The sequence below is a fragment of the Lygodium microphyllum genome, chromosome 11 (assembly GCF_053477565.2).
Source record: "Lygodium microphyllum isolate KBCC chromosome 11, Lygodium_microphyllum_v1.1.10, whole genome shotgun sequence".
Taxonomy (NCBI): domain Eukaryota; kingdom Viridiplantae; phylum Streptophyta; class Polypodiopsida; order Schizaeales; family Lygodiaceae; genus Lygodium; species Lygodium microphyllum.
In genome coordinates, this window is record NC_141145.1 from 125,286,820 (window position 1) to 125,358,908 (window position 72,089).

The window sequence follows — 72,089 nt, forward strand, 5'->3', positions numbered from 1 at the left end:
TCCTATCGAGTTCAACAAGGAAGGAGGGATTATCCATGTCATATATCCTCTCTCTCAAATTGACTTTGATTATCATAAGTATGAGTGAGCTAATCAGTATGGCGTAGTCTATCACTTAAGACTAGGCCTATACTTTGTATTGTGACAGAGCTTCTAGAGGGCCCGCTAAGTATGCGAGTATTGATGTGGTCATTAAAGATCCTCGACACAGGGTTGTTATGAAAATGGGAGTATATTTAGGATGCTCTTTTACTAATAATATGGTAGAATACAAGTCCTTGATCATGGGGCTGAATATAGCCCAACATGGTAGTATTCGTCCATTATTATTGGTGAAAGGTGGCTTGTAGCTAGTGATCAACCAGTTGAATGGGACCTATAGTGTACGGGATCTCATTCTACAGATGTACCATCATGTTCCTTGGATATGTTGCATAATTTTTAAATGGTGACTTGTTAGCTAGTTCCTTGACAATGGAATCACTTTCAAATTCTCTGGCCAATTATGCTTTTGTTGAAGATGTGTTTTCAATTATGGTCCAAGTAGAAGCTCTTATAATTACCTTCTAACAATAGCCCATGACTACTCTAGGATCTTCTTTTGCTAACACGTCCTATTTTGGCTAACGAGGCTAGTTTGGGTTATGAGTCAGGTAGCAATTGAGCATCTTCCTATTCTGTCATGGATGCATAGGATCATTTATCGTCATATTTATTGGACACCCCTTGCTATTTATGCAAGGGGTTATCCAATAATTTGATGCACTTAGTGTAGGGCTTGAGGAGATCTTCACATAAAGAAACCATAAAGAGCATCAAGCTACTTCAAATAATAATACACAGCAAAACACAAACAGAGATCTCACCCTACCCCCTGATCAAATCAAGGCATGAATATCTATAAGGAATATGCCAAGTATAACCTGAAAGAGATCCAGAGTCAGTTGCTAACCAATTGCTCCAACACATATTGGCTAAAAAGAACCATCTGAGTCATTCTAAGTGTTGGTCTGACCTATCTACCCAACTTAGGACAACTAAACCAGGAACTTCTACTAGGAAAGGACTTCTATAGTCTAATCTTTCATTTTCACATACTTTTGATTCATCACTTTTTTATACTTTAGAACTTAATACTCAGGTGTGTAAAAAGAAGGGAGCTAAGCATATTGTGACCCAAGGAGAACATGGCATCAGTCTCAAGTCCTGTCTCAGTATCCAAGAACCTACCAAGTGCTCCCAAGGAAACACTAAATCCTTTTTTTTTTCTCACTTTTATTTTTTCTCCAACAATTCTTATTTCTTTTTCTTTCCGACTAAATGTCACCCCTAGGAAGACAAGGCATCGGCCACGGGTCTTGACTCGTCACACCACTAACCTACAGGGCTTGTTGCGTAAGGCAATGATCATCTACTCTTGGAAATTTTCATTCTTTTCTTTCCTTTTTCTTTTGTTTAGGGGGGTTAGAACCCCTTGTTACACACCTCCGTATACTGCAGCCTTTAGATATATTCATTGTTTCTTCTCTTTCTTTTACTTGGAAAGCTTCTCTATTTGCCTCATAACTAACAGAAATTCCTATAAAAAGCTACTTAACAGGCTAGCAAGACATGGTCACTTAAGGAATACTCTCAAAAAATCTCTTTAAATACCTAACAATGCCTTTATAGGTGTGGATAACTGCTCAAACCTCCCCAAATACACCTAACCAAACATTGGGACTTCATGCCTTGAATTGCCAGTCCCCAAAAAATACACACACATATATATAGCACAAAGGGAAAGAACTCATAAAGGAAGAACATCACGTAGACTTGCATTTGTGTAGCAAGAGGCTTGCTCCAAGTACTCCATCACACCTATTTTGGTACATCACTTAAGACCAAAAAGCGTTAACCACACCCACACCAAACAAATACATGGACCTCTTGGCCTTACAAAAACCAACATTAAATCCAACCAAATGGCCATCTTGGCCTAATGAAAATATAGTTATAAAGCACAATATTTAGCATCTTATGGTTGAAAACAAACCCTTGGTCCCCACATAAATCATACTAAAATGTAGCACTAGACCAAGGGATAGGTTGCTTAGGGCCCACACTAAATGCATCAGATTATTATCTAACCCCCCTACATAAATGGCAAGGGATGTCCTATGAATATGTCTTTTAACAATCCTATGAATGCATGAAAGAATAGCAAGGTTGTCAATTGCAACCTGAATCATCACCCATACTAACCATTGGCGGCCATAATAAGGCATGTCACCAAGTACTCCCCACAATAGTCATGGGATAATAAGATTGGTCGATTCTAATAACCCCTCAAGACCGCAATTGAGAAGTACATCCTCAGCAAAGGCATAATGTGCCAATGAATCTACAAAGTGATTGTCCCATTCAATTGATTGATCACTAACTGCAAGTCACCTTTCACCAAACAACAATAAATAGTGGATACCACCACGTTGGGCTATATTTAGCCCCATGATTAAGGCCTTGTACTCTGCCATGTTATTAGTAAAAGCAGTGTCTAAATAAACTCCCATTTTCATAACAACTCTATGTCAGGGGTCTTTAATAACCATACCGACACTCGCATGTTTAGCATGCCCTCATAAAGTTGCATCAAAATACAAAGTATAGATCCACGCTTCATTGATAGGCCATGCCATACTGATCGGTCTAGTCATACTTATGATAATCAAAACTGAGTGAGAGAGAGAATGTATGACAGGTACAATCCCTCCTTCCTCATTAAACTCAATAGGGACCCTAGTAAGAACCCTATAACAATGGTGGTAGTAGACCTTGATATCCCACGTAAAAGATTCATCTTGCCACTCAGCTACTTGATAACCCTTACTCCACCATACCACTTGACCTTGGTGGTAACACTCCTCTAAATATGGATGTTTAAGATAAGGAATGATTCCACCCATCTGAATGCCTTGGTACCTAGTACAAGTTCAAGCTAGATTCTCGAAGACCTGCAAAGGTACCAAGTCCGACATCAGTCCTCCCTGCACATAATAGGGCTTCAACTTATTAAATTTTACTTTATTTTTAAACTCTAGCCCTTGCAAATCTTCTAAAAGGGTGTAGAGCCATTCTTTCCTGACCATACAAACTTATAAGGACCATCCCATTTAGATTCTAACTTGCCAACTCACGACGTGCATCATAATATAAAACCAACTAACCCTTCACAAATTTATATCTTTTAGTGTGAAGGTCATAAAGTGATTTCATCATTTTCTTCTCTACCTCTTGATGTAACAAAGCTTGCAATCAGATCTTATCAAGATATGTTAGGGAGATCAACCTCTCTTGCAATGATTCCAGTTCACCCAAAGAATGGTTCAACACAAACCTCACAGTGGATAACTCAATTTCTAAGGGCAAGACGCACTCTTCTCCATAGACCAACTTAAATGGGGTGTGTCATGTTGCTCTCTTGAATATTCTATTATAAGCCCAAAGAGCCACATGAAGTTTCATGTACTAGTTGTCGCGCTTATCCTCTGAGTTTTGGATAAAATACCTACAAGCTACTTATTGGTATTCTCTACTTGTCCATTTGCATGGGAATTATATGGAGTGGTTTTATTATGTTTAATTTTCAAAGCTTCAATCAAGGCTTCAATGATCCTATTCAAAAATTTTGTCCCACGATCGAACACTAGCGCTTTAGGTGGATCAAAACGGCAAACTATTTGCTCCATAATGAAACTAGACTTTTCCTTGGCATTGTCCTTCATCGTAGCTCGAGCTTCAAACCATTTGGTAAAGTAGTCCATTGCTACAATGATATAATGCTTCTACATAGTAGACGAAGGATGCATAGGTCCAATAAACTCAATGCCCCGCTTCTCAAAGGGCAAAGTCACAAGAATAGGATTAAATGGCCACTTATGATTTTCTCTAGCATCATGTCTCTAGTGGCAGGCATCACAATGCTTAATATCTGCAAAAGCATCTTGGAAAACCACCAGCCACACCAATAGCCAGTCACGCAAAGATTTTTGGGTGGTAAGTCATCCAACAAAATGGCCTCCATATGCTGAATCCTGACATTCCTCAAGAATAAAGGGTACTACATTAGACACCACCCAAAGATGATAAATCTCATCCACACCTTTCCTATATACGACACCTGCTATTATTGAAAAGCGAAGTGCTTGTTGCTAATCTTTCTCTTCTCAGATTTAGAAAGAGTTTCCACTAGGTTTCTTATTGATAAGATAATGTGTAATGGATGCATACCATGATAGAATAGAGGCTGCATCAATCTTACATAAATCCTCACAGTCACTAATATCAGCCCACTCTTCCTTAGGATCACCAAAATCTACTAGGCACTCTACTTTACCCTGTAGATTTGGTAGCTTGCTCATAATCTCATAGTCAAACTCCTGCAAAGAAATCAACCACTTAGCTAGACAAGATCAAGGGTTGAAGCTTGTTTAGTAATAAGTGTAATGCCTCTGCCTTGGTAACAAACACCACCTTCTCATAAAGAATATAGTGTCAAAACTTCTTGGTGGAAAATACCATAGCCAAGAAAACCTTCTCCAAATAGCTATAACAAAGCTCTGAAATTCCCAACTTCCGACTTGCAAATGCAATAGGATGATCAAGTTGTGCCTCCCAAATTTGGAATAGACAACAACTAATACTATGCCTTGTTGCCGCCGCGAATATATAGAAAACATTATCCTTTTTGGGAGTCTTTAAAAATGTGCTTTGGATGATTCCATTTTAACATCTTCAAATGCCACTTCACATGCTTCTGTCCATTCAAAAACATGGCTATGAGATACAAGATTTGTCAAGGGTAGCAAACATTTAGCCAATGAATTAATGAATCGACGATAGTACCCCACAGATGAAACAAAATTGTGAACTTTCCTAGGACAAGTGGGTGGGCTTAGAGCCGCAATAACAACCACCTTTTCAAGATTGGTGGTAATACCAACCACACTCACAACATGACTCAATAGCAAATCATAAGATACTCCAAATACATACTTCTGAGGATTCAAATCTATGCAATGCTCATGCCACCTCTCAAAGCATGTGCGTAGAACAATCAACTGCCTTTGATGAGTCATGGTAGCTTCCCCTAAATCATCTTTGAAAACCTTCAACTCTTCAAGGGATATATCGATAAATGTCTTTTCAACCTCCTAAACTCATCTAAACAACCCACAGCCTTGCGGCCAGAAGCATATGGATACTATGAACTAATTTAACCAAAGAATGCATTTGTGGATATTATTTCTAAAGTGTAGTCCAACATGTTGCCCTTCCCGACTCCAAGCAATTGGAGTACCCAAACATGACACTATCTAGCACCTCGTAACACAAACAAAGGGAGCACCCCCCAACTAATTGTTGTGGCCGCACTACGACTCTACTACACCCCAGGGATTAGCCCCAAGATACGTTGTTTCAACATATAACACATATGCACAATAGTCCTCTCTTTATAATAAATGTTCCAAGAGATAATTCAATCCTCACCAAATCAAGCCCCAAAGGAAACAATTATCTAGACCTATGGCTTAAGGAACCTCACACTCAACATGGGTCAAATATTTGCAAACAAGTGCTATCCATCCACCACAGGATATAATACTCATGATACCACGTATATAGACTGCGAATGCAAAGTGAATTCTTTTAAGTACACAAACAAGTAAACTTATTGATCAAATAGCATGGATTGTGCACAAATAATTCTTTTCATGATTTTATTCCACTAACGTAGTGTATCGTTGTTAAGGCAGTAACAAAATAATTCGTGCTATTGCTCTTTCTTAAACTTAGAACAAATGATACCTATATGTCAAATATGCATAAAATCAGCATTCCACATTATATTCAACTTCCCACAGCCCCTTTTCCCTACCGCTTAAGATTTTACTTGCATGGGTAGGTGTGGAAGAGTATTCTTTATGTGTTTTTTGTATGTAAAAAGTAATAAATACACACTTTAACATAAAGAATGGGAATAAGCTTAGGCTAAACTTCATGCCCTAGCCCCGCAATATATTCACAAACACATTCATCATTTTTTGTAATTTTTCCATGCATAAAACTTGATTTTTCTAATTTTCAAATATGTAGAGCTTGTATGAACCAAGATACAACATTACACTACATATGATCCCATATGAACACCAAACGAACCATAAAAACTCATCAAATCTTTGATTTTTCCAAAATATCACAATTCTCGCATTACATGTTTTCTCAATTTCAATTGTTATTATGCAAACATCAAGAACCAACTAAGAATTCTAATCTTTCAAGCACTAAACCATATTCAATCATTCTAGACCATTTTCCAAAATATACGCAAAAGAATCATCATAAAATGACAAAATATTGATGTTGATAATATACGCTCATAATATACGCTCTTCCATGGCTACTACTGACGCATCCCCAACCTTTGATTTATGCTCCATAATACTTCAGCATCATCACACATCCAAAATCTATCGCTTTAGCCCACCCCTCTCTCAATAGATTGAGCCATGGGAACAAGGTGCAGAGAGAAGAGAAAAACAGGAGAGAGAAATATTAAATTTTCATCTTTTTATTCATTCCACCATTTTTTGTGTAGTTTGGAGTGAAATAGAATGAAGAAATTCTTCATCTCAACTCCCAAAGCATTCCTCTACATTCCCCCCCTACTCCAAAATCCAAGAATCAATGGATTTGAGGGGGCACAAATTTGTGGCCCCCCTCCCTTTACACTAAAAAAATTGAGCATAAATCTCTTTTAATCATTCATTAACTCTAATTATTAAAATAATCGATTAATTTTCCACATGTTCACACTTCTTGAAAGTTGTTTTTGCCTAGGCAAAGGCGCCAGCGAGCTCGAAATTGTGATCCAACCAGACGACTGGCTTCATGGCATCAAAATCTATCAACTTGGCCTCTATCATGCACTTTTTGGCTTTCGAATCCAATAGTTGCTTCATAATACCAAACCTTGTGGGGATTGCATGGGGGGTCAAAACGGATTCCAATTGATGAACGAGACTTACATTGGATTTTGAGTGTCAAATTGCATCTAGGAAACCTCCAACTTGTCGATCCACAACTATTTCATTTTCCATGAAATTTTTCTCTTTTACACCTCCCATGCCACTTTTTGTGCTTTAAATTTGCTCCCAAAATTTGCTCTCACCATGCCTAATAGCAGCCCCAAAATACCCACTTATCCCCCCTCCTATGCTAAAAGAAAGCGTGGCACATTTGGAACAATACTTGGTTCATTCCCACAAATGTTATGAAGGAACGAAAAGAAAAAGGTCTTTGCTTTAAATGTGGAGACAAGTACACAATCGGCCATGCCTCAAAATGCCCTTACAAGAAAACCAAGGTCAAAGTTCATAGCATGTATATAATGGAAGATTGGGGCAATGATGTGGAATATTTACATATTAAAAATAAAGAGTATGCTAAGGATGTGGACCAAGAGCACTTCTATGACTCGAAGGATGGGTTTCCTGTTGACCTAGTTGACAGTTTCCCATCCCATGCTTTTAATTTGACACACACACCCCCCCAACTACCACCTCCCTTTGCTCCATCTCCTTAGATGCTTGGATTGGTTCTAGGAGCCCCAGCACCCTAAGCATTCAAGGTAGTATTAATGGTTGGGAAGCATGTGTTTATTCTTGTGGATATGGTAGTACTCACAATTTTGTTAATAAATCAGCCAATGACTAGTTGAAATGCACCCCTATGGAATTGCAGCACCCCCTAAAAGTTCAAGTAGCAAATGGCGAGGAAGAAATGAGCACACATGTATGTTCCAAAGTTCCCCTATCCTTGGCTAAGAATTATGTGGCATTGATTGACCAAATCACATTAGACATGGGCCCCATAGGTATTGTCTTGGGTTGTGATTGACTAGAACAATTGGAAAAATTGCTATGGACTTCTCTCAGCTCTACGTGGAGTTTATGATGCATGGACAACTCATCAACTTAGAGGGAGTTCATTGATTTTCATCTAATTACAGCAAAGCAACTCAAATGGGAGTTTAATAAATGCTCATATATCTTTGTCTTGCACTTGAATAAGGAAAATTTAGATCGCCTCTCCAAGGTATCTAAAAATTCAGCCTTCGAGCCCTTACTTGAGAAGTATAGTGATTTATTTGAGATGCCTATGGTCCTTCCCCCTAAGGAGCAAGGGGACCACCCACTTGATTTTAAGCCCCATTCCAAGTCAATGAACAAGTCACCTTATAGAATTTCCAAGTGTGAATGTGAAGAAGTTGTAAAGCAAGTCAACTAGTTACTTGAGATGGGTTTTATTGAATCGAGTTCTTCCCTTATGCATCTCCCATCCTATTAGTCAAGAAAAAAGATGGCTCTTTCTGCATGTGCATTGACTACACGGACTTGAACAAAATCACAGTTGACACAGTACCCCATCCCACGGATTGATGACTTGTTGGATGAGTTGAAAGGGGCACGTATCCTCACTAAGATTGATCTACACTTTGGCTACCATCAGATTTGTATGAGCAAGAGTGATGAGATCAAAATATCTTTTAGGATTGATCATGGACTTTACCATTTTTTCGTATGCCTTTTGGTTTGACTAATGCCCTCGCTACATTTCAGAGCCTCATGAATAAAATCCTCTACCCCTTCTTATTCAAGTTTCTGCTCGTTTTCTTTGATAACATTCTTATTTACAACAAGTCACAAGAGAAGCATTGATGATGATGGGTGTTTGATATCTTGAGAGAGCATTGGCTCTTTGCTAAGGAAAGTAAGTGTATCTTCATGCAAACATCAATGGAGTACTTGGGACACATTGTTAGAAAAAATGGCATACAAGTTGGCCCCAAGAAGATGCAATATGTAAAGGACTACGGACCCACTCCATCGACCACTACTTCATTACATGGTTTTCTTGGTCTCTCTTCATTTTATAGATGCTTCATTAAGCAGTATGCCACCATTGCCGCATCTCTGGACTGATCAATTAAAAAAGGAATCATTATTTTGGGATGCTACTACTAATCACAGCTTTACATAGTTGAAGGAAATGCTTACTTAATCCCCCATCCTGGTATGCCTTGATTTCTCCAAGTATTCTGCTATTCAATGTGATGCTACTGGCAAATCTATTGGTGTTGTATTGCTACAAGAGCATGGTTAATGCCTTTAGGAACTTTGGATAGCACAATGGCCATATTTTGTGAGATAACTTGAAGACTTAACTTGCTAGCTTTCATTACTTCTTTAGAACCTTGTATTGATTCATACACTTCTCTATAACTAGATGATGTAACATATAATATCTATTAATTTTTTCTACCCCGAAGTTATCCTTTCTCTTTTCCTACCCTTAGCCTTGCACAGTCTCTTTAACAATCCAAAGATCCTCTTGCAAATGCCATAGGGATTGCATGTTGCTATGTTGATCGCCTAAATATTTTGTGGCACAAACCAATGACTCTTGAATGAACCACCATTTTGTTATGGAATCCTTATGCCTTTCCTTTTGACACACAAAGCCTTTTGGTGTCTTCATGAACTGTTTAAGAAAGAACATCCATGAGGTGTACTTGTAGATGCACTTGAATGGTTCAGAGGATGAAGGTGGAAAAATACTTGTCTAATATAGCACCACTACTACAATGAAGTTTTCCTTTGCAGCACCTGTGGAGGCCCTATGGATTTTCTTTTGTAATGTACACTGTAGCTAGCCAAGCTTGTATATCATTGAGGATTAGCAACCCTACAATCCCAATTTGTCAAATAAATTGGAAACACAAAAATAAGAAAAATCAAATATTTTTGGGGTAATGTCTTATTTCAAAGTAATGCCAAGTCTTGAGTGCAATCGACTCTAGATTTACATATAAATACATATCTAACACATATTGTCAGTCATGAGACTTCAAACCACTTAGCCGATTATCCTTTAATGAACGTCACATGCATATTATGCATGAGACAAAGATACTTCCAACATTCTTAAATATGTTCATTGGATCAAGAAGATGGTTGATTAGTAAGGCCTCGTAGTATGGTAACATGTAGAAAATGCAAACATTTTCATTCTATATGGCAATGTCTCACCACCTAACATCCATAAGGTCTTCCAATCCACAACTATCATGTGTCTTTGTTTGTTTTGTCTTGATGCCTATTGCTCCAAGTAAAGCATGCATTAGCCTTGCATGCTTCACTAGTCACCACATCCAGAAGTTAACATTTGAGACACATGAAATCCCACTTTTCTCTCTATTAAGAAATCATACAACTATGTGATCCACCTAACTCTTATGCATCATACATAAGAGTATGAGCCCAAACCTACCCCCCTTCCCAACATTTTAATTGAAACCCCCTCTCTCACACGTGTAATCTCTCCCTCTCTTTTCCCCCTCCCCTTTTTAATTAAACCCCCCTCTTTCTCTCGTGTAGGCTCTCTCTCTCTCTCTCTCTCTCTCTCTCTCTCTCTCTCTCTCTCTCTCTCTCTCTCTCTCTCTCTCTCTCTCTCTCTCTCTCTCTCTCTCTGATTAAACTTTTTAATTTAAACTTCCATCCCTTTTTTCTCTTTTTTCTCCTCTTTTAATTAAATATCTTGAGAAGCCTTTTTTCAATTTTTTTTTTTGACATAGTTTTTCACATACTTTGAGAGAGAGAAGAAGAAGAAAAAGAAGAGGAGAGAGGGTGGAGAAGAAAAGGAAAGAGAGAGAGAGAGAGAGAGAAGAAGAAGAAGAGAGAGAGAGAATTATAGAGAGAGGAAATATATTTAAAAGAGAGAGAGAAAAGAAAAGCATTTAAAGAGAGAGAGAGAAGAAAAAAAAGAAAAAAAGAGGAGGGGAGAGAGAAGGAAAAGAGAGGAGACATAGGGGAGAAGAAAAGTGGAGAGAGAGAGAGAGACAGACAGAAGAAGAAGAAAGAAGAAAATAGAAAGAGAGCGGGGGAAATAGGAAAGAGAAAAGTCTTTTTTTAGCTAAACATTTTTTGACATAGTTTTTTACTTGAGAGAGAGAGAGAGAGAGAGAGAGAGAGAGAGAGGAAATATATAATTTGAGAGAGAGAGAGAGAGAGAGAGAGAGAGAGAGAATAAGGGGGGAAAGGGGGAAAAGAGAAAAGCAAAAAGAGAAAAATAGAGAAAAAGGACAAAATATAGAGAGAGAAAAGAGAGCGAGCAAGCGAAAAAAACTTGAGAAAGAGAGAGGAAAAGAAAAATGAGGAGAAAGAGAGAACAAAAAATCAACACAAAGATATGGAGAGAGAAGGGAAGAAAGAAGAGAAGAGAGAGAGGGGGAATAGAGACGGAATTATAAAGAGAGGAAAGATAAATTTTAAAAGAGAGAGAGAAAGAGAAAAAAGGAAAAAAATGGGGGAGAGAGAGAAGGAAAAGAGAGCGGAGATGGGAGGAGAAGAAAAGGGGAAAGAGATAGATATAGAAAAGTAAAGTGGGGAGAGAAGAAAAGGATAGAGAGAGAGGAGGACGAGAAAAAGAAGAAAAAGAAGAGAGAATATGAACACCCATAGAGAGAATTATAGAGACAAAAAATTTTAAATTCAAAAGAGAGAGAGAGAGAAGAAAAAAAAGAAAAAAAGAGGGGAGAGAGAGAAGAAAAGTGAGGAAAAAAAGGAAAGAGAGAGAAGAAGGAGAGAGAGAGAGAGAGAGAGAGAGAGCGAATATGAACATAGAGAGAGAGAATTATAGAGAGAGAAAAGATAAAATTTACATACTATGAGAGAGAAAGATGTAGAAGGGATATATATATATATATATATATATATATATATATATATATATATATATAGAGAGAGAGAGAGAGAGAGAGAGAAGAAGAAGAAGAAAAAGAGGCAGAAGAGAGAGGAAAGATAAATTTTAAAAGAGAAAACGAGTGAGAGATAGAGAGAGAAGAAAATTAGAAAAAAGAGGAGAGAGAAAGAAAGAGAGAAAAGGAAAAGAGAGGAGAGAAGGAGAGAGAAGAAAGGGGGAAGAGAGAGAGAGAAATAGAAGAAAAGGGGGGAGAAAAGAAGAGGAGAGAGAGAAAAGAAAAAGAAAAAGAAGAGAGGGAGAGAGAATATGAATACAACGTAGCGACTGGGATATACATGAAAATAAGGAAAAAATACCAGTCACCCTAACGGTATTTAAGGTGTAAGAGGGTTAGGTCAGTTATCATGCATTAATCAAGAAACTCTCTCTTCGCCTTCATAGCTTCCATGGCTTCCTTCCTCTTTTTTCTCTCTTTCTATCTTTCTCTCTCTTCTTGTAGTATTTCACTTTCCTTGTCACTCTCTTTCTCTCTCTTTTGTACTCTTTCTTCTCTCTCTTAGGTCATCTTAGGTTCCCTTCATTACAGTTGGTATCAGAGCACTAGTCTTTGATCCTTCTTCTCTCTCTTCTTCCTTTAGATTTAGTTTCCTTTCAAACTTAGGAACCCTAGTTACTCATGTACATAGGTACACAAGGAGTATCCCACACAAGCTAGCAGCCTTTCTTGGATTTTTAAGTGGAGCTTTGACCGAATTTGGAGGCAACCAAACAAAGATAGCAGCTCATTTTTACTCTACAACTCAATTTTAGAGGTGTTTTACCCAATGTGGACACTCAAGATTTGGAACATGGCTTAACTGTGACTACTTTTTCCCAAAAGTGAGTTTTTCTCATCTTCCTCACAGTTTCTTGAAGCAGCCATGGAACCTATAGCCCAATAACTCTCAAGATCTTCCTTCTCTCTCTCGTCGGGCTTGAATGCCATCTCCCACTACCTTCTAACACTTTAGGTAGCCTATAGAGCACCCATGAGTTGCACCCCAACCAGCCGGAGCCTCTAGAAGCAGCCCCACAAATTCCAGTGCAATTTGTGCTAAGTGCCATGGCCATTCTCCTCTTGCTCCAACACTTGGCACTGATCTCTAGCTTCATTCCCTAGTGCTTGGCACTCATCTAAGTAAGTTCAACCCCCCCTTGATTGAGATCTTTGATCTCGGCACTCTCCAAAAACCCAGGAGTGGACAGCATCAATGATAGCCATGGCACCTTCCCTATAGCTCAAGCTCTCTTGAAGGATCGTCAATTTTTTGCCCCAAGAGCCATTGGCAACAACTCAAGACTCTTCCCCTTGAAGATTTCAAAGGATTGAAGACCTAGAAGCATGGGTTCTTGATTTGGGAAACCTTCCACCACTCCTTCAAGCATGTTTGAGGTATGTCTCATAGTTCTTGACCTCTCTCTTTATCCATTTGTTGAGCTCCATCCTCTTGTTTGAGAGAAATTAGAGACTCAACCCTCTCTTGGCATTGATGGATTCAAGGGAATGTATTGGCCTACTTCTTCATCTACTCAATCATTTATTAAATGCATTCATGTCTATGGTTCAATTAATCCCTCTCTTCAACATAGCAGCTAAGCATCATACTCCTAACCATAACCATCTTAATGTTTTTTATTTTGAAGTAAACCCAAAAAAATTTGTAAAAGAGGTAAGTAAGCAATTAGTGAATCACTGAATTGTTGAGGTAACACCCTTATCCATCCACTTTTTCTATTATACCTTGCATCTCATCAAAGCTAAAAGTCTATTTTCAAAATATGCATTTCATGCGAGTTGATTAGCATAGAATGCTTCTCCCATGTTTCTTCTAGTTTATATAATTCAAGCCAATGCTAGGCCAGATGGTAAGACAATAGTGGGGTCACTCCCCCTTTCCATTTAACGACCTTGAAGGGGTGCACAACTCAGCTCAATGAGGAACTTTACACATCCCTCGAGTCTGAAATATCAAGAACTTGTTTGCAAGCACAGGTACAACCCATCCCTACCCCAAGGACCATTGGAAGAACATTGGAAATCTATATGGGATTTATGTCACACATGTATTTGCACTGACTTGAATGTATGCTACTTGGGACTCTTGTTGAGTTTGCCAAATCATTGTAGGCAATCACAGGCCATGTATGGATACTATGGTATGCTCTAGAGATTATGTTTATGCTACAATCACTTGTCTAAGTTTTTTGCATCATAACAAGGTCAACCAGTATTGATTCAAGACTATGAGATATGGTGCATGCATTATAGGGCTACTCCAAAAAATTGATTACAGAAAAAAGAAATTGGAGGACTAAGCTAAAATCCCATAGCTAAGTTCCCCGATCAGATCTCCCATTGGAGATTTACATCCACTTTTGTGTGTCATGGTCTTGTGGGATAGGTTGCAATCCCCTTCTATACTGCCACAGAAAGTTACACCCACTTTTGTGTGTCATGGTCCTGTGGGATAGGTTACATCCACTTTTGTGTGTCATGGTCCTATGGGATAGGTTGCAATCCCCTTCTATACTGCCACAGAAAGTTATCTACAACAAAGTCTGAAAATTTTGTGACATAAAACTTTTTGCATAGGCTCATAGAGGGAGCTCTCCCCTTCATTTTGAATTATAAAGTTCCTTGATTAGAACTCCCTAGCAAAAGATATCTTAGATTTTGTGTCAAAGGATTTGTTTGGACAACACTCAGTATGGCAAGACAAAGAGGAAAAGCAAAGGGCCCATGAGGAGTTTCAATGTTGTTGGAGCATGTAGGGTTGAAGGTCAACCATAGGGGCTTGAGGGAGAAGAATTTATGAGGGTTCAAGAGCTTAGACTTCGGAGATGGTAGAGATAAGAGCAGGGTTGAAGGTTTCAAGCCAAGTTCTCAAAGATGTTAACAGGGCTTCCAATTCGATGTACTTAGCAAAGATCACAAGAGTATTACCTCATAAATCTAACTCAAATCAAGCTTGTTTTATTTACTATAAGAGAAATCACAAGATATGTATTCAAGTACAATAAGCCGTCATGTATCATAAGCAACTCTGCATCCCATCAATCATACATGATGCCAAAGCATGAATCAACTTTGCATGATTGCATTCAATGTAGACTGTTAGGGACAAAAGACTATCAGTCAATTACAAGGCTTATAGAGCAAAAGAAACTTGCTTCAAGAAAGCTTCAAATAGAGTTCTTGATAAGGTTAGGTTATTACAGCCAAGAAATAAAGGGAAAAACTCCTCTTAATCCAACTCAAATCATCTATGAATAAATTACAAGCATTGCCCTGCCATAGGGGCACATAAGACTTGCATATCTTGTCAAGACGTCTTTTCTAGAGCAAGAAATGAATCAAAAGATCACTCTTGTAGCTAATTCTCTGATTATAGCTGAAGATATCAACCCAAATCAGCCCAAATATCATCCAAGATTCACCTCTAATGATAGCATAAACTTCCCCTATCTCGGAGTGCATAGATCAGCCAAGTGCAAATGTCTATCACACCATATGAAGTAATAGAGAAGAAAAAGGACTTGTTGTCCACAAAACCACTATGTGGGCTACCTATTTCAGCCCATATACATGGCATCAACCTTCCAATAAGACACTTTAATGAAGTACAAAAGCAGCCCTATATTCAAGAGCATGTAACAAGCAATAGGTAGCTTGCAATAAGCATGTAGAAGTAGGAGAGAAGAAGGAAATCATGTTGCCCTTGTTTTCCTTGTTATTGGCTACCTATTTCAGTCCCAAGCATGTACATAGCAATTAAAATGCTCTCTTGATACCCCTTCCACAATGCTTATGCAATGTCAACTTGCATCAAGCATATCAATGTCAAGAAAGACCAATGATTGATCATGAATCTTCAAAAAGAGAAAAATATGTGCTGCTGCCCACAATTCTTTGTTTGGGCTACCTATTTCAGTCCACTTTCATTACATAATCAAGTCAACAAGGCTTCTTGATACTCCTCTCATCAAGCTTCTACATTGGTAGCTTGCAGTTAGCTTCAAATAGCAAGAATAAGCCCCTTGATGTCACAAGATTAGATGAGAACGCAAGAAGATGAGCTTCAGCCCTTCAGATTACAGGTTTGGACAGCCAATAGTAGTCCTCGTTCAACTCTTGAAGTACTCCAGAGAGTAAATTTGATGCCTCTCTTGGCATGAGAGGTCAGACTCAGCATATAGAAGAATACACAAGTCAAGAATAAACCTTCTTCAAGAATCATAAGAGAGATCTAGTAAGTATGGGTTGATGCCCTTAAATACATAGTTCAGCCCTCTTTTGGGCAGCCACTTGTGGCCATGGAAGCAATAGATGTATGGAGAGAAGATGCAGTTACATGTCAAGTGTTGCAGCCCTTTGATGGCTTGATCCTCCTTTGTGGTTGCATGCCTCCACCTCCCTTTGTGTGGTAGTCTTTGAGCTCCTTCCATCTCTCTCAGCTTGCGCCATGTTTCAGTCCTGAGAACTACCCAAAAATCACAGCATGAACTACGCTTCTTCTCCTCTTTTATTTGTGAGCATTATCTAGGCCCTATAAGTTACACACAACTCATATATTATGTCCATGAAGCAAACCTAGGTGACTTTGTGGACTTGAGGGGTTATTGGCAAGATAGACATCATGAGAGACCTTGATGAGCTAAATGAATTGAAAGTACACTTCATCTCATGGTTCTGGGACTCCAAGAGTTCTCCTTCAAGTCATCTAAGTGCTTAGATCCATACATACCATGTTTCATGCCTCATGACTTTAAAAACTTGTTGCATCTCTAAACAAAAGATACAAGTTAAGGGTAGAGTTTGGATAAAAACTCAACTTCTTGTGAATTTTCCAAGTTGGTATTGTTATTATCAAGGTAGGGAACCACATCATTGTTACATCATGTCACAAGCTAGTGGACGTATGCGACCTAGGGTATTAAAGTAAGCAAATCATCTTGTATCATATCAGAGTTAGAAGCTACCATGAGCTATATGTAGAGAATAAAAGGTTTATTTTTAGACCTTGGGCGGAGAACCTCATGACAACGTGAAATTTGGGATTCTTAGGCATCAATGATTGACCCTAGCTCCACCCAAAAGAACCATGAGGAGATGATGAAGAAATGCTCTCAGAATTGGATCCTTACTCTAAGCTTAATTACACATTGTGCCAATATGAGAATCATCATGCTGAGAGACATAGAGAGACGATGGCCATGATGACTAGGCTGATGGAGAAAATGACTACACTTGTCTCAACATTGGCAGCCCCCTTGATGCAACCAAAGGAGCATCAGTCCAATCTTGAGGCCAACCTACCCCCTCCCTTGGAGACCATACATGGCCAGCAAGGCATCATTGGGACACAAGGTATTCCCTTCAACACCTATGAGACAAGTGAGCCCTCAACAAGGCATGATGAGCCTATCCTTCCATCCCCCATTGCCAATCCATCTAGCTCTTCCTCAAGAAAATCTTCCACATAAGAAATGGCAGCTATATGCCTGCCCAAAATCATGGATAGCCCAGTTCACAAGGTACTTATAAATAGCATGGCATGCATGGCACTCTTGGGCAGAATGCACATTGAATTTTTGGGTGCAACAAAGCCCTAATCTTCAGTTTGGGCAGCATGGGATGTATGGGCAACATGTCCCATATGGTAATCATGAGAAACAAGGCTCTTATGGACAATTTGGCCAACATGGCCCTCAATGGACAGCATATGCATGGGCATGATGTACCACATGGAATGTATGGGCAGTAAGGCACTAATGAGCTACTTGATAAAATCATTTTTACTAAGTTTATTGGACAATCCCCATCCACGACTGACTTGGAAAAGTGGGCCTCTAAGATAGAGGCTTATTTTCACATCTACCCACACATCAATGAGGCAAAGATCCTTTTAGCCTCTCTTCATTTAGAGGGCTTTTTGCATACATGGTGGCATTACATACAAATGTAAAATTAGCAATTCCATGATTGGGATAAATTTATGAATCATATGGTGCAAGTATTTGTATCCATAGTAGAAAAGGAACGATTAGCAAGAAGATGGTACCAACTTGATCTCAACATAATCTCACTGTGTGAGAGTATATAAATCAATTCATGAAATTGACAATGTATGTAGAGGCTATTAGTGGTGATGCCAAGTTGTATAAGTATATTTATGGGCTAGAACCAAGCCTTTCAGGTGATGTAATGGCTCAAAAGCCCTCTAACTTGTTTAAGGCCATAGAGTTGGATGAAAGATATGGTCAAAAGTACCATAATAATGACAATTTATAGCCTGGTTTTGGACTGCAAAGAACCCCCATAAGGCAGGCCCAATATGATGGGACTTATCGTAGCATTAACATGCCTAGTGGCATCCCCAAAATACCTAGTTTTCCCACTTTTAATGCTAATAGAAAACAAAGAAGTTTTATGATAGTAATCACCCCAAAGGGAGATACTAAGTATGCTAAACACAAACCACGCAATGCATTAGCCCCAAGTGGTCAGAAATGTATCCCATTAGAAGTTCTTAAGGAAGGAAAAGCTAAGGATTTATGTTTCAGATGTGGGGACAAATATACAGCCGATCATGATTCTCAATGCCCTTATAGGACAGCCACTGTCAAGTTTTACAACATGTATATCTTGGAAGATTATGATCATGAGGATTAGGAACTGGATGCTATGTCTCCTATGCCCCACGTTGAAAATATTGATTATGAGGAGGACCTTGACCATGAGTAATTCTTTGACTCCCCAGACGGATTCCACTTTGACCTCAGTGGTTATCTTCCTCATGAGCTGGATGGGATTGATCATATGACACCCCCACATTCCATTTGCTCCATATATATGGATGCCTTGATGTCTCTAAAAGCCCAAGTACACTACTATGCATACAAGGAAACATAAATATAAAGCATGTATTTGTTCTTGTTGATAGTGGCAACATGCATAGCTTTGTAAATAAATCATCCCCTAACTGTTTGAGATGCTTTCCCGTAGAATTATAGCAAGCCCTTAAGGTGCAGGTGGCTAATGGAAATGAGGAAATTAGCACTCACATATACTGTAAGATACCACTCAGCTTGGTTGCAAATTATGAGGCAATTGTGGACTTGATTACACTTGATATGGGACCCATTGATGTTGTCTTACTGGTTGAATCAGTTGTTGGGAGAAATTGCCATGGATTTCTCTCAGTTGTACATGGAATTTGTGATGCATAGACACCTTGTACACTTAGAGAGGATCAAGGATAATGCAAAATTTCAGCTGATTACAGCAATTCAAAACTGACTGAGCGTTATATCACTTTCTTGCCATGCCATTTGAGCTAACAAACACCCTTGCCACTTTTTAGAGTATTATGAAAAAGATATTTCATCCCTTTCTTTTTTAGTTTGTGCTTGCCTTTTTCGATGATATACTCATCTGCATTAGGACATTGAGAGAGAGCCTACATTATGTATAGCAGGTATTGGATGTCTTAAGGGAGCATAGATTGTTTGCCAAGGAAAGAAAATGTATTTTCATGTAGACCGAGGTTGAGTATTTGGGCCATATTGTGAGTGAAAAGGGGATCCAAGCTAACCCCAAGAAGGTGCAACGTATTTGAAATTTGCCCACACCCTATAATACTATCTCTTTATGTGGCTTTCTTGGTATTTCCTCCTTTTATCGAAGGTTTATTCACCATTATGCTACCATTGCAGCACCACTATGAGATAGGCTAAAAAAAAGAGGCTTTTCTTTTAATGCTATGGTTGATCACACCTTCCAATAGCTAGATGAATTACTGACTTCAGTCCCCATTCTCGTGTGTCTTGACTTCACAAAAGAACTCACTATACAGTGTGACTCTAGTGGAAGGGGTATTTGGGTTGTTTTGCTACAAGAACATGGTGGCATAGTCAAAATGTAGTTAAACAAGAGTTTAAGATATGCTCATAAATCTTAGTCTTGCATTTAAATAAGTATTTTTCATATCCGTCCACTAAATTGACCAAGGATGCAACATTGAGAGATCTTTTGGATGAATATAAGGATCTCTTTTAGCCACCTACAACTCTCCCACCAAAAAGGCAAGTGGATCATCCTACTGACTTGGAACCCCACTCAAAGCCAGTCAATAAGCCACCTTATAGGCTCTCTAAGTGTGGGCATGACAAAATTGCCAAGCAAGTTAAAGAGCTCAGTGAAATGAGGTTTATTGAGCCTTGCTCTTCCCCCTATGCATCTCCTATCTTGTTGGTCAAGAAGAAGGATGGCTCCTTCATTATGTGTATCAATTACCATGACCTTAACAAGATTAAAGTCAGGTAGGTCACCTAGGGGTGTTTAAAACCTATGATAACATCTCAAAGAGCTTTTAATGGAGAGGCCTATGGAAATATATTAAGGACTTTGTGTCTCGATGTGTGCCTTGTCAATAGAATAAGGACAACAACCTTAAGCCGAGTGGATTATTGCAACCATTGCCCATACCTAAAGGTAAGTGGACCCACATTACGATGGATTTTATCACCGATCTACCCACGACCAAGAAGGGTTGAAATTTTATTTATGTGGTAGTTGACAGGCTCACTAAAGCAACCCATTTTTTTTTCATGGTGTCTAGTATGCATGGGATTCATGGCTGCACTTGGCTAAGTTTTCTTACAATAACTCCACTCATTCTAGCATTGAAGTGTCCCCCGTCAAGGCCTTATATCACTATCAAGTGCTGCTAGAATATTGAGGATGCATGCTAAGGAGGATCACTAATGAGCAAATAAACAATCATAATGAGACATAAACATTGACAAAGAAGAACAACTGATATTATCCAAGCATAATGCAAGTACAAAACTGATGAGAATGACTGATGGAATGATTGTGGGGATGAGTGCCTTTTATAGGCTTACAGTAGGTGGTATTAGTAGGTGGAGAAAGGTGGAAAGTGACCATGGTATTCACTAACTATGATTTTAATAAACCATGCATACATGACCTAGTCTAAGGCTTTATTTGCAATGTGTTTCTTTGCCTTGTTTGTTCCTTACACAAAGGCTATGGTGGATGTGATTGCGCATTTCTCAACACCCCTCCTCAATCATAACCAAGAAAAGACACTGAGTATACAGAGGCCATCAGGAGTAGAACCTTGCTAAGTGTAGACATGGAAAGAACCAACCATACAAAGCTAGAGGCTGTTACAAAGCCTCACTAAGTATGTAGAGGCTGTAGTGTGCAAAGGTTACATGAGGAGTATAGGAGCTTATGGTGGGAACATTAGGCAAGTCCACATTTTAAACTTAAAAAGTCTATCAGAAAATGAGCTACAAAAGAGGGACTATTGAGTCCTATCCTTTTGTTCTTAGGGTTCTTCTTCTCCTTCTTCTTCAATGTTGTCTTCATCTTCTTTGACTGTAGCAAGATATGCTCTTTGAGACCTTTTCTTAGCATAGCAAAATTTCTCAATATGCCCAGTTTTCTTACAAAAGTCAGAGACTACTCTCTTCTTCCCTTTCACATAGAGGAGTTGTTGGTCTCCTCTTGGAATGCTTGTTTCTCCCTTGCTATTGATCTTCCTTTCCTCTTCCAGGAGAGAGGCTTTGATATCCACAATTTTTGACTTTGGCATATTGATTAATGTGGTAGACATATTATCAAACTCAGGCAGAGAAGCACTCCAATGCATATGCCTTCATCCATCTTCAAGTTGATTTCTACAAGTTGTGTTAATAAGCTTTCCATATAATTCAAATGAGTTGCAAGTGAGGTATTACTTTGCATGTCAAGCCTTAAAAATTCAATCAACATGCCATATTTGGAGGATTTTGAATTAGCTCCAAACAGGGTTTCTATTCGATCCCATGTCGCATAAGAGGTTTCACAATCATCAACATGATGAATGTAGTTGTCATCGAGTTTGAGCTTGATAATAGCTTGAGCCTTATCATCATTTTTATCCCATATGACTTAGAGTGCAATTTCCCTTGGTTTCTTCTCTTGACCACTTGTGATTGACCACAAGCCTTTCTTCATTAGGATCAATTTGATCCTAGTTGCCATGTATGGAATCCGACACCGTTGAATCGGCATGAGGGTGAATCCTTTACCATTTTGTTGGTAGGAGTAGCAACAAATAACTGAGAATTGTCCAACAGAAGAGTTGAATTTGAGTGTGTCAAGGACACAAGAGGATTAGTATTAATCAACACTATGTAGTATCAAGGGATACTATGTAGTTGAAGCACTTTGATGTTGATCTTGATGTTGAATCTCCTTCTTGCTAATTTGAAGTGGTAGATTAGTTGAGAACTCAGTGTTGTAGCAGATCAGAGAGTCAGTGACATTACTGAGCAAAAGGAAGTAGGAAAATGAAGTAAAATTTGAGCTTTGAGATTAATGGCTATGGCTACCCTATTTAGGGTTTTGACAGGTGACTGATTTTTTGTTGATTGTAGCATGTACAGGTGATTATATTGCAAGAGATTTCATGGGAAGGTAGATTAGATAGTAGGCTACAAAGCCCCATGGAAATCGTCAGCAATGTTGCACGCACGAATTGTGCAAGCTGTATGAATGGACTACGGGCACAAATAGGCAGTGACTGAGAAACCACGCAATGTTGGAGGGGAGAGCCACCAATGTCACACTGTAAAGTGATAGAAAGGAGCATCCTGAGTCAAGGAAGAGTTCCCTAGAAGAAAGCTTGAGCTAAAATGGCTTGGTTTGAGAGATTCAAGCCCTCCACTGAAGGTGGGTAGCTAGGGAGGTAGGTGAAAGATTCATAGGAAAGTGAAAGGAGCCAGAAATTCAAACTGGAATGACTCAATCAGTGGCCTAATGACTCATTAACTTGAATCCCGCTGTGATACCACATTACAATATTTAGGATGCATGCTAAGGAGGATAACTGATGAGCAAATAAACAATCATAATGAGACATAAACATTGACAAAGAAGAATAACTGATATTATCCAAGCATAATACAAGTACAACTGATGAGAATGACTGATGGAACGAGTGTGGGGATGAGTGCCTTTTATAGGCTTACAATAGGCGGTATTGGTAGGTGGAGAAAGGTGGAAAGTGACAATGGTATTCACCAAGTGTGATTTTAATAAACGATGCATACATGACCTAGTGACAGATGATTTTTTATGTCAATAAGTGCTTAAAAATAGCCAAAAATTAAGAATATCAAGGGAAAAATAGATTTTGTCGAAGGCAGCGGTGGCAATCAATACTATTTTAAGCGGCAATGCCCCAGAAATGCTTAAAAAGAGCCACTAGACGGCGATCGGAGAATTTTCATAATTTTTTGGTGTGTGAGATGAGACCCTCAGAGCTGCCTAGCAGTGGAGGACTTCAATACGGATGCCCAGGATTTTTCGAATCCTGAATCAAACACCGGACGCGGAAGAGGGAATGCCCGGAAGGCCAAAGCCCAAAATGCTAAGTGAAATGGACTTTAGGAAGGCCAAAGGTTGTGACCTTTGGGGGCTCCCTTGAGGGAGTCCCCCCAAAAATTTTCATGAGTATTGGGTGGGGGGGGGGGGGGGGGGGGGGGGGGGGGGTGTTTTTTTCGCCGCCTGACAAGGATGGAGGCACCATATCCACATTTGGTGAGAAGGGGGGTTGGAGAGCCTAAAAGCAACCCCCCAACTGATCTCATGGCTGTTCTTCTTCCTATCTTCGCTCTCCATCGCCGGTCTCCACCCATCAATTGGCTGCCTGGTTGTGGAGATTAAAAACCAATCTTTCTCTCTCCTCCCTCTCTCTCCTGCATAGAGGCAATTCATGTGCAAGAAATCAAGAAGAAGAGGGGCTGAAGGATGCTTGTCCGGCTGTGATTGGATTGCTTCAAGTTGAAGAGGAGGTTGAGGAAAGATGTTCAGCACCGAAGAATGTTGTTGGTCAGTTTGCGGGCTGCCCAGAATGATTATTAATAAACCCGCAACACGCAAAATACGCGGTATGCTCCAATTTTATGAAGAAATTTGATTGTTTTTGTTGTTTCATGGTCAAAATGTTGTTCATATGCGATGAATTTTTGTTTGAACCTTTTTTTCAGCATGTTTGAGGAGTGTAACTACAAAAAAGTAGAATCTGTGATGATTTAGAGCCATTATTAATTCTTTAAAACTCGTAAAATGTCATTTTTAATGGAAATTAGTGGTTTTTTTCAATTTTGAGTTGGAGAAAAGGAGTGAAAATAGAATAAACTCGGAGAAAATGTTAAGTTTCAATCAAAATAATAAGCCAATACAAATAAATAATAAAATACCTATTTTTCATGAATAATAAATAGGAAAACTAGCAAAAAATAGAGAAAATTGGGATTTTTGCACTAAAAAATTATGAAAAAATAAGATTTATGTGTGTGAATGTTTGGCGAGATTGGAGCATCAGATTAAGCCTCAGTTTGGCCTCATCCTTTGTGTTGTAGTACGTGTTTATTGGTTTTTTCATACAAAAATAATACAAAACAACTATTTACACCTATGCACCGCAGCAACACCTAAACGGTGAGGAGAGATGAAGCTTGTGCAACGATATAATTGCTTAAAAGATACAAATTCTGATTTCCCTCTTTGTGCATGGCATTTAGGGATCGTTCCATAATTAAATATAAGCGACTAGTAGCACGGAAGTTCCAGTGCTAGTCCCTAAAGCACCGTAGCACATGACGCTTAATTAAAATTCATGAAAGGGCTATTTTTCGCACCTCACGTGGCTGGTTTTTTTAATCATAAAATGGTTGTGCACAACTGTCATACACCTTGCATCAAGCATACTGCATGGTATCTCCTGGAATGCATTGCAATTGATTGATAAACTTTGACCAACGCTGAGAGGACAGGAAACCTAAGTCGCAGGTTAGACGGGTGCTTCCGTTGGGGAAAGTTTTGTGAGGCAAATCAAAATCTCTTGGAACGCTGAATTATGAGAGAGTGGAGTTTGTGCGAATGGTATATGTGTTAGCGACACATCTTGGGGCTAATCCCCGAGGTGTAGGAGAGTCGCAATGGAGCCGCGACATTCAGCTTTGCCGAGAGGTGCTTCCCTATGTGTGTATTACGAGGCATTATGCCTACATGTTATGGGATCTCCCTCTGAGGAGAAGGGAAGGTGAATGTTGGACTACATATTGGGTACAAATGCAAAATCGTCATAAGCATTTAGTGCAAAGTGAGTTTTAGACGCTCCTGGCCCGTGAGACCATGTAGTGGGGTTATCTATCGTATGCATGAGGTCTGGCTAGTGCCATAGCCAGTCAGAGGCTATGGTGGATGTGATTGCAAATTTCTCAACAAGTGCCCCTCCCTACAATCATCTTTAGTGAAAAGCTCAACCCACATGGAAAAGAGGAATTAGATCACATGCAAGCCTTGCTTTAGTAGTGCAAAGTGAACCTTAAAAAGGCCCAAGACTACATGAAGCTCTATGTTGATAAAAAGAGGTGCTTTCTCCAGTTTCAAGACAGTGAGTTGGTACTTCTCAAGGTCCCCAAGTCCCAATATGCCACACTCAAGGATGGCTCATGCAATAGGTTGGCGCATCGCTATTATATGGGCCATGTAAGATAGTTAAGAAAGAGGGCGGCTTGGCCTATTGCCTCCAACTCCCTCCCTCCACTAAGATCCATGATGTCTTTCACGTGAGCCAACTAAAACCGCTCATTGGGAGCCTAGAAGACTATGTGGAGGAGTTTCCCCCCGTGAATGAAGAGGGTCTTATTTAATATATTCCTGAAGTAGTCGTTGGGCAGAGAAAAAAGAAACTTCGCACACGATTGATCAGAGAGTACTTCATCAAATGGAAAGGCCTACCTCTAGAGGAAGCTTCTTGGAGGCCAACATCCATTTTGGAGGAATTTGCCCACCTCAGGGATGCTTTTTTTGCTAAAATTTAACAATTGTTGGCCCTATTTTGGACTACATACAGCTTCTAGATAGCAAACTATTTTGCACTAGTTTTGACCCTAAATTTTTTTCAACCCAACCCCACCTACATGGGCTGAAAGTATGCTTCGCGATCACCTGAGCCATCCTATTTGGAGCTCCCCACCCAAAGTTATGACCATTTTTCTACAGTAGTCATGTTCTTGACAACATGCTATCCACTTCATCAAGAGCCCTGATTTTCATGAAATGGTGAACCCTATCTTGTGTGGGTCCCCCCCTTTTATGATACCCATACTACCTATGTCTCTATATGCCCCATTTTACATGGTATTCAACTCCCCTCCTCTCCTTATTTCCCTTGTATTACTACAAGAGTAGTACTCTACTGCCCCTTCTTCCCCTAGCCCCCCCTCCAATTCTTCTTTTATTTTTGTGGGGACAAAAACTCTCGGAGTGGGGTTGGATTGTAATGAGTGGGATATACAGGAAACTAAGGGGGAAATACCATTCACCCTGATGGTATTTAAGGTGTAAGAGGGTTAGGTCAATTATCATGCATTAATCAAGAAACTCTCGCTTCACCTTCACAGCTTCCGTGGCTTCCTTCCTTTTCTTTCTCTCTTTCTCTCTCTCTTTGTCTTTATCTCTCTTCTTCTAGCCTTTCTCTCTCATCATCACTCTCTTTCTCTCTCTTCTACACTCTTTCTTCTCTTAGGTGCTATTAGGTTCCTTTCATCACATATAGAAAGAGAGAATTATAGGGAGAGAAAAGATAAAATTTAAAAGAGAGAGACAAAAGAAAAAAATTTAAAGAGAAAATGGAGAGAGAGAGAGAGAGAGAATAAGAAGGAGAAGAAGAGGAAGAAAAGTAGAAAAGAGAAGAGGGAGAGAAAAGGAGAAGAGAGGAGAGAGGGAAAAAAGAAAAGAGGGGGGAGAAAGAGAGAGGGAAGAAAAGTGGGAGAGAGAGAGAGAGAGAGAGAAGAATAAGAAGAAGAAAAGGAAAAAAGAGGAGGGAGAGAGAAGCAAAAGAGAGGAGAGAGGGAAAAAAGAAAAGGGGGGAGAGAGAGAGAGAGAGAGAGAGAGGGAAGAAAAGTGGGGGGAGAGAGGGGAGAGAAGAAAAGGTGGGAGAGAGAGAGAGAGAGAGAGAGAGAGAGAGAGAGAGAGAAGAAGAAGAAGAAGAAGAAGAAGAAGAAGAAGAAGAAGAAGAAGAAAAAGAGAGGAGAGGGGGAGAGAGAGAGAGGAGGAGGAGGAGGAGGATGATGATGATGATGATGATGATGATGACAAAGAGAATATGAACACAGAGAGAGAATTAGAGAGAAAATAAAGAAAATTATTTAAAGAGAGAGAGAGAGAGAGAGAGAGAGAAGAATAAGAAGAAAAGGGAAAAAGAGGAGAGGGAGAGAGAAGAAAAAGAGAGGAGAGAGGGGGGAGAAGAAAAGGGGAGAGAGAGAAGAAGAAGAAGAAGAAGAAGAGAGGGAGAGGGGGGACAGAGAGAGGAAATATAAAATTTAAAAGAGAGACAAAGAGAAGAGAAAAAGGGAAAAAGAGGAGAAAGAGTGAAGAAAAAGAGGAGAGAGGGGAAGAGAAGAAAATGGGAGAGATAGAGTGAGAGTGAGAGTGAGAGAAGAAGAAGAAGAAGAAGAAAAAGAAAGAGAGAGAGAGAGAGAGAGAATATGAACATAGAGACAAAATTTTAAAGAGAAAAAAAAATTACATACTTTGAGAGAGAGAGGTAAGGAAGGGAGAGAGAAGAACAAGAACAAGAGAGAGGGGAACACATAGTGAGAGAGAGAGAGAGAGAATTATAGAGAGAGGAAAGATAAAAATTAAAAGAGAGAGAAAAATAAAAAAAGAGGAGAGAGAGAAAGAGAGGAGAAGAAGAAGAAGACGAAGACAAAGAAGAAGAAGAAGAAGAAGAAGAAGAAGAAGAAGAAGAGGAAGAAGAGAGGGAGAGGGGGGGACAGAGAGAGGAAAAATAAAACTTAAAAGAGAGACAGAGAGACGAGAAAAATGAAAAAAGAGGAGAGAGAGTGAAGTAAAAGAGAGGAGAGAGGGAAAGAGAAGAACATGGGAGAGATAGAGTGAGAGTGAGAGAAGAAGAAGAGAGAGAGAGAGAGAGAGAGAATATGAACATAGAGAGAGAATTATAAACAAAAAAATAAAATTTACATACTTTGAGAGAGAGAGGTAAGGAAGGGAGAGAGAAGAAAAACAAGAACAAGAGAGAGGGGAACACATAGAGGGAGAGAGAGAATTATAGAGAGAGGAAAGATAAAATTTAAAAGAGAGAAAAAATGAAAAAAGAGGAGAGAGAGAGAGAAGATGATGATGATGGTGATGACAATGATGAAGAAGAAAGGAAAAAAGAGAAGAAAAAGAGAGAAGAGAGGGGGAGAAGAAAAGGGAGGAGAGAAGAGAGAGAAGAAAAATGGAAAGAGGGGGAGAGAGAGAACAAGGATATGAGAGAGAATAAACTAAAATAAACGACTAAGAGAGAAAAAAATGTAGACAAGGAATTGGGGGAGAGAGGGAGATAGAAGAAGAAGAAGAAAATTAGAAACAAAGAGGGAAAAGAGGAGAGAGAAAGAGGAGAAATAGATTGTTAAGTGAAGTTACACAATAACTTCGCTTGCTGCTTCATGGTAGCGAAGCGGCCTAGCATTCCATGCACGGGAAGTGCATGCAGAACACTAGTATATATTAATCAAGAAGCACTTCCTCATATACTTGACTTAAACCTTCCGCATATTTTTCCTAGTGTTACTCTTAGTTCGTTCTCCTTACATGACTCTATCAATTGTTTCATTCAAATCTTCTTGTCCATGTCCCCAAGTTTAGCCATTTTGTCACTCTATTTGTTGCATAAATCCTTGCCTTTTGCATTATGTCATGACCATCATCACGCCTATTCAATTGTTTCTACAGTCCATGAGGAAAAGTGATGAATTTGTTTTCACATGTAGCATGAGTTAGGAAATGGTAAAAAGCACATTGTGTAAACACTTCAATCCTATTTGCATTCGTAGAGCTCAAAGAAATTAGGTGTTTCTTTTATTACATCCCAGCACATTGTAAAGGCATATTTCAGGAGGCAAGCTCTATTGCAAGAGAGAGGAATACCAAATGCCCCCTGAGTGAGGGCATGCTTGAAGGAGCTTATTGTTCTATTGAGAAGACATAAGGGAAGGAGCAATATGGCTATTGCTAAGTTGTTGTCGAAAAGTGTTGTCATGTCACTTTGCTTTGTGTTTTTTTTGTACTATGTTGATCTATTTGTTAGCCACAATGTTGCAACCCTACTAAGTACCAATGTTGGTTGTTAATATATAATGGCATATTTTACACATGTTTGTTAAAATATCCTAAAGTTTTAGATTACCCTCTAGGCAATTCAGCTTAAATGAAAACATCAAATATAAAAAAGAAACAAGGAGAGTAATATTGTTTTTTTTAGGAGAGGCTAAAGTTTATTAGGTAATCAACAAAGAATGTAATTACATCATTGAGGGAATATTCTTATTTTGAGGGAGGAACTTATTAATTCCAGTAGTGAACAGGTTCGCACATGGCCTATCAGGATACATAAGTATCATGAGGGATCATAGAACAAGTAGTAATAACCTATGGTAGAGTTAATCCTAGGCATTTGTGGGAGGCAAGAGGGGCATCTAAGAGTTTTACTTCTTCAATCAATTGCCTCCCCCTTTCCAAGAGACACGTCATACTTTCTTTGTCTACCATGTGGAGATATAGCAAGGAATTGCAAATTTTAACCTTGATTCTCTACTTTTGGGTTATATTGGTAGTCTCCTTAAACTTTTATTTGATATGAGAGACATGAAATCAAAGAATGATTATTGAACACAACACTAGTCCTATATTCCTAGACACACCACAAGTAAATACCCCTTAACAAGTTCCATACCAAAGGAGGAGTTTCATAAGTCTAGCCTCCTGTGAGAAATAATTGAATAATGGTACCATTTACATATTAATTTCAAATTGAATGGAGAGTCGGTCTGTTGTACACATATTTCATGAAGATATGAGTGATGCTATCCACAATGGTTTTGCATCTAGGGAAAAAACCATTGTTGAGGTTAAATTTACAAGCCCTTTCAATGGTCCAAAGGCCTCTATGGAGTACTAGCTATAAAAGGCAAGATATTTTAAGAGGGAGCATTGGCAACCACATCCTTTAAATTTTGTAATTGCATTGTTGTTCTAACCAATCAACATTCCATCTTTTAAAAAGAGAGTGTGATAATTTTGGAGTTGGGTTTATTGGTGGAGGAGGTGTGTGGGGAAGGGGGTGAGGTTGATATGGGACTTCCATAAGAAGTCCTTGATGTTGAAAGATAGTTTGATATGGATAGCCTACTAGGACAATGGACCACAAAGATTTCCTAATATTTATTAGATCAATGTATGGGGTGAAAGCTTAAGCATATGATTCAAAGACTATTCTAGGATCCAATAATTGTTTTGTCATAAGTTAGTCTAGCATTGTAATCTATTTTTGCTGATCTACTTACCAAGATGACAAGAGTGGGGGAAATTCATGGAAGAAGGATGCCCCGTCATATGTTATCTTCATGAATCCAAGGTAAGAACAAGTTAGGATTCTGAGAGGTAAGTAACTCGCATTCAAATTTGAACTGGATGACTAGAGGCATTTAAAAGTTCATATTCATGAATTTGGAAAATCTCTCAATTCCCAATTTTAAATATATAAAAATTGGAGATGGATAGCATGTCCATAAATTTCAAACATGTGACCTATCATTGCTATGTTTCTAAATCTCAAACAAAACTCTTTAAGATAGTTCTAAAAAAATCTTCATGGAGGTTTCATTGGTTTTCATTGTATTATTTATATCATTAGCAAAGTAATTGAGACTCAATTATTCATCATTGAGAAGCATGATACCATGGAGGTATCCTTGGCTGACCTTCTCTTGAATGGTCCATCCCAATGCACACACACACACACACACACACACACACACACACACACACACACACACCCACATATATAAAGGGGAGCCAATGCACATCTTTGGCTCATAGATCTCCCAAGCATAAATGGTTTGATTAGAGAGCCAATCATACCAACCCTAGCTCTAACATTTCCAAAAAGGTCAATTACATATTTAATGAGTCCCTTTCCAAATCCCACATCAAACATGGATTGGAAAAAAATTTGCATTCCAATGTATTAGCCTTATTGAAATCGTCTTGAGAAATACAAAATATGTACTAGTTTTTCATGCATGGTCCATGCTCTTCCATAGAGATTAATTGATTCAAGGATGTATCCACCTTTAAATGAACCACTTTTGTTCTTTTCTAGTCTAGGAATCCATTAATGGAGAGGTCCTATTGGCTAAGTACTTGGAAAATTTTTGTAAAGCAAAGGTAAGGTATATTGTGGGTTGCCAATTATTGATGTCATCTATGTCATTTTTCTTGTGAATGGTTTTGTCACCCGTTCATTCACAGTAATTAGAAGAGCTCCAAAGTAAGGTGATCCTTTCAAGGTCTGAAGGGAGGGGGAACCAGTAAACTAGTGAATTATTGATATGGTGGCTTTGAATAAAACTTCACAACTAATTTTAGGTATCTTAGCTCTAGACAATGTCTTTTCACGGTTATTGGTAGGGGAATTACGAAATATTTTGAAATAAAAGTTATGTAGTAGTCTTAGATTGTCTTGGAGAGTTTATGGATATGTGGTCAATCTTGTTTAGAAGAGAGGCAATAATTTATCTTTCTTTTTGTTGAGGGAGAACACCTCTTTAGTGGGTTTCTCAAAATTTCCTATACACTAGGTCTTAATATAGTCCAGGGATTGGATGGCCTCTATTTCCTCTTTTGTTGAGAGATATCCTAATGGGTTGTTGTTCTAGCCGACCTCTTAAGTCAAGGAGATGTGAGTATTCTCTTGCCCTTCTTTCTCTGGTAAAGCTAGGCCACTTTCTTTTTCGTAGATCTTCAGAAAGCTTATGTTAATTTGATTGTTCTAGCTAGAGCTTTGGTCCCCCTAGAAAGTATCCCTGCCATTTCCCTTTAGTGCTTTTCTTAGCACACTCTGGTTTGAATACCTCCGCATGAAACCATCATGATCTAATCATATCAATATGGTTAGAAAGTCTTAACACTAGTTTGGTTCCACGAGTAGACATAATAGTATCCTATTTTTTCAAGTGAATTAAAAATAATCATACTCTTAAACACATCAGTTATCTACCAAATTCCTTTTACAAGAGCTTTCTCCATCACCTTTGCAATGTGCAAGAATACTATTAATTACGGCCCGCGGCTTCGAGGTCTCGTTCGTTTAATTATTCGGCATAGATTGCGACATTGTTATGGAATTGGTGCTCTGCTATTATAGGTCTCTACCCACAGAGAGCGATTGTCTTATGGGATGGCGTCACATACCCAGTTCCCTTTGCAGGCGAGCGTCAGACAGGATGGATCTTGTGGGCAGGGCGCTTTATCACAAGATGAAGAATCTGATTGTTGCTGAGCTCGAGCACGAGGGGATCGCAATCCTAGGCCGCCATCTCCAGATTGACAACTAGGAGCCCCTTGACGTTTGGAAGTGATACATTCCTTGTCATGATGGTGGGCCGGATTGTAGTGCTTGCATGTCCATGGGGGAAGTGGCTACCTGTCCAACATCCATAGTTTGCATGTTGGGCACAAACAACACCCGCAACATAAGAAGTTTTCCAGACAAATTCCCATTACGATTCCCACATTGTAAATTCTGACCACATCATGGGTTTCTGCCAGGAAGGGACTGCATACCTTGCTAGGCGTAGTTGGGGGCAGGGAGGCTCGTGGTGGGGGCAAGCACCCCCTATGGCCCGAACTACACCTAGCTAGGTAATGCCTCCCGAGTAGAAGCTCATGATGTTGAACACTATATAGGCAAACAAGAGAAAACAATTACTTTTTCCTCTTGGGAAAGTGTCTTAAAACTTCTGCAAAAAAAGAGAGGGGGCCAACAACCCTCTGCGCTCCCAATCACACCTAGCTAGGTATGCAGTGCTTCCCGAGTAGAAGCTCCACGATGTTGAACATTATATAGGGGAAAAACAAGGGACAACACTACTATTCCCTTGACATGGGAAAATATATAAAACTTCTCGTGCAACACATGGGGAGCCAATAGCCCCATGCTGCCAACCGCACCTAGCTAGGTCTGTGGGGCCTCCCCAGTTTAAGCTCGTGATATTGAACGCTATAAAACAATGGAAAACTGCTAAGAACAGGACGCAGAACTTCATCACAGAGTAATACTATCGACACAGAGCAATATTACTGGAAACGTGCGGTAAGTTTATCAAGAGAGTAATATTACCATGCCCAATCTCTCTCTCTCTCTCTCTCTCTCTCTCTCTCTCTCTCTCTCTCTCATGTTTAAATTTCATTTTGCAATGTACTGCTTGCAGTACAGAAAAGCATACATTCATTTTGTAATCTACTGCTTGCAGTACAGAAAAGCAATACTGCACAGCCCTGCACGTGGAAAAGCAAAAGGAAGGAAAGCGTGTTATGCTCTCTCTTCGCATGAAACAAAAAGATCGTATCCACGGTTATTCGGGAATCAACATCCATCTTCATAACAATTGAAAGTGCAATTCATCTTTCACCATTCGACCAAACAGCGTACAGGGTACACTTCTGGGTGAGACACCCCAAAGAAACAAAACTAAAGAACGAACAAAGCGACTTTAATATACTACAACACTCAAGATTCTTCCCAATCCTTATGTGGGTTTGTTATTACTGGTAGTAATAAGCGTTGAGCCTTTATGATCTTATTAGAATGGAGCAAAATCTTGATGTGGGTTTATTATTATCGGTAGTATTTTACTAGTAAGTGTTGAACCTTTAAGATCTAATTAGAATGGATCACTCGGTGGTAGTGTGATAAGTACCTATAAGATAAGGCTTTACACATATATCACAACCTGGGCTTCAATTTTGGCGATGGAGTTTTACCTCAGCTGGTCTCAGTGTGGATTGAGTTTCAGCTGGTTTGAGTGTGCATTAAGTCTGATGGGTCCGTGAGTGCTTCTTTGGCACCATTAATAAATGTCTATTCACGGTTAAAAATGGGCTTCAATTTCCAAATCCAGAGCATCAGTACTCCAGGCTCCATAGTACCAAATGGTAGATGGTAGATACAGAACCAAGCACAACCTTGAAGAATCAAAACCTATCATGCACCTCAGAAACCATCGGTTAATTAGACTCGTCATGATGGATCAGCTGAATAAATCACAGTTTTTAGGGACTGGATGGACCGAAGCACAAATGTATTCAATTCGATTGAGGGAGCTAAAACAGTCTTGACATAAAATTGAAAATGGATCTATATTGAATTCTGATTACTGCAATTTCAGGCATAATGCAGCCAATCAAACCACAGCAGTGCCCAGAAACATAAGCTCCAGGTCCGATTCCAAGAGTTTGTTTGATAAGAAATTGAAGATCTAAGCAGCAGAGCACTGTCCTGAGAAGACTTTGGCATTCAGCTCCAGCTAGGTGTACTTTCTTTGTATTTTCTTCTGGGCAACTATAATTAGCCACACTTTATTTTGCACAAAGAAAAAAGCAGCAGAACACACACCCACCGCGCACCCAACAAACCCCCCCCCCCCCCCCCCCCCCCGGCGGCTGACAAAAGCATCCTTTTTTTGTCCTCTCTCCCCCTCTCTCAAGTGATAAAGAGATGATTGTCTTGCATAATCATTGACATGTCAATTTCATGATTCTAAAACAAATGATTGCTTGACATAATTATAGGTTCACCTTCTCACAAAAAACAAAGGCTCAAGAAAGCATTTCCATCTCAAACAAGCCCATGTCTATAAGGCCAGCATCTAAAGTTCAAAGGCAAAAACTGGTGGAGGTTCTCCTAAAAATGTGTTAAAGAGAAAAATTAGTTGTAAAATGTTTTCAACACAGCATAAATCGTGCACCTGGCAGCTGTACAATCGTGTATTGTTGTAGCTGCACAAATTTGCATGCAGCATCAACATACAGAATTTGGAATAATGTGTGTTGTTCTTTGACATCTTTACGACACATTCATCAGTCTTTCTCACATGCACTGCCAAAAGTTCCTTACACCAATACCAGAATTCCAAGATGGTCAAAAAATAAAGCTACAAACCTATGTGATCATTACATATTTTACTCGGAAATGGCATCTCTCCAGTCATTTTCCAGGAGAGGAGGCACCTACACTTGTAGGTAAAAGCTGGCCACGAGTGCGCCTCATGCCCCGGCGTCGTGATTCACCCCACGAACAAAACCGCACAGGATCACTTTGGTCTTCTGTTTTGCTGACCTTTGTAACTCCATTGGGAGAACATCTTGCTCTGCCACGGGTTTTTGTAGGGCCTGGCGTCACTTTTGAGGGGCATCCATCCTTATGATTAGGAGAGCTTGACTCATTCACTTGTTTCAGCACTGCAGAAATTTTCTGCAAATCTTCATTAAGTTCTTGCCTTGAAAGAGAAATGATGCTTGGCAGCATCTCTCTTTGAAATTCCCTTGCCATCCTACCCCTTCTAGACCTCCCTTTATTAAAAGTGGAAGATGGTTGGCTTTCTCCTTCATCTTGCAGACTTTCAAGGTCTACCGTTTCGCAGACCAATTCTTCAGGTTTAATCATTAGAACAGCTGCCTCAAAAGGATCCAGCAGTCTCATAGATTGAACCTCCTTATGGTGCTCATCTATACCTTGCTGCTTTTGATTATCTGAGTTGTTTTGCCTGATCCCTGTATTAAATAGAGCATCTGAATTCCTTTGCTTTACTGGCTTCTCGACATTTTTGTGGGGTATCACATCACCTAAATCTGATGCCAAGTCCAAAAGGATGTCTACAGCCAAATCCTCATCCATGTGTACTTCACCACCTGCATCATCCTGTCTCTCATCAGTATGTACTTCACAATCTTTTTCATCCATTCTTTCATCACAGGACAATTTACAGTCGGCTTTCTTTGTTGTCTCAGATGTTGAAACATCCAGAGGACTGAGCTCTAAGCCTGTAGAGCTGTGCACAACAGGAACAAGACCTGACTCTTTCTGACAACAATCCATCAGTGGCACTACAGGCTCAGAATTCTTCCCACTGCCTCCATCTGATTTCACATTTGATGAAAAAGCCTCAACCACATTCTCACTCTGCAAGCCACTGAATCCCACATCATGGCTTTGGCAAGTATTACCAGGTGCCTGAGGAAAAGAGTCTCTGCTTTCACTAATCACTGAATCTGAGCCTTTGTTGGTTATTACACCAGAATTCATGTGGCCCAAACCAAAAGAGCTGTCAACATCTCCATGCTTCAGTTTCACTCCAGCTGCCAAATTGACCTGTTCCTTATTGCTCCCAGATGTGTCACTGTTGACAATGGTCGATGCAGCTAGCCCAACACCATTGGAATAACTTTCAGGTTCCCTGAAAGTCCCCTCGTCAGGAATTTCTCTGGGTCTTTTGCCTTCTAATGCATCCAATGAGTTATACACAATTGTATTCTGTAATTGTAGAATTGTCATTGATGAAGAGCTATGATCTTTCCTACAATTTGACTCTTTCCCTAGTGTCTCTATATGAGGATTGGAAACCATAGCCTGCACTGACTGTGACTCTTGAACATTTGAAGGGCTTACAATGGTACTCTTCAGAAGATCTGGGAGTGAAGCTAAATCTTTATTCTGCTCAAAATCACCTGGCATTGCTTCACTTTCACTAAGTGAACTTCTCAGATGAAAACGGTCATCCATCACAGGGAGGACACTCCTTTCCAGATCCCCGGTAACTTCACTAAACGATGCAGCAACGTTGAAACCATCTTTAAGAGATAAACAAGCAAAATCCTTTTCAAAAATCCTAGTCCTTGGTGAGTTGTGGCCTAGTTCCAGCCGGACATCTCCTGTAGGACTATGCTGTGTCAAACTCGAATTCGACATCAATGACTTTATGTCCGCATGCACTCCACAGGCACTTCCTTTAATATCACTGTCAGGAAAGGGACTTGCATTCAAATCATCAACCAAAAAGTGACCCTGGGGAGCAGCAGATGATGATTTTCCTTGTGATACACATTTAGGCACATCCTTTTGCTGAAGAAAAGGTTGTGAAATTGGTGGATGAACTGCTACACTGTTTGAGGTCCACCCAGCAGGTAGCATTTGTGCTACACCATCAGTTGCCACGTTTACAATATTTACACTTGACATGGGTGACTCTGATTTCCCACTGCTTGTGGGAAAAGATGTAGGGATGCAGTTCTGAATGTGCCTATCTAGTTGATGTGACAGTTTCAGATTACTTGAAGTTGAAAATAATCTGGCCACTGACCCCATTGCCAACAAGCCATCTTCAGGATGGTTCTTTGCATTGACATGTACCTGTCCTACTCTTGCAACATGATCGGACACAATGTCAGGATCTTGTTTTGTTGGAAACAAAGGCAACATCTTTGAAGGAAGTGAAGAATCTGAAGTTAACTTGTACCCAGAAGGCACTGACACTGGAGGTGTCCATGGTTCCTGGGAAGGCCCACCAAAAGAATCAGGCTACCATCACAACTGAACATTTAACAGTTTCTAATGATAGTAATGAGCTAATGCACAACCATGCAGAATACTCTAAACACAGATCACTCAACGCATGTGTATGTCTATGCAAATAGAGCACCTGAAAAGGCAGATAAGATGATCCTGATGGAAGATAATATTGGCTTTCAGTCCATTGTCTTCCATTCTCGTTGAAGATGCTTCCCTGCAGACTTGAAGTCCTCTTGTCACTCTCGGAATTCCACCCTACGAGTCCTCCAGGAAACTTTCCAGCCGAAAATACTTGTTCTGGAAAAGGTGCCCCAGATTGTTCACTGGACATGTGACCTTTTTTTTGGCTAAGATCATAGATCTCTTTATATGAATCCCCCCTGCAGGTATCTGCGATGCTCAGACATGCTCCTGAAACTTCATGTTGCAAGTTGAACTGAGAATAAGGAGCATCTTTATTAGTTGATGTTTTGTCTTCCACTTCAATGTCCATGTACAATTCTCCTGGCTGTTCCAAATCAAATGTTCGCCGGAGCCTTTTCTGGGGTGATGTGTGAACACCTTTTTCTACATGCTGTGCAGTTTCCAAAGATTTATTTACATGAACCAATGCCTGTGCTGGTTTGAGCTTTGTGAATCCTTGATTGATCTGGTCAATGCCCACTCTAGAGTTGCCAGGAGCATGAGTATGTCTGTCTTGAACTCCTGTTTGTAAGCTGGTCTTTGCAGAATGCAAGTTGAAGGCTGCATTTGCAACAGGAACCTTTGTTCCAACTTCCGCCATCAGTGAACGCTGCACTTTATACAGCCTGTGCAATTCTTTAAGCTGCAAGCAAGAAGAAATCGTATTGATAAACTGTTGAGGTATTTGTGGTGAAGTCAATCTATAGAAGCATTACAGATAAGGATGCTTGCTACGTATGGAATGAAACAATTTACCTGCTCTTTGAACATAGCCTCATGCTCCAACATGGTCTGCTTCAATTTCTCAACATTTGGTTTGACACGATGCCCGGTGTCCACTTTGATGTCAGCGGGGGTCAAAAGCCCCGGTTTGGGAGAAGGTGAACTCTCAGGAAAAGAGGGCAATGCAAAAGCCTCATCTGCCCTGCTCTTTGAATATGCCTTAGTACGTTTGCTGGACAGTAAGGCGAATGACTGCTTGTCACTCTTCATCATCTTCGAAGCCATGATTACACCCTGTGTGGGTTAAACCTGTGAGTTCAGATGCGTTTGCCAAATCCAGGTTCAGCATGAAGATCCATGGTTTGGCTGCTTCCTACATGAAGAACAGAGACTAGGTAAGAAGGCAGGACCTGTGATGATAAAATTTATGCACCCAATCAGGAGGAGGCAGTGCAACTATGAACCTCCCTCTCTCTCTCTCTCTCTCTCTCTCTCTCTCTCTCTCTCTCTCTCTCTCTCTGTGACACAGACATACAGAGCGAACACAGAGATCAATCATAGCATACTAGAAAAGGAAAAATTGAAAGACCACTAGAACATACCACATTGAGATATCTGAAGCCGAAGCAGGATCATCGGAGCTAGGGAATGTGCATCCAACAAAGGCTCCGACAGGGAGAATTGATCAAAATGCCTGTGGCAAGCTCTTCCTCAAAAGCTCTTCTCATGATTTTGCAGGAATCCTGTAGAGATTATAGATGCAACGCAGGCTGCAGGAAAGGCTTTCTGTGTCTTGTCACTTGCTGTCAGGAAGAGACCTGCCACACAAGGAAACGCTTTCTGGGCTTGGGCCGATCTCAGAGGCAGAAGAGAAGAACCCCGGGATTGTACAAAAAGGAAGCTTTAAGTGTGATTCGAAGCAGGCAGAGAGAGAGAGAGAGAGAGAGAGGGGCAGGGGCCGAAATTCTTTCCCTTTTCCGACGCAGGAGAGAGAGAGAGAGAGAAGCGGGGGGGGTGGGGCACAGAATCAGCCTTTTGGTTCTCTCAAAGTAAAACAGGAAAAAAAAATAAGAGAAGGAAGTTAGAGAAGTTCAGGGCACCCTATCAATTGCATTGCAGGAAAAATGGATCAAGGAAATTGCAGATATGGTGTTTCAGGCAACAACTTCTAAGAGAAGGAAGAAACATGGTAAGACGAATTGGCCTACGAATGAAAAGAAAGAACAAGAAGAAGGAAGCTTGAGAGCAGAGGAGCATGCAGGATTGCAGAGCAGAAGAAGAAATTGCACATAAGAAGAAGAAGAAGAAGAAGGAGAAGCAGGGTGACCCAAAAAAGAGAGAAGAAGAAGAAACAGGGTGACCCAACAGAAGATCTTCCTTCAGCTCAAGTAATAACACCAACAAACACAAAGGCAAGGCACAAATCCAACAAAAAGAAGAAAAATCGCGAATTTCAATTTATTTCCCAACAATTTTATGTATAAAGAAAAACAAGAAGAAGATTAATTACTGTATAACAAATCTTGGGTATCGATTAGTTCGCGTAATTACTGTGGTTTTGTTTTTAAACTTTTCCGATTTTTGCTTATCGATAATAATAAACATCTGATGATAATCTGATCTGAATATTTCATTGTAATTTTATATTCCACAGTATTAAAAATAATGCCTCTTTTCTTTTTTCTTCCAATAATTGGCGTGTGCGATCGTTTTCCGGCTTTTTCCTATGAATTTTGTGTGGTGGCATTCGATTAATCGAATTGCTTGCTCAGTGGTTTAAACTTAACAATTAAATGCAATAAGTGGGATAGCATTTTCCCTTATTCTTCTTCTGTTAAATGCGAGACTATAATATTAATATCATCAAAAGTAAATATTTTCCCCTTCTTCTTAAGCCATCTACTTATCAACTAACGCAAAAATTAGAGTATTTCACCTCGTTAGCATTTGCGAATTTATTTATTTTTTTGCCAGCGTCAGCAGTATTTGGGGGGTTTGTTTTTTCTCAAATGAAATAATTTAAACTATAAAAATCCAAATTCCGGCACACCCTAAAAGTTACATTATAATATAAGTATAATTATAACATTTGTACGAATTGGAAGGCAACACGTCTGAAAATTTATTGTATAACAATAAATGAATTAAAAGGTAAGAAAAACTCTGTTTTAAAGGTATTGATATTTGAAAGTAACCCGAGGTTGAAGGTAAGTACAGCTAAATTTTAAAAAGGGAAGTATTATGAGGAATTGGGGGCAATAAAGAAAGCATCAATACGGATTTTTATGTACGTATGTATTTTATGTAGTATATATGTATATAATTATTATATATATTACGTAATTTGGGAGCGCCATGATTTGCTGATCCCCACATGAATTGAGCAGCAGGACTCAGGGCCCAGAGGGGAGTAGAAGAAGAAGGCATCGTTGGTAACGATTCCCCAGAAGGGCCGACAAAGGTAGCGAGTCGCGAGGGGAGCAATCCAAAAACGATTAATAATAATATTAATATTTTGGTGCCCGAGTTTGGCCGCCTTTTTTTTCTTTTTCTTTTTTCCCCATCCCGTAAGCCCAGCCAAATCTAGGCGTCAGAGAAGGCAGCGAGAGAAAGAGAGAGGCGGGCCGGCGGGCCCCACTTGGCGGGGGAAGGCCGCGGGGCCCGGGCCCGAGCCAGAAGAGGAAAAGCGCTTCGCGATCCGTCCTCTGGCCGACACTTGTACCCGTGGTTTTTTTGCCTTTATAAAGTCAAGCTCTCACCCTTGATTTTATACAAATACTCCCAATCTTTGTTAAAGCCCCCAACCCCTAATCGCTCCCCCCCACGTGTCCTAACCCCCTCCCTTTCCCCAAAAGGAATCTCCCCACCCCTTTCCTAAGAGGCCTTTCCCACCGTGCTCCGTTTGCCCTATATCTCGACCACTCGGCTTATCGAACTGTAACTACACCAAATTACCAAAAGTTATGACTCAACAAGGGAAGAAGACTTCCTTTCATCGTCTGTGAACCTGTGCATCTATGGCAACAGTAAATGTAAGAGGCGAAACTATGCAGCTATAGTAGCAATAAATGTAAGAGCCGATGTTTTCCCATTACATGTGAATCCCCTCTAAGTCCCTTGAGGTAATTTTCACTAAAAAATCGAGGCTTCATTAGTGTGAATTCACATTTTTCATCAATGTCCCCATTTTTCTCAAGTAGATATAAGAACCTTCAACCTTAACTCTTTGCAAGTTTTTGACTATAGGTTTTACTTTTATTTTATGGGTCATATTCTAACTAAAATTACCTTAGATTCTCCTATTTAAAAACATTCTCTTGAAAATTTTTGAAGGTTTTTTTTCAAATTTAACAAATCACTTGATATTAACCTTGGTTTGATGTGAACTCTCAACTTAATGTAGAATCCATTACAAAGTTTCTAAGGACCTACTCCCATCGATATTTGAATCACAACCAATATGCCAATTAGGTGTTAGCATTTGTAGGTTCCCATGACCTTGTGAATCATTTTACTAGTTCCAAACCCAAAATCAAATTAGCCCATGGGTGAGCAAATTGTCTAGTGGGGTTGCAAACCACCAATCTTAAGAAAATGGGAAACTTAGTTTTCATGTATTGTTTGTGGTCACAACTGTACTGTCGATGGTGATTAATAATACTTTTGACATTTGATAATATAATTGTATCCAAAAACTTAGCCCCTCCATGAGAGCGAGTTTTCTTGGATTCATAACCAACACTTGTGTTCGTTTTGTAAAGCTATGAATCTGGCGGAAACAAGTCGTAAAGAAACCTTCAAATCTTGATGTAGGAGGTTTCAAGCCTTGAAATTCTTCAAAATGCATTGCCTTAGAGTATGCTTACCGTCAATGCTACAAGTATCTTTTTTCCTTTCATATCGAAGAAGTGACAAGTTTAAAGCCTTGACAATTTCAGGATCTTTCATTATAAAATGGCAAATGCACATAATTTGCTTTAAAACTCCCTCCAAAATATTGGCAATGTAATATCAAGTTAAAGGGTTTTGTTCTTTTTACCAAAAATGATTTTCCTAAATACTACTCAAAGAGCCCCTTCTTAGCCCCACCTTCAACGGCTCCTTCAACTTCATTAGCAAGCTACCATGAGCCTCTTGACACCAACTTGGTGGTGCTCACATTGGCTATCAAGTACCCATGGCAAATAGAGTATTTCAAATGCTTGCTCATGAGTGTAGCTAAACTTAGAGCCGAGTCATGCTAAGGCTTCAAATGCTAACATCAATGTTTCTCTCCTCCCACAAACCTCCATGTCACACTATGGGGTGAGCGAAGAGAATGCCAAGTGAAGATGCACGAATTTTAGAATTTAGAAAATGGTGATTGGTCAACAAAAACTACCACACAAAAATGAAGAAATATGATTTGTTAGCGCTTACGGCACTACATTATCACTTGTGATTTCTAGCAAGTTGGCAAGGTGAAGGTGAGGGGATGGTAGCCCCATTAAACCCACACACACTGGGCAAAACTAAGATTTAAGAGGGGGAGTGGGATTCCCCTCCCCCTATTAGCCCTAGGTGTGACCCATCTCTTATGCCATCAAATCCCCTTTAACAAGTTGCCCACTATTCATCCCTATGCGTGCTCAGAGGAATTAAGTCAATTGGAGAGTCATGAGTGTTTAAAACCCAATCATGTGATTTAGAAGTCTAGTGGGGATTTAGTAGCTGAAAGACTTAAGACATGCTGCAAAATGATTTGAAACATTTAAACCAAGGATTTAAAATGCTTTTATAAGGAAAGAAAGATTTCGAACTTGGAAAAATGAAGATTTTGTCTTCTATAATGAAGCTAGTTTGCTCTTTTGTGTAGAAAGGAATGACACTTTACCATGAATCAGCTAGAAAAAAACATGGATTTGGCACCACCTCCAAACCACAAGCTACTAGGAAAAACTCTCATTTTAAGCCATGAATTGGGTTGTAGATTAATTAAAGTCCTACCACATACAAGGAAAGAAACAAAAAGTATTAGAAACTATCACATAAACAAGCACTTCATTCCTTTCAAAATGTGGAAGTAATAAACAAGTTTAAATAAAATGATGAAATGTAGTTAAAAATATTTTATGAAAAAGGAGGTGCATAATAAGGCAAAGTAAGATCTCGATATGCAAGCAAAAGCCACAAAAGAAGGGGGCCAAAATCTGTATAGATATGATTGGTTTATGCAAGTACTTTAAGGCTAATCTCTATTAACCTTATGGGTTTTGTGTTGACTCCAATAGTTGCAAAAAATCGTAAACTCATTATGAAGGGGTGCTCACTATTATGTAGAGTCATTAGTACAATAGGTCCTTATATGGAGGGCATGTTGAAAGCACAACATTTTCCATCAAACTCTTTTGGGGTGAGGCATAGAGGGGGTCAAAGCCCTACTCTACAAGGAGTTTGGGGAATGCACCCCCCCCCCCCCCAGATGCCCTTTGACTAGGTCCAAGGGTCATTATGCTTAAATACCATGTGTAAATGCATGGACCTATTGAATATACATTCAATGGGTATGTTTTGGTTGACACTCAAAAGAGCATGCATGTAACACTCTATTTAGCATAACAATGTATGGCTCATTTTACAAGCTTTAGCCATTCTTTTCTACATATACAACCTTTTCTCTCTCAAAAGAGCATGCATGTAACACTCTATTTAGCATAACAATATATGGCTCATTTTACAAGCTTAGCCATGCTTTTCTACATATACAACCTTTTCTCTCTCTTTGTTTCCTAAGTGCTATTGAAGTTTCCTTATAGAAGCCCATGACTAGGAGCATTAGCAATCTATTATAGTCATTTGTATAATCAAAGTTTTTTGTTCTACCTATTATATGTTCATTGCTTACTTAAAATTTTCCTATACTTTGTTGCATTCTCTTTTTGTATAATAAGATTTAATCAAAGCACTTGCTTTCCTTTAGCTTCTATGGCAAGGTTCTAGCTCAAAGTCCTTCCCACATTTCTTCACAACTTATAGGGTTGTGGACATTGACTTAAACAACACAAGGCCTAGAGCATGGACTCTAATGCCAAAACACAAAAATTTTCCATGGTTGCTAGGGTCATCTCAAAAAGGAGATAGACAAAGAATACTTGTATGAGTAAGTTGTTTACTTCTCAACCAATTCGCTTGTTTTATTTGACATGATAGCTCAAAAGCTTCACTAATTCTTTTCAAATCTTCTAGAATAGGACACATGTTAATGACGTCAACTCAAGGCTAAGTGGCAAGTAAATTCACATGCTAATTAGCTAAAGAAAATGGTGATGACGAGTAGGTATTTCAATGAACAAGTGGCCTACCAAAGGCTAGGATGATCAAGCAAAACGAAACATGAAATATCAATAAGATACAATGCAATGGAAACTATATTGATAACTAAGTCATAGATCACCAACTTGGTGATGATGCTATTCAAGACCACTTCCTAAACAATGACAAACTTTGTGGTCAATAGAGTTATAGTCAACAAAGCAAGCCAAGGGTTGATTAACTTGACCATGTGAACTATTGTAATTTCCTCAAATCAAAGTAGGGATTCCTCTTACAGGTTAGCCTTTTGTCTTTAAAATATTTCATAAGTACTACTTAATAAAGTTATAGTTGCACATGTCATCACAATGTTTAGAGTCATTTGCCATCCTTGCCCTCATCTCCTCAAATTGATTTGTTTCTCACTCTTTCACCCTAATATGGGTCCAATAAAAAACCTCGCTATGTATTTGCTATACATAATCATAATTAGCTCCTATTGTGATAGAACTCCTAAACAAAACATGCACAAAAAATTTAGTCACCTCACCCACGTTTGTGCAAGTCATCCTTGATTATTTACTTTTTAAATCTCAACATGATGTCAAGTTGTTAGCATTAGTTAGATGGCCCAACATTTTTATTAGCTTGTCATTATCGACAAACTATTAGTTTTTGTTGAATGGCATTTGGAAATACCAATGACCATACACAATCACCGATGGCTCCGCTCATCTAATTAGATGGTGGAACCACTCAACATTTTTGTGTCTATGCAATTCTATCCTCACAATTGGGGTTTTTCATTACATATCATTGTAGAATATTATATGTGAAATCCATGTATTGACTTCACACATGGTTGACAATGTGATCCTCTTCTCACCTTTACCCAAGCCACTTTCATAATCTCATTATGTGTGAATATGCATATGTTCAAATCTAGTGTAGCTACTTTGGATCATGATTTAGCAAACATTATCCCATTAGCCTTTCCATTCTTTGCATATTCAAGTCATTGGATATAGCTATAAACACTTCATATAAAATTCATAACATTGATGATGTAGAGATTCATACCTAACCTTTTAAGTATACTGACCGTACTTTAGTGGACATCTTTTATGCATTGAGGGATAGTCTCAATATGCATGAGAAAGTTGATATACTAACATATATATACCCTTTCATAAAAAGTAGGAGGGGGTGGACAAATGTGGAAAATCTATATCTTTCATGAATAATGATGTCTTTGATTCAAAATGACCTACTCACCCAATCTCATACAACATCTAATTGCAAAATATTCTTTTTTTTAATTGTTGGAACTTTACATTGACCATGGTCATATATAGGCAACTTTATCTTCAAAGAAGTACTATGTATAGTAACACAATGAACAACTTGAAGAATAAACTTGATGCACATGTGCAAGAATATTAATTGCAAATGTTTTTTCTCTTGTACATGCCATTATCAAATTAAGTTTTTGATTCATAATGATCTATAGACTAAAATTTCTATTGACAATTAGTTGGTACAAGGGCCACTTCCTTCTTGAGCTTGGTTGTTTATAAACACATATAAACATATATATACATTCTACGTGCGCTTGCTTGTTGAATTGGATTGTTTAGAAACCTACATACGCATACTCATACATTCTGTAGAGACATTATAGGGTGGTTGTTGCACATCTTTTCATAGGAAGTTGCAAACACGTTTTACAAAGTGATCTTCTTACTAGTTTTGCAAAATTAAGAATCCAATAAGAAAATTTAAGTCATATCCTTACAATGATTGGCCAAAGCAAAAAGGGTTTCCAACATCAATGGTCCACATGAGCGGATAGCTTACTCAAGGTTGAGAGTGTATGATAAGGGGTATTCTTGATGGAAAACTTTTTTAGAGATCCAATATAAAAACTTTGAGCTTCTTGAACTATAAGTTCAGCTGTATTGTTATATATCTTTTCTAGTTTTATATGTAAAATCCCTTATAATATGAAGGTTTAACCCTTTTATCCTTGAATATTAAGGTTTAACCGTTTCATCCTTGAACTTGAGGATTTCTATCCAAAGTTTTCTATTTGATTAGAATCTCACTTGTGTAATTTTGAACATTAGTGACAAGCTATATAATAGAATAAGGCTTGGATCTATCCCAAATACTCTCTTTTTATACATAACCTCAAACAAGTGAAGGTTTTGTTGTATGTGTGTCAATAAGTAAAATTTTTGCTTATCTAATGCCTTATATTCCTAAGCTAAAGTGCACTATATATCAACAATGACTTTTGCTAAGGCCCATGGACATTAGAGTGATTAATATCACACAAGTTTAGATCTATATGCGTATGTGAAGTTAGAAGAATGAAAGCAACGTGTATTTATAATCAAGTTGTTAGTGAGGCAACCTCTCTTAGGATACTTAAGAGAATATGAACCACATTTGAAAAGGTAGATCATGGTATCATTTTGATATGGCATGACGTCACATCATAATGTGTAAGATCTTCAAAATATTTGTGTTGGATGGATCTTGCACATAGTGAGGCTATAGGGCATGTTTTCCTATTTTCCTTTTTGTTCCATAGCAAATTTATGGCTCTCACAAGTATGTTGTAGGCATCACTTCCAACCTTGGTTTGATTTGCAAGCTATCTTTTATAACCAACCATTTGGAACATATGAACTCACCTTATTGTCCCAACACTATCAAGTTGAGATGCTTGTTTGAAGTCTAGTTGACTCTTTTTAGAGACACATATTGAACTTTATATTTCCCAAGACATGCATAAGTTTTTCTTGAGATTGCAAGACAATGGTGTGATGATTATTAAGCATGTGAGGCTAAATAAGTTGAAAGTAACATGGGACAGTGCCTCATGATATTTGGCACAAAAATGTACTTAGAAAATATCTCTTAATGAAACTAATGTGAATGAGACCTAAAAATGTCTTGAGTATAAGTTGAGATGATGTACTCTCACTAAGAAATGCCCTACTTAAGTGAAGATAAACTAGATCTAAACATGCCATGTATATAGGCCAATATCATGTCATTAGTCTCTAGATAATTTAATGTATATCATGACATTCCTAGTGACACCATTACTTCCATAAATAAAAAAACGTAAGCAAAATGGCTCGTGGATCATGGCATATAAAGGCTTTGCAAGTCCAACAACTATTGGTATCATCGATTGCACATAAGTGTATACACACCTATTTCAAACTTTAAACTCTTTTGAAGTGAAGTACCATTATTTGAAATTATCAATCCAATAGATAACCCCCAATCAATGTACAAGAATTTAGTGCCCTTTTGAAGTCAATTTATTGTACATTTCTTTGAAAATATCCATCCAATGCATATTACAACCCCAACTCACATGTCTTTGGACGTTTGCAACTTTGGATTGGATTCTACTACTATTCTTTGAAAATCTTTCTTCAAGCCCATACCAAACCCTAAACAAAATTCTTAGGAACCAAATGTGGTCCTAGGATCGATATATTTTCAAAAGGGAAATCCATTCTCCCTATAAAGATATGGACAAAACCATCCAATCTATCCACTTCAAAACGTCACATAGTTAAGCTCTCCTATAGTTTTCTACATCCATCTTTATGTACATACATAAATTGATGCACATGTATGCATGTGTGTGCATTCATGCATATATGTAGGGTTTTTGTTTATACATGTGTACAAAAAACACGCGCACACTTGTACATGTACACATGCACACGCATGTTTGTGTATGTTTCCTCTAATTTCTACAAAATGGTGCATGTAAAGATCAAGTGAAATTCGAGTATTGAAAGTTGCTACTTGGCCATTTCATGTCAAATTGTGCATAGTCCAATCCTCTTGGTGTTGCACATAGTCCAATTGATCTTAGTTGCACACATGTAATTCTTTTTGCTTTTAGAGATGTTTGGAAACTAAGATGAATGCATACTATTGCTTTCCAAGCATAATCAAAGACAAAAAGAGTTGTATGTATGCAACCAAGATTGATTGGAACGTGCTTAATCTAATATGGAATGGCCAATTAGCCATCTTTCAATCCTCCAACTTCATCTAGATCTTTACAAGCACCCTTTCCACAATCTTATTTAGCCATTAAAAGCATTTGTATTCATGCATACACACAATCTAAATATAAACAATAGGGGGTGTGGGTCTAAAATGGAAAGATATTTGATTAAGTTGCTAGTTCTTGCATATCTTAGCATATAGACTTAGGTTCATATAAATTTTAAGAGGTTCAGGTAGCACGAGTTAGCTTGGTGCTATTCCTTAGCAATACTACATGACACTAGTAGAAAGAAATCATAAAAAGTTTGTTTGTGCACCTCAGATTGGCTGATTTTAGTTAAGTTGTTTAAGCATATAGTGCCATACACTTTGCATATGCAATCTAAATATGGTATCAGAAGATGAATTCCTAGATGCATGGCAATTTTATGTCTACGTGACGATCAACATTGAGAGTGTAAGATTTTCCTTTGTTGTAGGATAGTACAATATCTTGGGAAAATCAATTATGTGAGGAATATATATAGTCTCCTAGTAGATTACATTTGTACTATGAGAGAACTTTGTTACATTCGTGTTCTATGTGTAAAGCGATGCATCCTGGGGCCAATCCTTGGGGTGTAGGAGAGCCATAGGAACCATAGCATTCTGCTCTGGGGGGAGCTCTTTATGTGTGTAAATCAAGGTGTTGATTACCCATATGTTTGGATACTCCCTTTGTTAGAGTCGAGAAAGGCAATATCATTGGACTGCAATCGATACAAATGAGTTAATTTTTTACAGTAGCGTATAGTCGCCCGACAGCTCCTGAGCTACAAGGCCGTAAGGGTGATTTGGTGAGCATAGGAGGTCCACCAACTAGAGCCCTAGAGCTAGTGTCCCGACCTATTTTAGGTCTAGATAGGTGGTGCATTTGTCGAGAGTCCCTAATAAGTGGTAGTCTTTGAATCTTGGTTAATAGAGACCAACCAATTAGTTTATGCCAAAGAGCATTGATATAGATCAATTATTTCATGATAGATAATATCAAGCTAAGATTCAACATCAAGAAAGAGTTGAAAGGGCTAGACGCAGCAAGCTGAAGTCATTAGGAGATATTCTCCTTAAGCATAGTAGTCTGATATTGCTAAGAAAGAGAGGTCTTGTTGACCCAATTAATATCCTAATCAGTTCATCAAAGGGAGTAGGAAGCTTTAGTGTTTCCCTTTAACACCATATTAGAGAGTTTGGGAATTTTCCAAGTTTCAATTTCAAATAAGTGATAAATATTTGGCCACATGGCTAAATCTTGATCCATATTTGAAAGTGGGATTTAGGGAGGTAACTTATATAGCATTTACGGTAGACTCCATCTTTAAGTAAGACAACAAGATTTGATCATGTGGTCAAATAATAAAGGTATTGGGGATTCCCAAATTGCATGGAAATTCTCGAATTCCCTAATATAGTGTTCTTTCCTCGAAAAGTCAGTCTACTTTGAGTGGGAGTGTAACCCCATAGGTACAAATCCCTAGAGCAAATCCAATGTCATAATGGCACTACCCATTGTAGTACTTGCATGAATGCTAGAATTACTAGCCTTACGTTTCCCTCTATCCATTTTTAATGGGTTATCAAAGGAAGATGCAAAACTTCATATAAGTGAGTTTCAAACATTAATGTTCAATTGTTGAATTCAAGACGAAGGACATCTCATGATGTTTTTCAATATGACTCTGAATGGAAGAGCTACAATGTGGTATCATGGGGGTATCATGGCTTGGAAGCCAGGACCATAACCTAAATGTGACACATCACGAGCCCCATGAGAACGCTTGAGCTTATGCCAATGAAAGAGGTGTTTTGCAATTTGCAAACCTCTATTCCTATTCCACCTATTGCCCAATTGCAATCCTTCTTGCATGGATTAGACTTCAATGTCCAAGTACAGTTGAGTAGTGTTTCTCTTGCTGATACAGATACTACTATTACATGAGTAGAGGATGTAGAGTCTCTCTTACAAGCAGCCTAAACATCTAGGGTAAACCTAAATTGAGTCTAGGTCCTGGCAATAATTTGGCATTGACCCAATGGAAGTCAAGGTGCAACTAGTACACCTATGACCAATTCGAATGGAAGATAAAGCATAATGTAGAATGTGCCTATGCTACTGGCTCCTCCTAATGTTGTTATGCCAATGGCTAGCCAAATGGTTCCACTAAATCATGGAAGACAAAGGATGAATCCTAATCAATGGGGCTGATCCCTAAAAAAGTAGTTAGGCCAATTGAACAACATGCGGATGATCATGGTTATGAGTTTAGTGCATTAAATGTTCTTGGTGAAGTTAAGGACATGATAAAGCATTATGCTGATATGATAATGTAACAATATAGACAAATAGTTGTAGATGTTAATTTCCTAAAGAAGTAGTAAAACTTGATAGAAAGTCAACTACCTGAAGAGCGTGGTCCATCAAGATTTAGTTATAAATACTGTGGTGGTCAACACTTTTTAAGAAACTACCCTAGTGTCAAATGCAACATATGTGGGAAGTCTGGCCATCAAGCCAATACTTGCTGGAGTAAGATCAACTCTCTTTAGCAAGGGAATAAGCTTCAACAGGATGAGGGATCAAAGAAAATATTGCAGAGAGGAAAAGTTGTGGTAGAAGAGTTGCTTAGTGTTGGGGGTAAAGGTGCCTCCGCCTAGCCGCCCGTGTATTACTACACTGATAGTCACTACCATTGCACACTGCAGGTAGCGGGCGCCCATCACCATCACTTTATTCTTTATTCTTTTAGTGACAATTTGAATAGAGGAAGGCCTGGTCACACATTGTGACTATTGGAGTTCCCATTTCTTGTCTCTCTCTTTCTTGCTCTTGCTCTCCCATCATAGCTCTCGAGTGCAAGCTTCAATCCTTCTCACCTTTCAACTGGTATCAAAGCTTGGGTTCCCAACTCTTGAGCTTGGCTCGTGGCATTCTCAGCTTCCCATCGACTCCCCACTTGGATTGGGTCTCCTTCCTGGCAGCCGTAGCTCATTCTCTTGAGCTCCCGTCACTCCTTGGCTTCTCGAGCTTCTTCCCGGCCTATTGAGGCACCATCAGGGCATTGACATTGAGGTATTGCTTCATTATTTTAGAGATTTATTTCAATCCACAGGTCTAGGTAAACAGGGTAGCCACCATTGAAGCTTCCAATCTTCATATCTCCTTGCCACTGGTTGTGGGCTGCTAGAGGTTTGTTCCAAGGCCCCTTTGGCTCATGTTTGAGCCCTCCAACCTCTCCAGACCTGCCATGTGGACCAACAAGGGCAGCAGCATCATCATGCAAATCTGCGCTTGATTCAGGACAGCCACCATTCAACCACTTCAGCTCCAGCTCTAGCTTGGCATTAAGCACTTGTTCGGGCTCCATTTCAGGCTTTTTGCACATGTATTGATACTTGGCATTGATCCTTTGAGATAAGGCATTGGTTTGGTGGCTAAAAACAGTGTTTCAGGACTGTTATAAACAGTCCACAGACATTTGATGCTAGTGCTACATTCACAGTTTATGCCTATGCTTGTTTGGGCATGACTACATAACCGGTATGCCTATTACATCCCGATTGATTGGGGGATTGAAGCTACATGTCATGCTATGATTTGGCCTGATTGTGGGGCTGGAAATACACATTTTATAACAGTAAATGCATGCTGAATACTCTTGGACTGAAGCTATCTTTCATGCTTTTACATATGCCTATTGGTTCCGGGTGTTGGGTTATGCTATGATGTATTGATCATCGAGGGACTACTTCGAGCTTGTCATTGGATCCGGATGCTTTTGGAAGCTTGAGCTTATTTCAACCCGCACTTATTGACATCGGTCTATGCTTGACAGTGGTGGTCAGTGCTTTGACAGCTATATGCTCTTTGGGTACATGCTTACCCGATGCCTACGACTTGATACATTTGTCTTGGCATAGTATACCCTGTACTTGTTGAGCTTTAGTGCTCTCTGAAGACTTGGCTTGGATTCTCTTTTGCTATTCCAGAATTTTGTATTTGGATGCCATTTTGGTTGTCAGAGATCTTTATTGGGATGTATGTCTTGCTCATGGTTGGATGCTATCTACAGTTGCTTTGTAGCCGTCATGCTCTTGGGATGCTATTGAGGCATTGTCTTGGTTACCTGTCTTTGGTACTTTGACTTGGTTTGATTGAGCTGTTGAGCTCGTTTATTTGCCTTTTGTGCCAGTGGGAGCATCTTGTATGCTTGACCGACATTGAGCAGTCATGCTCTTGGGATGCTATTGAGGCATTGTCTTTGTTACCTGTCTTTGGTACTTTGACTTGGTTTGAGTGAGCTGTTGAGCTTGTTTATCCGCCTTTTGTGCCAGTCGGAGCATCTTATATGCTTGACCAACATTGAGCATGTGGTTTATGCTATTTGAGCATTTTGCAGATACTTGAGACTTTGGGATCTCTTACACTTAAATGTTGCATGGTTCATGCACTGATATCTTGGAGTTGCTTTTGACCTGAGCTTGCGCTTTTCACTCTTGTGAGCATACACCTACTGGTGTCAAGTCTTGCCAATGTTATGTATACTTTGCCCTATTGTCTAGGGGGTATGCCTACTTCACTGACAGATGCTTTGGTGACATGTTTGGGTGTTTGCTCAGGGTCTTGATGACTGTTTGGTACTGATTTATGCCCATTTATGGCTGGTCATGTCTTGGCTGTTATTTATTGACTTGGTGCAGTGATTTGGTCAGCAATTGACTCTCACCGTACCCTGCTGTCATTTATTACAGCAAGCATATAACTGCGGAATGACATGGATTTTTCATGCTAAAATATTCTAAAATGATGTACTTTCACTAGTACTTGGTGGGCAGCAGCTTTGGTCACACTTTTCTCGCCATTTTCTCTCGATTTTGGTGATTTTTTGGTCATTTTCTGCAGTAAACAACAAGCAGTTTTGAATTGTCTGCAATCTTCCAGCTTGCATTATGGCGAGTTCGTCCACTGATCATGCTATTTTCAACATCACTAAGCTTTATGGTACGAATTACTCTTATTGGAAGAGCCAGATTTGGCAGGTGTTGGTGCAGAAATTGCAGATCAAACCATTGAGGTTGAGCGGGCATCTGCCTATGCCAGATGAGGAATGGCTTGAGCTTTGATGAGTTATGCAAGTCCACTATTGTATTATCTCTCACAGAACAGGTTCATTAGAATGTGTTTGAGGAAGAACATAGTGCATGGCAGCTCTGGGATAAAATCAAGAATCTCTATGGATCTGCGCATGAAGGAGAATGTGACTATGTCTGCTCACTTGAGCCAGTTCCATGCTATACTCAAGAACTTGACTTCGCAGGACATCACTTTTGCAGAGGATGTCACTCCTCGTTTCTTGCTTGGTATTCTTAATGAGTCATGGGATGTCTTCCGCACTGCATTATGTGCCTCTACTGCTACCTTGAAATTATCTAATGTTGAGAGTGCTCTTCTACAGGAAGAGGTTAACTGTAAGAATTTTGATGCCTCTTGTGTGTTGCATGCTATGACAGTTAGAGGTAGGAATGATGGATATGGAAAGCATGGCAGTGGCAGTGGCCGTGGACGAGATTCTCAGAAATCTCGGTCCAAGTCTCGTGGGAAGTCACATAGCAAATCCCGTGGCAGGAATGCAGATGTTACTTGTCACCATTGTGGGAAAAAGGGCCATATTAGGGCACAATGCCATGAACTGCGCAATGAAAGGCGCAAAGATAAGGGGAAAGACAAAGTGCAGGATGTGTCTTCTGATCGCAGCATAGTGCCTACAAAGTCTAGTGTTAAAATTGAAGAGATCAATGTTATGCAACCTGAGGATGTTGATGATGATTATATCATTGCAACTTCTTCTAGTGCTTCGCAGATGACAGAGATACACTCTATGTATGCACAGTGTTGGCTCTTGGACTCACGTGTGTCCTTTCACGTGACACCTTGTCGAGAGTGGTTTCATTCATACCGTACTATTTCGGATTCTGTGCTTTGGCATGCCCGTTTGGGCCATATGTCTTTGAAGGGAATGAAAATGCTTTCTGGTTTGCAGTACTTACCGCCCCTTGATTATGCATGTTTTGATTCATGTGAGCATTGTCTTTATGGCAGGCAGACTAGGTCTACGCATAAGAAGTCTGATAGACCACGCATGACTGAGCCCTTGGCATTGGTACATTCGGATGTTTGTGGGCCCATGCCTTGTCAGTCTATGGGTGGTGTAAAGTATTTTGTTACTTTCATAGATGATTTTTCATGGAAAGTTTGGGCTTATCCCATTAAGTTGAAATCCGATGTCTTGGCTGTGTTTCAAAGATGGCTTGTGTTGGTTGAGAACAAGTCTGGGTATAGGCTAAAATGCCTAAGGATAGATAATGGGGGTGAGTATGTCTCACGTACTTTTGAGCAGTTATGTGATGAGAGGGATATTAAGCGTCAGTTGACCGCCCCCTACACCCCCCCCAGAATGGTTTGGCTGAGCGGATGAATAGAACCATCCAGGAGCGTGTACGTAGTATGCTTAGCCATGCAGGCCTACCACAGAGCTTTTCGGCCGAGGTAGTTAGTACAGCTGTGCATATCATAAACAGATCACCTTCTAGTGGTTTGGATTTCCAGGTTGCAGAGGATGTATGGACTGGAACACCTCCCTCTTATGCACATCTTCGTGTCTTTGGATGTGAGGCATTTTGCCATGTGCCCAGGGACAAGAGAAATAAGCTAGATCCTAAGAGTGTCAAATGCATTTTCCTTGGTTATGGGGATGCAGGTGAGATGGATTACCGTCTCTGGGATCTGCAGGCGTGGAAAGTCATCCGCAGTCATGATGTAGTATTCCATGAAGACAAGATGCATAGGCAGCCTGGGAGAGTTGTTGAGATCCACAGGGCCATATTTCAGGAGGAGCCGAGGGCTTCCGCATAGCTAGTTGGACAGCCTCCAGCAGCAGCAAATGCTCATGGTGAGGGTGTTGGATAGGTAGCTAGGCAAGCAGCAGAGCCTGCCGTGAGACGGTCTGCTAGAGACATACGTCCACCTGATAGATTTCAGCCCTCAATGCATTATGTTTTGGTTACAAATACAGGAGAGCCTTTCACTTATTATGAGGCTATGCGTAGGGGTGATAGTCACTCCTGGGAGAGGGCTATGCAGTCTGAGATAGACTCCTTGCATAAGAATGAAACTTGGGATTTGGTTTCCTTGCCTAAGGGAAAGAAGGCTTTGCCATGCAAGTGGGTGTAAGAATGAGCCTTTCACTTATGATGAGGCTATGCGCAGGGGTGATAGTCACTCCTGGGAGAGGGCTATGCAGTCTGAGATAGACTCCTTGCATAAGAATGAAACTTGGGATTTGGTTTCCTTGCCTAAGGGCAAGAAGGCTTTGCCATGCAAGTGGGTGTACAAGTTGAAAAGTACCCCTGGACACCCCAAGCCGGCATACAAGGCTAGATTGGTAGCAAAGGGTTTTAAGTAGGAGCATGGTGTAGAATTTGATGAGGTCTTTTCTCCTGTGGTTAAGATGACCACCCTGCGCTTAGTCTTGGATTTGGTTGCTCAGCTTGACTTGGATTTATACCAGATGGATGTCAAGACGACTTTCTTACATGGGGACTTGCATTATGAGATTTATATGGAGCAACCTAAGGACTTTGCAGAACCTGGCAGGGAGCACCTAGTGTGAAAATTGAAGAAAAGTCTTTACGGCTTGAAGCAGGCACCTAGGGAGCGGTATCATAAGTTTGATGTCTTTATGTAGTCACAAGGCTACAGCAGGAGTGCTATGGATCCGTGTCTTTACACAAAGAAAGCCCGTGATGGTTCTTTATTGATTTTGGTACTCTATGTGGATGATATGCTGATAGCAGGGAAAGCTCATGATGAGCTAGATACTATCAAGGCTCAGCTCAAGAAGAGCTTTGAGATGAAAGATCTGAGACAGGCATCTCACATACTTGGTATGCGCATTAGATGCGACAGGCATCGGGGACTCCTCTACTTTTCATAGAGGGAGTACATTCATAAAGTCCTTGAGCGCTTCCGCATGCAGGACGTAAAGCCTATTGGCTGTCCATTGCCTTCTTATGTGAAGGTATCATAGGCTGATTGTCCACAGATAGATGAGCAGAGGGCCGAGATGGCCAAGATTCCCTATGCATCCGCAGTGGGCAGTCTTATGTATGCCATGATAGCCACTCGTCCAAATATTGCCTATGGCTACACCTGACAAGAAGCATTGGGATGTCGTGAAGGGTATCATGAGGTACCTGAAGGGCACTGCAGATATGTGCATATGCTATGGCAGCTAGGATACAGGAGTCGTGGGGTACACTAACTCTGATTATGCAGGACATGCAAATAGTAGGAAGTCCACTTCCGGCAATGTATTCACCTATACTGGAGGTGATGTTTCTTGGATGTCTAGGGTGCAGAAATGCACGAACCTTTCTACTACAGAGGCCGAGTATGTTGCAGCCCCACTGAGGCTTGCAAGGAGGCCATTTGGTTGGGTCGTTTGGTTGCTGACCTTGGTATTGATGCTATCTCTACACTGCATTCGGATTCTATGAGTGCTATTCAGTTAGCCAAGAATCCGGTCTTCCATGCGAAGACAAAACACATTGAGGTGAGGTATCACTTCATACGTGGGGTCATTGAGGATAAGTTTGTTGACCTTATCAAGATCTCGACTGACCAGAATCTTGCAGATCTGCTCACGAAAAGCCTCTCTACAGAGCGCTTTGCCTTCCTTAAGAGGTTGATGGGTGTGGGATGAGATGATGTCTTTCCTCATCTTGTTATACATGTGTACATGTTATACTATCTTTCTTCTTTTTTCTTTTTACTCCTTACTAGGGCAGATTCGCCTTTAAGTGGGAGGTTGTTGGGAGTAAAGGCACCTCCGCCTAGCTGCCCCTGTATTACTACACTGACAGTCACCGCCACCACTGCACACTGTAGGTGGCGGGCACCCGTCACCATCACTTTATTCTTTATTCTTTTAGTGACAGTTTGAATAAAGGAAGGCCCGGTCACACATTGTGACTGTTGGAATTCCCATTTCTTGTCTCTCTCTTTCTTGCTCTTGGGGTAAAGGCGCCTCCACCTAGCCGTCCATGTATTACTACAGTGATAGCCACCGCCACTACAAACTGCAGGTGGCGGACGCCCGCCACCGTCACTTTATTCTTTATTCTTTTAGTGACAATTTGAGTAAAGGAAGGCCCGGTCACACATTGTGACTGTTGGAGTTCCCATTTCTTGTCTCTCTCTTTCTTGCTCTTGCTCTCCCGCCATAGCTCTCGACTGCAAGCTTTGATCTTTCTCACCTTTCACTTAGTGGTAGTGATGTCAACCTTATTGAAGCTATGTATATCAACACTGCTAAGGCTTCCAATTTATGGGTCATTACAAGAGGACAAAAGGTTAAAGAAGGTGTTAGAGATAATGTAAAATCTATTGAGGCAAACCCTATGCATGATGATAAGGGGACGCAAGTCTTTAATCTTTATGTGGAAGTCGGGTCCTCTAAAAGCTATTGGTGGAAAAGCTGACTTCAATAAGGAGCTGCCAAAGAAGAAGGTAAAAGCCAAGAAAGAGGCATCTAAGACCAAGAGAAAGAATGGTCTTGCAGAAAAAAAGAACCATTGTTAATTATCATAAATTTGACTTAGCTAATTCTCTTTGTGAGATAAAGCCAGATGTGAATCTCTTATAGTTGATTAAGTTATCTCCAAGAGTGTGTAAAGAGTTTAAGAAGATCCTTCGCACTAGGTGTATCATTGAACCCTTGGGAATAGCCCATGTGGGAGATGATTGGTTTGAATATATTGAAAAGCATTATCTAAGGATAACAACATATGTTGATGGCATATTAGTGGACCATGCCATTGTGGATACAAGATCCTTTCACATTATGAGTTCATAATTGATGGAAAGGCTAGGACTGGAAATCCAAAAGGATGCCTCCACACTTCATCGGATGGCTGATAATAGTTTAAGACAACCTACAGGTTGCATTACCAAAGTCCATGTGAATGTTGCTAATGTGGAATGCATTTTAGACTTTAGGATTATTAAGTTTACAAGGTAGCCAAGCTATCAAGTATTTAGGAAGTCCATGGAACTTGCAATCCAATTGTCAAGTTGATATACATGCTGGTCATTTGATTTTTGGCAGAGGTGCCACATGTATAATAGTGGATGCATACCTTGAACTTCTCAAAGCGAGAGAGTACCTTTATATTCGATAGAATTAGATGCATTAGAGGATCCTTCTAGCAGTGAGACTTTGTCAACAAGCGATGAATCCAGAGAGGGGTCCATTATCAAAGATGTCTACCAAGTGACTCTGAATAAGCCGATAGAAGCTCAAGACAGAATTAAGAGATGTGGATGTGATTGAGCTATATCTTAGTACGTTGGGATGAGCCATGACCAATTACATTAAGAACTATGCTTAGTTTGGAAGAAAGGAAGAACTATGTGTCCTTGATTCAAGAATTCCATAATATTTTTTCCTAGAGCTATGATGAGATAATGGATATTCCTCCTAGTTTGTTGGTTATGCATACTATTCCTCCAAAGGAAGGTAACTTGTCTTGTTCGACAAAAAGTGAGGTATATGCCTTTTGAGCTAAGGGACATACTATTTTTTTGAGGAGTTACAAAAATTGCGTAAAGGATGGCTTTATATTTCTTGTACAACACATCGAGTGGTGTTCATCGAGAAAAAGAAAAATAATCAAATCCGACTTTGCGTAGATTTCAGGGACCTCGATAAATAGATAGTCAAATATTACTATCTACTACCATTTTAGATCAGTTAGCAAGTAGGGATATCTACTCGTTTATGAATTGCTTTGCCAATTATAATCAAATGACTATTGTAGAGGAAGACAAGTTGAAAACAACATTTATCAGTGTATTCGATACCTTTGCATATCATGTGATGGCTTTTGGATTATGCAATGGGCCAAGGTCTTGGCAATGTACAGCTAATAAAACTTTTAGTGATATTTTCCTAGAGGAGCTGAAAGTCTTTATTGATGATCTAGGGGTAGCCACCACAAGGGAGAGATAGCTGATCATCCTAAGAAAATGTTTCAGCAGTGTAGGCAGTTCTGCATTGCTCTTAATCCAAGAAAATGCGTCTTTGGAGTGCCCTATGGATTGATGTTGATCATGTGGTTAGCTCAACTAATATTGCAACTAATCCTAAAAAGGCAAAGGCTATCATCGCTATGAGTCTGTCACGTACTCCCAAAGAAGTGGATAAATTTTTGTCATCAGTCATATATTATCGACGCTTTATTAATACACTAACTGAGGGGACATTGCCATTGACAAAGCTATTGTCCTTTAATTGTTTATTTGTTTGGAGTGATCCATGTCAAGTATCCTTCGAGGATGTGAAGTAGGAATTAGTAAAAGCATCGATCTTGAAATCATATAAAAGGGGTGAGATATTTTATATATTTTTAGCAACTACAATATATAGTATCAATTGCTATTTATCCCATATTTGGGAGGAGAAGTGGTACCATTCAATTGTGTTTTTCAGTCTTGCATATTGGGGGTATTCGAGATTAATTACACTTATACAGAGAAATTGTGCCTTGGGATGGTCTTTGCAACAAAGAAATTTAGGCACTACCTCCTGTATAAAAATGTAGTATTTTATACGAAGATAGAAGGGATGAGGTTATTGTTGAATAAGTTACAGTCACTTGACTACCTAGTGAAGTGGCTAATCACTTTGTAGGAGTTCAACTATGAAATTAGGAGTAAGCCGCCAAGGTTGTAGGGCATTATCGAATGTATTGTGCATTTCGGGGAGTCGAAGGAAGTCTTGGCTAGAGGTAGTGACCTTGAGGGTCTATTCAAAATAGATACGACCTCCATTATTGATGCCACGAGGCATATTCCACGGTGGATTCCATGAGGTTTTTATTCCACGGTAGATTTTGTGAGGTTTTTCGACAGATTCCGTAAAACTATATTTATTTGTCGAGGCTCGTACATAAGGTGGATTCCTTGTGCGAGAAGTTGATGGGGACACTTTTCCTTTTCGGGGATTAAGTTAATTTAATATGCATGTGGGTGATTCCACAGTGAGTGATTTTGCAAAATACATATTTAAATTAATGGGTATTGATGAGTTTAGAGTGTACTCATATTAAATTAGGGTTAGGATATTAGAGTTCCAACCTATTTAATTATTTTGTAGCTGAAGACTGCTAGGTATTCACTTTTGCGGGTTTTATCTTATTATTTTCTAACAATTGTGAACGCTTCAATTGATGTATAGAGTAGGCAGTAGTGGCATTGGGAAGCATCGAGCGATGGCATGTATTCAGATTACCTAGAAGAATTATGATTTTTTATGGGCGCACACCTTATTACTAAAGACGTGGTGCCAATATTTATTTAGGCGTGCTTATTTATTAAAGCGCTTGGCAAACATTTATTATTTTGTATGCGCATAGGCGCTCGGTTTAAATATTCCATTATTTGACATTGTATTTGGGCATAATTCAACTTTTGGGACGCCCAAACACTTTACTCTTTATTTGGGCAAAAGCAAACACAGAAGCCAAAAGCATGCTAATTGTAAAGTGGGCTACTTTTGAGCTTGGATTTTAATAAATTTATAAATACATGCCTTGTAAAGTGCTCACACAAGGCATGGGGGGAGATTGCACCCAATTTTTCTTTTTGTCTCAAGCCGTGCAAACTCTTTTCTTGCTTTAATGAAGCTTTTGTAGAGTTCTGTGTTCTTGGGGACCTTCCGGAGTTCACTACGCATGCATACAACATCCGATTTGCGCACTAGTAGTATCAGAGCGAAGTTGAGATCAATGGCTTCCAATTGCTTACCATCTCGCATGAAGGCGAAGCTCATGGAACGAATGGGCTCTATAGGTAGTCTCGCAACGAACCGTCAATACAACATGTTCCTGGCAGTGAAGAACCCTCTGCTGCACTCTTAGATCGCGATAGATCACGAAGGACCACTCCCAGGAGGCGGAGGACCACTTCTCAAGCTCCTTTGTCAAGTCGTTTTCTTCTCAGAGAAGCAGATAAGAAATTTCACCAAGTTTGAGTTTATAAAGCTTAATAAGGTTAATAAGAGCTTAAGCTTTTAAAAATTCAACAATTAGCAGTGGCAACATATACTCAACGGTGGCAAATTTGGTGTGAAGATACTGCCGTCTTGCAATGAATTTCAAAATTCCTTAAGCTTTTTTTTTAATAGAAAGCTTAAAGTTTTAAGCCTTACTAAGGCTAAAGACTCAATCTTTAATATCTTCCATAGTGGGAGTTCACATCGAGTTTACCCTGAACCTGTTTTGAAACTCTAGCAAGCCTCTGTTCACACCTGCACTTTGGTAGAGTTGATTTCTAGCAAGCAGACTCTGTCACACATAGTCTATTTTCGCTTGGAAGAAGACCGTCATCAATTGCCGTACCCACGAAAGAAGCAAGATTGTAAAAGCCATTTAAAAAAAAAAAGCAAACCTTGTAAACCCAAATTTGAGCTATGCTCATCCTTCTAACGAGATTTTGAGTGTATGAGTTTGTTTGAGATTTTTGCAAGATGTCAGATCAAAACATGGAAGATTTTATGGGCAAAGGTGATTTGCCATAGCCAACTATGGAGAAAAAATTGGACCTAATTATGATACAACTTCAAGAAAAGTGAAGAGCATGCCAAAATTTGCAAGCACAACCCACTACACTTCAACGATCCATTGTCGATCAAGATGGAGCGCAACCCGAAGATATTTGATGTACGATTGACGCAGCACTCGATGCATAGTCTCTCAAGAAAGAAGCTAAGATAAGTAAAAGAAATTTCAAATTCTGTACTTTTAATAGGAAACGTGATGGAAAAATTATTCTCGCTTTCATCAATCAGTTTAATTATTATTTCCATGAAGAGCAATATGCTAAAAAAGATAAACTTAAATGCATCACTAACTATCTAGCAGATAGAGCATCTTTATGGTGGACTATTTTCCGCAAGAGTGTTGATTGTCTCTCTACTTGGAAGGCCTTTCAAAAGAAAATTTTACAGAATTTTCTTCCATCTTAATTCCATGAAAAAGCTATCAAGCAGTGGGATCATCTGTAACAAAGAGATCGTGATTCCATCCCGTAATACACTATGTTTTTGGAGCGCCTTACTACAACTTCGAATGCTTGAAGATGTTCCTAAGGCAATCCACAAGCGCAAGTATATGTCCGGTTTGCTTGGTCACTTCTATGAGGAAGTGAATATGTTCAAGCCAAAGACTTTGGAGGATGCGATTTCTTTAGTGCATGATGTTGAAGACAAAATTCGTGGATGAGAAAAGCGAACACAACAATTTTCGCTAATGGTAACTTTGGTACAAAGAAATTCAATTCTAACTTCCGAAGATTCAATCAAAATTGCTTTGTTCCTTCTTCTTTCTATAAACCCTGGACTCGACCCCCTACTTTACAATCAAACACAAATTCAAACCCTAAGCCTTCTCTCTAGCCAAATCCCAACATACCCAAATTTCTAGCCATTACCAATAATGTTTCCAAAGCAAAGCCTATAGTTTGCTACAAGTGTCAACAACCTGGATACTTAGCAGTGAACTGTCAATGCAAGAAGCAAGTTATTCAAATCAATTACTTGGGAGCGGTTGAAGATGAAGACCATGAAGATATGCCAGGCTTCAGTGAAGATGATGATGATATCGGTGATGCTTGAGATACTTTACCAAGTATGCCAAATCCTCATTCATCATTAACAATGAAATGTTTTGTGCATGGTCAAGAAAAGATTGTTTTGCATGATGATTGAAGCACGCATGCTTTTGTTTCTGCAAAGTTGGTAAAAGAATTGAATTTAACTACTATTCCAACTCATTATCGCATAAAGGCTGCATTCTTAGGCACTAGATATAATGGTACACAAGAATTTCATGATTTAGAAATTAAAATTGGTGACTGTATCGAGCGCAGAAATTTCTTGGTTGTGCCTTTGCAAGCTAGTGATATTAATTTAGGAATGCCTTGGCATCACAAATATAATCGCGACATAGATTATTCCACACATTCCATGAAAATTTATTCTAATGGGAAAAAAATCACACACATGAATCACACACCTTTGATAATTTTTCCTTTCTTAGTCACACACAGGCTAAACGTGCAATGATAAAAGGTAGCAAATCATACTTAGTATGGGTGAATGAAATTGAAGCTAAGGAAAATTAGATGCATCCTAGGCATGCACAATTTCTTTCACAATTTAAAGATTATTTTGTTGCTGATTCACCCCCTGGTTTACCACCTACACATCGTCTTCAAGATCATAAAATAGACTTAATCCCACGTTCTCAACCACCATGTAAAGTACCTTATAGACACAATCAAATTGAACAGAAAGAAATCCAAGCACAAGTTGAAGAACTATTGAACTAAGGACTCTATAGGCCTAGTAGTTTTCCTTTTGGTACACTTTTCCTATTAGTTAAGAAGAAAAACAATACCTATAGAATGTGCATTGACTATCGTGCCCTAAACAAGATCATTGTTAAGAATAGATATCTGATTCCTAGGGTAGACAACCTCATGGATAAACTACAAGGATCCACTATTTTTAGTAAGATCTTAAATCTAGATATCATCAAGTACGATTGGATACACCTGACATTTTCAAGACTGCATTTAAAACTCAATGTGGTCATTATGAATTTCTTGTTATGCCTTTCGGTTTAACTAATGCACCAGCTACATTCAGTCGTATGATGAATCGAATATTTTTGAAGTATCAGAATTGTGTGATTCTTTTCTTTGATGATATATTGGTTTCAGTAAGAATGAGAATGAGCATTGTGAATATCTATCTTTGGTTTTCAAATTATTGAAAGAGAATCAATTATATGCTAACCCTGATAAGCGTGAATTTTTCCAAACCAAAATTGAATATTTAGATCACATTGTTTCTTCTGATGGTATTTGTGTTGATCCTAAAAAGATAGAGGCAATTTTGAATTGGCCAATCCCTAAAAATATGCATGAGTTATGTTCTTTCTTAGGTCTTGCCAGCTTTTATAGAAAATTTGTAAGAAATTTTTCATTACTGCATTGCCCTTTGATGAAATTGTTAAAAAAAGGTGTTGTATCTCATTGGTCTGACAATCAACAAAAGTCTTTTGATTTATTGAAACATGCTTTAACACATGCACCTGTTTTGCAATTACTTGATTTTAATCGACCATTCTTTCTAGTCAGATCATCAGTTAATTGCAAAACATGCCAGCAGATCAAGAATAGGAGTTGTTCTCATGCAAGATTCACATCCCATAGCCTATTCTAGTTGCAAACTTAAACCCTCTGAACTGAAGTATTCCTCCTATGATAAAGAATTATTAGCTATAGTTCAAGCCTTACGTAAATGGAAACACTATCTAATGGGATCTGAATTTATGATCAAAACTGACCCATAAAGTATCAAACATCTCCTTAGTCAGCCATAAATTTCTGATCATCATATTAAATGGGATGCTTTTCATCCACTTATCCAATATCAACCCGATAGAGAGAATGTTGTTGCAGATGCATTGAGTAGAAGACCAAGTATCCATAATATTTCCGTTCTATCTTTTGATTCCCTTATTCCTATGAAGGATACCTATGACCATGACCCCAATTTTCAAGTTGATTGGGACAAATTGGTTGCTAATAACTGGATTCCAATTGATTCTTTGTCTTATTCTGATGGATTTATGTTTTATGAGAAAAGATTGTGTGTCACTGTTCAATTTAGATAATTTGTATTGCAGAAATCCATTGTCCTCCATATCAAGGCCATAGAGGTATTATTTCTACTTAAGAACATTGCTTGAAGATTTTTATTGGCCACAAATGGAATCTGATATTTCTAACTTTTGTTTCTGAGTGTTTAATTTTTCAAAGAGTCAAGCGACACCATGGTAAGCAATATGGTTTGTTAATGCCTTTATCGATTCTTGAACGTCATGGGAACATATTTCAATGGATTTCATAATTGGTTTGCCTTATACACAAGCTAATCATGATATGATTTGGGCTATAGTAGATCAATTAAGCAAACAAGCATATTTTCTACCATGAAAGAAAATAACAACTGTATTTCAAGCTGCACAATTGTTTTTGAAGACTATGTTCACTAACCATGGTTTGCCAAAAGTTATTATTTATGATCGTGATTCTAGATTCAATAACAATTTTTGGACTACTTTGTTTGCTACTTTGGGTACTAAGATTGATTTCTCATCTGCATTCCATCCTGAAACCAATGGGCAAATAGAAGCTACTAGTAGTACAATTCTAGATCTTTTGCGTGCATACACAATTTCAAAACCACAAACATGGGATATACACTTGCATCTACTTCAATTTTCATACAATAACACACCCCACATAGCTACTCAAAAAGCACATTTTGAAATCATTTATGGACATAGATTGCCTACACATGTTACATAATTGTCAAACAAAGTCAAAGCTGCTGATGCTATTGCCAATATGCATGCTACTATTTCAATCATACACTAAAGAAGCTAATAAGAAAAGAAAAGCCATGAGTTTCAATGTTGATTATTATGTTTGGTTATCCATTGAAAAGAGAAGATTGCAAAGTGTTGAGAAATGCCCAGTTGTTAAGTTAGCACCTAGATTTTATGGACCTTTCAAAATAATTCACAAGTTCAATGACAATGCATTTAAATTAGAACCACCCCAACACTGGAAAATACATCATAGTTTTCATATAAGTTTATTACGACTTTTTAGAGGCCAATTACCTATCCACCTTGTCTATGAAAACCCTCCTTTGTTAGAAGAAGAAATTGAAATTCTTGAACTTGAAACTATTCTAGATATTGACTTTATGACCACTAGAATTGGCCGTAGATATTCTAGATATTTGGTTAAGTTTAAAAATAATCATGTTGAAGAAGCCCAATGGATGCATGCCCATGATCTAAGTGCTTACCCCTCATTGCTTGCTCCACACTGAGCTAATAGCAATTGAGGACAATTGCTATCCCACTTGGGGATATGATGAAAGGAGGTATATTCCATGGTCGATTCTGTGAGGTTTTTCGATGGATTCTGTAAAACTATATTTATTTGTCGGGGCTCGTACACAAGGTGGATTCCTTGTGCGAGAAGTTGACGGTGACGCCTATCCTTTTTGGGTGTTAGGTAAATTTAATGAGCACATGGGTGATTCCACAGCGGGTGATTTTGCAAAATACATATTTAAATTAATGGACATTTATGAGTTTAGAGTGCACTCGTATTAAATTAAGGTTAGGACAGAGTTCCAACCTATTTAATTATTTTGTAACTAAAGACTACTAGGTATTCACTTTTGTGGATTTTCTCTTATTATTTTTTAATAATTGTGAATGCTTCAATTGATATGTAGAGCATGCAGCGGTGGCGTTGAGGAAGCATCGGGCGATGGCGTATATTCAGATTACCTAGAAGAATTATTATTTTTGATGGGCGCATGCCTTATCACTAAAGGTGTGGCACTAATATTTATTTAGGTGTGCTTATTTATTAAAGTACTTGGCAAACATTTATTATTTTGTATGTGCATAGGTACTTGGTTTAAATATTCCATTATTTGACATTGTATTTGGGCACAGCTCAACTTTTGGGATGCCCAAATGCTTTACTCTTTATTTGGGCAAAAACAAACACAAAAGCTAAAATAATGCTAATTGTAAAGTGGGCTATTTTTGCACTTGGAGATTAATAAATTTATAAATACATGCCTTCTGAAGAAGCGCTCAAACAAGGCATGGGGGGAGATTGCACCCAATTTGTCTTTTTGTCTCAAGTTGTGCAAACTCTTTTCTTACTTTAATGAAGATTTTGTATAGTTCTTTGTCCTTGGGGACCTTCCAGAGTTCACTACATGCACATACAGCATCGGATTTGCGCACCAATTACATCTTGATATGCTGCCATAATGCACTATCTATCCACCACATGAGAGGTTGAAGCTGCTTTGTCGAAGACTGAAAGAGGAAAATTTGGCAACAAGGCTTGAAATTTGCCTTGATTGCGGGAACTCTATATCAGCCAAGGGGTCGATGATATTTATCACCGATATTTTATGCATGATGAGGCTCCATTTATGTGTTGTAACCTTGCTTGTGGAGGGCACTTTGCTAGATGATTGACTGCACAAAAAGCTTTGAGAGCCAAATATTAATGGCCATCCATTTTCTAGGATGCATTTTCATATATTAAGAGAAACAATACATGTTAGAGACATGACAATAGAGAGAATAGGAAGCACCCATTGACTGCTATTATGGCTATACTACCATTTGAGAAGTGGGGCATTGATTTTGATGGACCTATACACCCTTCCTCAACTACACGAAAGCATTATATTATTGTGGTGATAGAATATTTTACGAAGTGGTTTGAAGCCCATACTATGATAAATGATAATGCCAAGGAAACATCCATTTTTATTTTGGAACAAATTGTTTGTCATTTTGGTCCACCTAAGGAGCTTGTGTCTGATTGTGGGGACACATTTTTTGAATAAAGTAATTGAGGCTTTGACAAAAGCGCTGAAGATTAAACATAATAAGACTACACCTTATAAGCCCCAAGCTAATGAGCAAGTAGAGAGTACCAATAAGTAGGTTGTGGGGATTTTATCCAAGATTGTATCTAAGGGTAATCGTGATTAGGATATAAAGTTGTATGTGGCAGTTTGGGCTTATAATATAATGTTCAAAAGAGCTACATGCCACTCCCCTTTTAAATTAGTATATGGAAAAGAGTGTATTTTACATTTGGAGATTGAGATGCCTGTAGTAAAGTTTTCTCTAAATCATTCCTTGGGTGAAGAGGTGTTACAAGAAAGGTTCATTTCCCTTGCATATCTTGACGATATTAGATTACAAGTCTTCTTACATCAAGAATTAGGAAAGAAGCGAATGAAAATACTTAATGACCTTCAAGCTAAGAAGTATAAATTTGATAAGGATCAATTGGTTTTATACTATGATGCACGTCATGAGCTCTTTCTAAACAAGCTGGATCCCAAATGGGATGGTCCTTATAAAATTGTTCGTATAGAAAAGAATGGATATATAGCCCTTTGTAATATTTCTATTGAAAAATATTACTAGCCCGCGTGAGAGTCATGCAAATGACAAGTCCGGCATTGAAGTTACAGACGGTGCAATCTTTAAACGGTACACGACGTATCATGGTTCTCCACCAGCCAAATAGGACCGAGGTTTAAAAGAACCCGCATAACCACAGGTGAACATCCTCTTAGGAGGAGGTCAAGAGGATAATAATAGGTTAATTGAAAATTTTTCTAATTACCTTCCCCCAGCCGATGCGTGGCTGAGGGAAGGGAATGGGCTATTTTTGGCAATGGGGGAGGTGGAAGGAAAGATTGCATGTAGAGGGCCACGTAGGGGAGGAAACCCTCTCCCCCCCTTGTCCTATATAAACCCCCTCTAAGGGGTGGAGAAGGAGAGAGTCGTGAGGATGAGAGACCGTGAGAAGAGGGAGGAAGGACGACTCTGGAAGACCAGGCGTGGAGGAGGAAGTTGCCGAGATCGTAGCGCCGTGAGGAGGAAAGAGCCGTACTGGTGAAGTCGCCCGCTGGAGGCCGAGTTGCGCCGCCACATTCTGCCCCCATGTAACCATCATCCTTAGCTAGTCCAGGTAGACCTGTTCACGCCCCCAGAAGCTTCCTAGAAGCTTCTTGGAAGCTTCTAAGGGGGCTCTCCAAGCCCCCCTTCCCGTGGATTTCCACCCAAGTCCCTATAAAGCCCACCTTAGCCCGATTTTTTTAAAAAGGTCCTTCTCGTGGATTCACATAAAGCAATATTAGCCGGATTTTTACCCCCTTTTCCCATTGAATCTCCTTTAGTCCACTCTATCCTCCGAATTTAAAGCCCTCCTTCTCGTTTTGTAACTCCCAAAGCCATTTTACCCCGAGTTTTTCTTTAAGCCCCGTTTCTGTGAAGGCCATTTTATTCCTAGAACTTAAAGCCTTCATATTGGATCTCCGTAAGTTCATTCCAAACCCGGAATTTTCAAGTCCCCTTCCCATAGCATCCACCACAAGCAAAAATCTTTACCCCTCAGTTTTAAAGGCCTTCCCTTTAGATTCTCAATAAGCCGTCCCCACTTTGAAGTAAAGGGAGTTACTAAGAACCTAGCCCCGGTTCTTGTAAGAAGAAGGGGTGTTTCTCTAAACCCTTCCCACTCGATTTCCCCCATAAACCCATCTCTAATTTTTCCGTCACACTCCCTCTCCATAAAGATTTTTATTCCCAGAACTTCTACGAAAGGAAGGGAAAGTTCTTAAGTCCCCATTTCCAAAGCCCAATTCCGCAAGTCGGTACTTTGGACAAGGAAGCCGTACCTCAAAGGGAATTATGAGGGAAACGGGCCAAGATCATAAGTCTGCGGCCAAGGCAAGAAGGTTGAATTCACGATGGCCCCTAAAAAGGCACAAGGCGCAACCGCAGGAGGATCATCTCCTAACATTCATGTGGACATTTCACCGAACCCACAAGTCCAGGTTTTCTTCTTATTTTTGATTTACATCGAAATATTGCAATTATGCATGGTTAATTCATGGAAGTAAGATGCACTTTTGCGATTGAAATACATTGGCTATTTTAAAGGAAATAACTCACGATTGAAGAATCGGTCATTTGTATTTTTCAATGAAACGAACGAAAAAAAGAACATAAGATGTCTATGCATTCTTAGCAAGTTGTTTTTATACATTGCAAAGTAACGAATCTAGATCAACTAATGACCATCATTACAAAGTCGAAATTATTGTAGTACACTTCGATTATGCATGGAAAGATTAAATCGCATGTCATATTATTAGACATCTCTTTCTTCGCACTGATTCATTAAAGAAGGTTGCTAACAACCATAGGAATTTGCAAGGCATGGAAATTATTCTAGGGCTGCATAAAGTAGGATTAACTCTAGTCAATTGGCATAAATCTCGTTCAACTTTGCGTAGTAGTTAGAAAAGACTGCATGGTTCATTGTAACCTAAAACCCGAAAAGCTTAGTGGCATGAATTGTGAAGGCATGTCTTAGTAGGATCAATAGAAGTTATGTGAATTTTAACATGTGCTTGGTCTTAATAAGAAAAGTTAGGGATTGCGAATCTAGAGGAAATGAATCACCTGCTTACATGAATTATGACGTAATGCAACTAGTTTTTCCCTTCTTCGATCAAGACAAAATCTTTAGGAATAGTTTGTCCTTGTCGTAAGACAAGTAATCTGGATTACCCAAAATACCTAAACTACAAAGTATTCGCTTAGGAGTGGTTAAATCGATGCAACATATCCCAAGTGCTAACTTAGGTTTAGCACATTGAGGACGTGACCTAGTCGCACTTATTGCCAAGTTGAAACTCTCATACCCTAAAGACATGCCCACATTCAGGAATGTAGGGACAATAGGACATACTTGCAAGAAACGATCTAGGGTTTCTACCCTAAGGATGGCTCGCTAAAAAGATGAAACTCGAATTGAGATGGAACCATAGGACCGATGATGTTGGCCTAGTGCAATCAGGAACGGATTGGATATGAAGACACCCTAACCCTGTTTCCTATCTAATCATGATTCCGTGATTAGAAGACACCATTCGATGGGTAAAATAGTCCCATGGATTAGATGCGACACTTGTGCAACAAATTCCAGAGTCGCATGATCTTGTGGTTTGATCACAAGGGAACGGCCAATTCCTCGGAATGAGATTGGCAGATTCTTGCGCAAGTTTATCTTGCAAGAGGATGAGTAGTCATCCTGTTATAGCACCTTTCTTGGGAAAGGTGACCAAGATAAGGGAATTAGATATTTGCTTGGAAGCAAAGGACCAATCAATAGTTTGGAGCAACATATTTACTGTTAATAGAACTTAAGGTATTGGTTAAGTTGGGTTAATAGGGTACGACCCTAACCCAAGGACATATGGGTTATCAAACAAAACCTTGGGGATCTTGCGAAGTTGCAATTGATCCCGGATCGAATGCTGGATGCATTCGGAGAGAAGGATTCACTCCTTAGCAGTTGGCCAAATAAACGACCACTAGCTTGATATCAGTTGTTATGAGCCCAACCTAAGTTGCTTCCTATTCTCCAACTAAGCTTGTCATGGGGGCTTCAATTGTAGATTTTTTACTAGGTGCTTTCTTGGTTTGGAGCTTCGAGACTGTGTGATAGTAGGTCTTCTCACAATATCCTCTATCTCTTATTGCAATCTTCTAATTTCCTCTTCCTCTTGCTCCTTCGAGGGTCCCTGCTCTAGAGTTTCATTGCAAGCGGATGACACCTCCTGCATTGCTATGCCTTCTTATTGTTGTGCTAATGGTTTTTCTCCTAGATGTGATTCTTTGGTGACTTCTTGTATAGTGGTTGTT

At 39.3% G+C, this 72,089-nt stretch overlaps 1 protein-coding gene across 2 annotated transcripts; it reads right to left on the reverse strand.

Moving 5' to 3' along the window:
• Window positions 1-34,686: 34,686 nt before the first annotated feature.
• Window positions 34,687-39,652, reverse strand: LOC148029333 (uncharacterized). 2 transcript variants are annotated; one of them, XM_087688107.1, is made up of 4 exons: window positions 38,852-39,652; window positions 38,283-38,622; window positions 37,474-38,169; window positions 34,687-37,325 (listed from the first exon to the last, which is right to left on the reverse strand). In XM_087688107.1, the coding sequence occupies exons 2-4, from the start codon at window positions 38,532-38,534 to the stop codon at window positions 34,983-34,985; spliced, it is 3,291 nt and encodes a 1,096-aa protein (XP_087544233.1). In that variant the 5' UTR covers window positions 38,535-38,622; window positions 38,852-39,652; the 3' UTR covers window positions 34,687-34,982. The 2 variants fall into 2 exon arrangements, with proteins under 2 accessions (XP_087544233.1, XP_087544234.1); XM_087688108.1 differs by having other exon boundaries at window positions 38,283-38,659.
• Between the last annotated feature and the right edge of the window lie 32,437 nt (window positions 39,653-72,089).

Coding starts and splice junctions, on each gene's coding strand:
- LOC148029333 (XM_087688107.1), bottom strand. CDS start 38,534: ATGGCTTCGAAGATGATGAAGAGTGACAAGCAGTCATTCGCCTTACTG. Junction 38,170..38,282: donor AGGCTATGTTCAAAGAGCAG/GTAAATTGTTTC, acceptor TCTTGCTTGCAG/CTTAAAGAATTGCACAGGCT. Junction 37,326..37,473: donor CATCTTATCTGCCTTTTCAG/GTGCTCTATTTG, acceptor GGGCCTTCCCAG/GAACCATGGACACCTCCAGT.